Source organism: Vigna umbellata, chromosome 4 (genome assembly GCF_029865625.1).
Source record: "Vigna umbellata cultivar VRB3 chromosome 4, Vumbellata_1.0, whole genome shotgun sequence".
Classification (NCBI taxonomy): domain Eukaryota; kingdom Viridiplantae; phylum Streptophyta; class Magnoliopsida; order Fabales; family Fabaceae; genus Vigna; species Vigna umbellata.
In genome coordinates, this window is record NC_142168.1 from 20,069,021 (window position 1) to 20,141,109 (window position 72,089).

The window sequence follows — 72,089 nt, forward strand, 5'->3', positions numbered from 1 at the left end:
GGTTGAGCAGTATATGTTAGGTGTTCTCTTTGAAACTTTTTCCTAGGTTGAGAAGTAGATGCTAGGAGTTCTCTTTGAAACTTTTTCCTGTGCAAGATATTTTTACTCACAAAAATATACATTAAGTAAAATATTCAATATTTTATTTTTACAATGAGAAGCCTTTAGAACCTGATAAGGTCGAATGTTGGTGGTCCAATTGACCAAACGATAAGGGACTGAACCTTCCTTTGTAGGATATTTTTACTCACAAAAATATGTGATAAATAAAATTTTCAATATTTTATTTTTATAATGAGAAACCATTAGAACTTGACAAGGTTGAACATTGGTGGTCCAACTGACCAAGCGGTAAGGGATTGAACCTTCCTGTGCAAGATATTTTTACTCACAAAAATATGCGTTAAATAAAATATTCAATATTTTATTTTTATAATGAGAAGCCATTAGAACCTAATAAGGTTGAACGTTGGTGGTCCCACTGACCAAGCGATAAGGGACTGAATCTTCCCGTGCAAGATATTTTTACTCACAAAAATATGCGTGAAATAAAATATTCAATATTTTATTTTTATAATGAGAAGCCATTATAATCTGATAAGGTTGAACGTTGGTGGTCCAATAACCAAGCCAAGGGACTAAACCCTCTTGTGCAGGATATTTTTACTCACAAAAATATGCGTGAAATAAAATATTCAATATTTTATTTTTATAATGAGAAGCCATTAGAATCTGATAAGGTTGAACGTTGATGGTCCAATAACCAAGCCAAGGGATGAACCCTCTTGTGCAGGATATTTTTACTCACAAAAATATGATAAAATATGCAATATTTTATTTTTATAATGAGAAGCCATTAGAACCTAACAAGGTTGATTGTAGGTGGTCCAACTAACCGAACGGGAAGTGACTGAACCTTCCTGGTATTGATCTGAAGTAGTGATGTTGAGATCGAGCGCACGTTTGGTTCCTTGTGGTTTCATGGGGATGTCGCTCGGCTCCACGGTGTGTGCCAAATGTTTCAATTGAATTGGTTCGAGGGTCTGTCGTCCTTTCTTACTCTACTCTCTTTCAATCGTGTAATCATTTCCTAGAATGCAATCCACTCCGATGGGTTATTGTCCTGTAGAAGACACTCAAGTTAGATATGTTTCATAAAGAGGTCTCTATTTTATTAGGATAGATCAATGTTATTTTACCTCAATATCAATAGTATATTTATCGGGCGTTATGGTAGCCAATCACATTGATTAACCATTAATCCAATATATTTTAAACAATCAAACCCAATAATTAATTATTAATATCGTATATTAGCGTAAAGCAATCTGACCCATTAATACTTGATAATATATCTGCTAATTGTTAATAAATAATCGTTATCTTCTATCGGTATATTGGTATTATTAGTGGAAAATTTTGGATTTGTCCTTGCCATAGAGGTTTTTCCTTTTAAAGTAATAGTGTCGAGTAGTTTTTATTCTTTTCTGTGTAGTACATCATATTGTTTTACCTATTATTTGATATTTTTTTCACTTATTATTTCTGTTACCTTTCCATCACTAACAACAAGAAAGATGGTAAAATTATTAGAGATTAAAAAAGAAAGGATTTGGTAAGAATGATAGACAAAAATTAACACAATAGTAGGCTATCTTTTGTTAAAATAAAAACGCAATAGTAGGTTTTGTTATTATAATAAAAGGCAACGCGTCCTTAAAAAACCACGAGTCACACATTATTATTATTATATTATTTTCTAGAATAAGACTCAACTGAAGGTTTTATAATGGCAGATATAGTTTTGTTTATTAATTAATTAAAGTCTACTTTAAGTATATATATACCAAATCTTACGATTATGTTCATAAACACTTCGATGCGAAAACTCAGCTTAAGGAGATTCACAACGCAAAAGCTTCTTCGCTAACCAACTCCTAAATGCTAACACTGTTCACGTTTATCATTGTGTTTTGTTGTTATTTATCATCTTTCAATCACACTCTTGCTTTTATGTCTCTCTTTATCTCCTTCATTAGATTCGCTGTTTTACATAAACCCTTGAGTGAACTTTAATATAAAAGAATAAATAATTTTATTTAGTTTTTTTTTTTTACAATAAGAAGATTCTAATTTAAATAAATACCAATATTAAAAATAAACAAAATTAATGTTTTTTAAATAGACGCTAATTTTTTATATTTTTAATATTTATTTTTATTTAATATTTAATAAAACAACATTAATATTAATATTTATTTATTTAATAAAAATATTTTTTGTGTTTTTTCAACTTTTTTTTTAAAAAATTTTGCTTAGCATTGGTTAAGCTAAGTAACAGCACTACCTTAAAGGTGAGCATATAACTTGTCAAGGACCTTTTATGATCAAGATCACCAACATAACGTGAATCACAAAATTCACTAACATATCTACAATTTGTTCCTCTTTCATACTCTAAATCTATGTTTGTTGAACCTTTTGGTTAGTCCTATAATGACTCACAATACTCACTTCATGTGTAACATTATTGCATTAGTGTAAGGCATTTTGAAACATGGATTTCTCTTCTTTTGTTTGTGTAGATAACTTAAAATGTGAAACAAAAGGTGTACTAGCTATTTTTCATTTATCATTCTAAATGTCTCTAAAACATTCTCAATTTATTTATTTTTAAGATAAATATAATCTTACAAATTCTTAATCTCATTATCTTCATCAGAATGATCCTTGTCGGACCATATTTTTCATCTCAAATTCACCACTAATTATATCTTCACCTTGATCATCTCAATTGGATACTTACATGCAATTAGTACAAAATTAAGAAATATTTTTGTCACAATATATGTTAGCCAAAAAGTTGACAAAAAAATGTGCATGGACAAATACATAAATATGTGCAAACTGATTTGTAATGTAAAAAATGTCATTTGACAATATGTATTTTTTAATTTTAAAATATTTACACATTAATTTAGTGTGTTAAGTTAAAAGAAAAGAAAAGAAAAATAAGAAACTATACAACTATTTTTATTGAAATGGAGATAAATTATTATATCTTGTTATTTCTTCATAATAACATCAAAAGACAAATAAATAGCAACAAAAGTAGTTTATTTAAACGACAATTATTTGCAAGTGTATTATAATATTCACACATACTACACATTACACTACACTACCCAATACTCTTCTTTCTTCTAGTACAATTTTACATTATAAATTAATGTGGGACAACGTTATAAATAACTCTTCGTTTTCTACTCATCCAATAATGTTGTTTTCCATGGACAACAATATATAAGTTAATTGATAGCCATGTTGATTTGTTTTCAGCAAAACAACCAACTAACCTTGTATTATTGTTACTGTAAGGGATAACTGTGTCTTAGGTAGACACAAAAAAACTAGTGAGTCAGCACTCCATTATTCCTACTCATTCATTTACGTCTCTTGTTATTTATCATTTTTCATGTTTGTTTTTGGAATTAAAGATGGTTTTGGAAGTCAAGGTTATTTTAAAATAGATACAAATTTTATTTTACGTGTTAATTTTTTAAAGTTAATTAAATTTAAAATTTACATATTAACATTATATAAAAATTAAAATCATGAATTACAATATGTCATAACTAAATTGTTATTGTTTAACTTATTATGCCACTCATTTTCAAAAGACTTGTTATTTGTTAACGGAAAATATATTAACCAAATTTATATAATTATAATATTTCTCGGTGTTATTAGAAAAAAATATATATTCTTTTATGTTTTTTAAAAAAATAATTTAAAAAATATTTGAAGAGTAGAAATATACTGTTAGTTGACGAGAATGATTTAAAGTCTGGACGATTTGTCTTTCTTTTATCTGCCGTGACAAGTACAGTGTCATTTTAGCTGCCATTCAAACTTAGCTGCTGCTTCTCGCTTGCTGCTTCTCGTTTTGGCGGGTGCATATGCAACTTGGTTTTCAAAAACTAACTGCTATGTAAGGTTAGAATTAGCTACTTGGTTCGGCTTATATTTTTTAAGATTTTTCATTTCAGATGTAGAGGTGAACATAAAAAAAGTAAATTAATTATTCAACATTTTGGAGTTGGTTTCATGTTAACCAAGTTTGGCCAATTCCTGTTATCCATGTAGCTGAACTTACCTAAAAGGCTATGGCTTTGTCTGTTCATTTCTATTATTGAGAACCCTCTTTCTGGATTCAATTTTTCTATTTCATTTTTTGGACAATGCTTTCTTAATTAAGCACATATTTTATTCCTTCACGACAGAGTTTGAGCAGCAAAGAGAACAAACAATGATGAAGGAATTTTGGAGCATGTTTTGTGCAGAAGCAGATTGTCCTGGGACTGGAGGAAAACAACCCTTTTGCTTCCATTTGAAGATTTTGAAAGATCCTTCTTCATGCTTCAACCAGTTCTTGATCTTTCTCCTTGACGTGTCAATGCTGGTCATGCTGGCATTCATTCTGATCCGGAAGAATTTGTTCGGACCATTTCACGGTATGTTGCAGGTGGAAAGATATTCAAACTTGCAGCTAATTTCTTCCATAACCAATGCATCTCTGGGGTTGGTGTATTTGTGCTTAGGCATTTGGGTTTTAGAGGAAAACTTAAGGAAGAGTCACACTCTTCTTCCACTTAATGGGTGGTTGCTAGAACTCTTTGAAGGATTCAGATGGTTGTTAGTAGGATTAAGTGTAAGTCTTAAGCTGAAACAACTTCCAAGATCATGGTTGTGGTTGTTTTCACTTATTACACTATTTCTTTCGAGTATTTTCTGTGTTTTGTCCGTGTCTTATGCAATTTGTAACAGAGAACTGACCTTCAAGGAAGCTTTAGATGTTCTATCTTTTCCAGGAGCAGTTTTACTACTCTTGTGCACTTACAAAGCATCAAAATGTGAAGACACTGCTACTAGTATTGATGAAGACTTTTATGACTCTTTAAACAGCCACTTTGATGGAGTTGATCCTTATAACTACGTAACCCCATATGCTAAAGCTGGATTCCTTAGTAGGATGTCGTTTTGGTGGTTGAATCCATTAATGAAAATTGGTCAAGAGAAAACACTTCAGGATGAGGATATCCCAAAGTTGCCAGAATCGGATCGAGCAGAATTTTGTTATTTATCTTTTATAGAACAATTGAACAGGCAAAAGGGAAAAGAATCATTGCCACAATCATCAATTTTGTGGGCAATAGTTTTTTGCCACTGGAAAGATATTTTGATGTCAGGATTGTTTGCATTGCTCAAGGTACTCAGTGTATGTACCGGTCCTGTACTTTTGAATGCTTTTATATCGATTGCTGAGGGTAATGGCAGTTTCAAATATGAGGGTTATGTATTGGTCATGTCACTTTTCATTACAAAAATCGCAGAGTCCCTATCACAAAGGCAATGGTATTTTCGCACTAGGCTTGTTGGGATGAAAATGAGATCACTACTTACAGCTTCCATTTATAGAAAAATATTGAGGTTGTCTAGTGCAGCTAGATTGACACACTCTAATGGTGAGATAATGAATTATGTGACTGTGGATACGTACAGAATTGGAGAATTCCCATTTTGGTTTCACCAGACATGGACAACAAGCCTCCAACTATGTATTGCACTTGTAATACTTTTTCGTGCTATTGGCCTAGCAACAATTGCCTCATTGGTGGTGATAGTTCTCACTGTGCTCTGTAATACTCCACTGGCAAAGATGCAGCATAAGTTTCAGAGTAAACTCGTGGTGGCACAAGATGAGAGATTGAAGGTCAGTTCTGAGGCTCTTGTGAATATGAAAGTGCTGAAGCTATATGCCTGGGAAACCCATTTTAAAAATGCTATTGAAATATTAAGAAACGTTGAACTGAAATTTTTAAGTGCTGTACAGCTGAGAAAGGCATACAACATAATTTTATTTTGGATCGCACCTGTTTTGGTGTCTGCTGTTTCTTTTGGGGCATGTTACTTTTTGAACGTTCCTTTAGATGCTAACAATGTTTTCACTTTTGTGGCAACTTTACGCCTAGTGCAAGAACCAATTACTGCCATCCCAGATGTTGTTGGGGTGGTCATTCAAGCAAAAGTTGCATTTTCCAGGATTGTTAATTTCCTTGAAGCACCTGAATTACAGAGTGTAAAATTCAGGAATAGGTGTTTTGATGATTGTAACAAAGGCCGAATTTCAATCAAATCTGCTGACTTTTCATGGGAAGGTAATGTATCAAAGTCAACACTGAGGAACATAAACTTGGAGATTAGACATGGGCAGAAGTTGGCAATTTGTGGAGAAGTTGGCTCAGGAAAATCAACCCTCTTAACAACAATTCTCGGTGAAGTTCCTGTGACAAAGGGAACTGTAAGCTTTTCTTCCATTTATGCTCATAGATTACAATACTAATTATTGGGGTAACCTAATTGGTTATAACACTTTCTTGGCATTTCAACTTTATAGTGAAATGTTTAGCACATGAATTCCACTTCTTGCAGTGAACTTTTACTGTCCTCCATTGTCGCTGTGTTGCTAAGAGGAGTTTTAATCTCTCATTTTGACTTACAGATAGAAGTTTATGGAAAGTTTGCATATGTTTCTCAAACAGCATGGATACAAACAGGAACAGTACGGGAAAATATTTTGTTTGGATCTGATTTGGATGCTCATAGATATCAAGAAACACTTCATAGATCATCACTACTAAAGGATTTGGAGCTGTTTCCCCACGGAGACCTCACACAAATAGGTGAGAGAGGAGTTAACTTGAGTGGAGGTCAGAAGCAGCGAATTCAACTTGCACGTGCTCTTTATCAGAATGCTGATGTATATCTTTTGGATGATCCATTCAGTGCTGTTGATGCACATACTGCCACAAATTTGTTTAATGTAATGTCATCTTCCTTACTTCAGATTGTACATTTATGTGGTATGAGTCATTCCTTACTTCAAAAATGGCTTTGAAATTTGGCAGGAATACATCATGGATGGTCTTAAAGAGAAAACTGTTTTACTCGTAACTCATCAAGTTGACTTTCTACCAGCGTTTGATTCTGTTATGGTAATTCGTTAACCTTAAGACATTCTTCATCTTTCTTCAGTATGTTTCCTGCATATAACTAGTGATTGTAAATTAATAATGAATTTGAAGTTAGTTTTTCTCTTGCTTCCACTTTTAGACTGAATTTTCTTCTTTCCTATCACAGTTGATGTCAAATGGGAAAATCCTAGAAGTTGCTCCTTATCATCATTTATTGACTTCAAGCCGAGAATTCCAAAATCTTGTTAATGCTCACAATGAAACTGCAGGTTCTGAGAACCCTTTGGATGTTTCATCTGCCCAGAGAGATTCAACTTCTGCCAGAGAGATTACACAAGCTTTCATGGAGAAGCAGTTAAAAGCAACAAATGAAAATCAGTTGATAAAGGAAGAAGAGAGAGAGATAGGAAATACAGGCTTGAAACCGTACTTGCAATATTTGAATCAGAAGAAAGGTTATGCATACTTCTTTCTGGCTTCTTTTTGTCACCTCATGTTTATGATTTTCCAGATACTACAAAACTCATGGATGGCTGCAAATGTTGACAATTCCCAAGTCAGCACACTGCAGTTGATTGTAGTATACTTCTTGATTGGGGTTGCTTCTATAATTTTCTTGTTGATCAGAACTCTGCTTGTTGTTGCCTTTGGTATTCAATCATCAACATATTTATTTGTACAGTTAATAAACTCCCTTTTTCGTGCACCAATGTCCTTTTATGATTGCACACCATTGGGAAGGATACTCAGCAGGGTAAGGATTATACAATTTCTGTTCTCGCATGATTTTAATGTTAGTAATAACATAATAGTATTTTGATTATCGTTTCCTTGTCTAGGTCTCATCAGATCTGAGCATTATGGATCTTGATATACCTTTTATCCTAAGTTTCACTATGGTAGGTGTTATATACTTATGTTCTAATCTCACAGTTCTAGCAATTGCCTCTTGGCAAGTCTTGGTTGTCTCCTTACCGATGGTTTATGCTGCAATTCGCTTGCAGGTAATGAACAAATTCATCTTTGAAAATATTGTCATACTGAAATTGTGTCTTTTATTTTGATTTGAAAAATTTAACTAAATAATGCTCATTATCCAAAGTATCTAAGGTATTTCTTTACAAAACCAGAAATATTATTTTTCCACTGCAAAAGAATTGATGCGCGTGAATGGCACAACAAAATCATTTGTAGCTAATCATATAGCTGAAACAACTGCTGGAGCTGTGACAATAAGAGCTTTTGAGGAAGAAGATCGATTTTTCAAGAAGAATCTTGATCTAATTGATATCAATGCCAGTCCCTTGTTTCATAGTTTTGCCTCAAATGAGTGGCTGATCCAAAGATTAGAAGTAATCAGTGCATTACTTCTTACCACTACAGCACTATGCATGGTTCTGCTTCCACCAGGAACATTCAGCTCTGGTGAGCTTTCATTCATAGTTACATGTCAAATGGGATGGCTTTGGCTTTGAGAATTACAATCATCCACATATTATTTGCCTTTATCTTAAACCGTAACTTCATTTCAATATTATTTTTCCAGGATTGGTTGGCATGGTTCTCTCTTATGGCCTTACCTTAAACGCTTCCTTTGTATTTTTAATTCAAAATCAATGCAGTCTAGAAAATTACATAGTATCCGTAGAGAGGCTAAATCAATATATGCATATTCCAAGTGAGGCCCCAGAAGTAATAGCAGGAAAACGTCCTCCTTCAAATTGGCCAGTTGCTGGTAATGTAGAACTAAATGACTTGCAGGTAATTGGTACTTACTTAAATGTGAATCATAATGTTCAGGAAAATGGTAATTGAAACGAACAACATATATAATTTTCTTGTTTATACAAAGACAGATACGATACAGGCCATATGGACCACTTATACTTCATGGAATCACATGCACATTCAAAGCAGGACACAAGATTGGAATAGTTGGAAGAACAGGCAGTGGAAAGTCCACTCTCATCAGTGCATTATTTCGTCTGGTGGAGCCAGCAGGTGGAAAAATTGTTGTGGATGGCATAGACATATCTTCAATTGGCCTTCATGATTTAAGGTCACGTTTTGGAGTTATACCTCAGGATCCTACCCTTTTTAATGGAACTGTTAGATATAATTTGGACCCTTTATCTCAATACTCTGATAAAGAAATATGGGAGGTAAAACCAACTACATTATATTTATCTTTGCTTTGCATTGCAAGTGTATCATATTTGTTGCTCCATATGAAGGTTCTTGGGAAGTGTCAGCTGGGAGAAGTTTTACAAGAGAAAGAAGAGGGACTAAACTCCTCAGGTACACTTTCTATGTCACAGGTTATGTTGTCCTAGTTAATGAATAACTTGTAAGACTTTGTAACACAGTTGTGGAAGATGGATCAAACTGGAGCATGGGACAAAGACAATTATTTTGTCTGGGGCGTGCGTTGTTAAGGAGAAGTAGGATATTGGTGTTGGATGAAGCTACTGCATCAATTGACAATGCAACTGATTTGGTTCTGCAGAAAACCATTAGGACTGAGTTTGCAGATTGTACAGTGATCACAGTAGCACACAGAATACCAACCGTGATGGATTGCAGTATGGTTCTTTCAATTAGTGATGGTAAATTTCATGTTCAAAACCTCTTTATTTCCTCTTACAAACCTTTTACAGACCAACTCATAGCTCTGTTCATATTCTTAGGTTGAAATCAGAGTGGAAATAGAAGAGTTCATATGTTCCTAACTAAAACTTTTACTTGTTTTCTTCAATGAATGGGATACTTGTATTATTGACAGGAAAATTGGTGGAGTATGATGAACCAATGAACTTGATGAACAAAGAAGGATCGCTATTCAAGCAGCTTGTTAAGGAGTATTGGTCTCATTTTCATTCAGCAGAATCATATTGACACTGCAAAATCTATTTTCTTTTGTCAACATTGTTATCGATTTTCCTTTGATGTTAGCAGTGAGTCGATAAAGTGTGATAAGATGCTACATGTGTTTGTAAATTTGCTATGATTGAGATGTTGGTAAGGACTTGTAGGAATGAAAAGAAACAGTGCAAAAGTATTTGAATGTTAGATTAGAGTTGTCTATGAGCTAACATTGAAAGAAAACCATACAAAGTTGTTGAATAAGAAAACCACTAAGGAAAGAAAAAGAAAAAATAACACCACAAACTTGCAAAACAATACAAAGTTAAATATACTTTTTTTTCTAAATTAAAATGAATATTTAAATAGTTTATTTCTGATTCATCTTCATAAAAAATGCTTTCAACTTATATATAAAACTAATTTTAACTAATTTAGAAAAAAAATGATATTTAAGTTTTAAATATCTCATAAATTGCTTCATCCACAATATAATTAAGTTTTAGATCTCTCATCAGCTTCATAATTTTGAATTGAGTTCATATTAATTTCTTTTTTATATTCAAAATTTTTATATTTTTAACTGAATTTTTGTCATTTAATATTTTTTACTAATTAAGTGACATTACATTATCATGTCTCGTTATTAAGGAGCATGACAATATCCAACACATTGTCATTTATTCTTTTATTTTGATCATAATATTATTTTATATTAATTTTTAACCTTACTTTTTTAACAAAAATTAAATAAAGTATAAGTCAAAAGTATAAGTATAAAAATTAAGCCGTGAAGACTTGATTAAAAAAATATAAAAATTTAACTATCAAAAAAACTGAATGCCTTTTAATAAGTAATATTTAAAAGACGTAAATTTAAAATATCCAAAAAACTTTAGATTTTTTGTTATTATAATATTGTATACATTTTTATTCTAAGGATTTAAAAATTATCCCCAAACTGTAGTGTTGTCACGAAAAATGAAACGTTTATAGTTAATGAATGAAGTGAAGGAATAGTACAAAGTTTTGTCTAAACTTTTACAATGCAGTACACTGTAGGCAGTTTGCCGACCCGTAGTACAAACTGAATTGAATGGCATTTATTGGAAGTATAAACAAGTAACTAATACAGGTGTCCACGCGTCTATCATCATTAATATAGGTAGTTGGCAAAAATACATAAAGATCAAATTCTGTTCACTGATAAATACTTGACAAAAAAAGACTAAAAAAATAATGAAAAAAAGAATTAACTAAAAAGACATTTGTTTAGTATCAATAATGTGCCAATTTTATAGTGAAAATATTCTTTAACATTAAAAATAACCATTTAATAATATTATGTAGAATAAAATGATTATAAAAAATAATTTTTTTTTAATTTATAAAAAAGAGAGAATAAAAGATAGTGAAGTAAGTTCAGATTCTTTTTGGTATTATTCTTACTGAGTAGTAGATATACACTAATATTGATATATTATACAAAAATTTAATAAAAGATTCCAAATTCGTAGAAAATAATATTAAATTTTTTGAATGTCTAAATAATATTGTATATACTTCGTTTCTACCAGTTTAGAAAAACTGTTAAGAGGAATGGTTTATTCCCGATATTATGAAATATTCTATAATTTTTATTATCAGATTCCAAAATAAAATTATATATCTTAATATGAAATAGATATTAAATAATACTAGAAGATTATTTATTTAACACTTACCTAAGATAATATTAAAATAATATTATTTTACACTTATATTACAATATAAGTAATTTAAAATTAAGAAATAATTATTTAACATAAAATAAAATATCTTTATTCACCAATGTAAATATATATATATATATAATATATATATATATATATATATATATATATATTTCATTGTTAAATTAATAATGAAAAACAAATTTATTTTTTTTAAAAAAAGACTAAAGACAACTGCTTCAATAATTAGTTCCATAACACGCATTTCTATTTCTATTGTGCATCTTTCTTAGCACGTATTGTAAAAATACATTATGCCAAGTGAAAACTATACAATTATAAAAATATAAGGTTTTTCCTTTACAATGATATAATATAGGAGTGATTATAATATATTCGAATTAATCTTAATTATTATATTTTCGTTAAAAGTTTTAGTTAATCAATTTTATAAAAATGGCATATTTATTTAATATATTATGTAATACTAATAGAGTTTCATTTAAATACACTAATAAAATAATTATGGATGTTTATTATTCAATCGTATCGTACAATTTACAATAATTAAAGATCTTATAGTGGCCACAAAATAAACCATTTTAATAAACTGTAAATTGATATTCTTATTCTTATCCATGTTATCGGGAGTCGTCAGGGGTTGCAACATAGTGATGATATTCCACTAACAAAAGACAAATAGTTTAAAAGAGAAACTTAATTTGTCATGGCAGTTTTGGCCAAGGTATCTTCTAGTCTTATAGAATCTAAATTTATCACGCCTTTTTTTATTTGTAACTTTGTGGTTCTGTTTATTAAAGTGCCATTCAAAACGTAGAAGGTGCATTTTGATAAAAATTTCTTAAAAGTTTAAAAGAGAAAAATAGAGATAAAAAATATAGTAAATTCTAAATTAAAACTAAAAGCTTAGAAACGTTTTATTTTTTATGAATTAATTTTAACTTTTTAAATGTTTGTTTCATTTTCTTTCTTTCATTTATTTTAAATTTTGTTTAAAAATCCATATGAAGGAAGCTTGTATAAACATTCAATTTTTCTTACTTGACTCAATCATATCACTAACTTGGGTAGATTCACTAGTAAAAAAAAGTTTTTTAACGCGTTATATATGCCTCAATTTTACTAAAACCGAAGCGTATAAAAGCGCGGTGCATTTTCGTAGTTATAGCGAAACTATATGTCTCGGTTGTCCAGGAACTGATGTCGAAAGGGGATACTGCCTCGGTTATTTTAAGAACCGAGGCAGAAAACTCTGCTGCCAAACTGTAAAGAGCACTTTTCACTTGTCAGACTTTATGAAATAGGGCTACTACCTCGGTTCTGAGAACAACTGAGAGAGAAAACCCTGCTTCCCATCTCCAAAGAGGGTGTTTCACGTGGCAGCTTGTCTGATACAGGGATGCTGCCTCGGTTCTCTTACCAACCGAGGTAGTAGAGGTTGACAAATGGTATTTGAACGTCGTTCTATGCACTTTTTTGCGCAGGCCATAAGACATCGGTTGTCCTCTAACCAATGAAATATGGTGTTTAGGCATCGGTTTTAAAGCTAACTAAGGCATATGGGGATTAACAATTTTTTTTTAAATTGTCTGGAGGGTGTACGCCTCGGTTAAGTAGAGAAACGAGGCAATAGGCTGTTTAAATTTCTGAAAACGCGAAACCGAACACTCTTTCCCTGTTCATCTTTTTCCGTTGCGAACGAACCCTTCTCCTTTGCTTCCAGCGACACTCTTTCTCCTTTGCTTCCATCGCCAGTGATTGTCGTTTACCGCCGTCGTCTTGTCCGCTCGGCGTTGTCACCACCGTTGCCTTCAACCACTGTTCGTTGTCGTATTGGTTCGTTGCCTTCAACCACTGTTGCCTCTTCTACTATTGCCACCGTCGCCGTGAGACCATTGCCCAAACAGAGTGCGTCCGCAGTCGCCATCTGTTGCCCCCAAGCGTCGTTTGTCCCCAACCGGAGTGCATTTGACGCCATTGCCACCACTGACCGTGCCGCCACGCTCCCAGGTTCGTTACTCTTTCCTTTTTTTCATTTTATTAATGCAAAGTGATGAGGTTTTAATATTTGAATATTATGTGGAATTATCATTCATAATGGTCTTCAAAGTTCTGTGATTGTTATGCCTGTGTTGTCATTCACAATTGTGTTTTCTTATTTTAATTGATGGCATAATGTGTTTGTATAGAAGGAAATGTGTGTGACTGAATGTTGGCATAATGTCATAACATCACCTGATAGTAATTCTAAGTGCTGAGAAAATAAAAGGGAGTTAAACACAAGCACCAAAATTCTTAATCTGATGTGCAATAATCTGTCAGATTATACACGAGCATGGTGCAACAAAAAATTATTTTTCCCTGGGTTTTTGTTTTGCTTTGTTAGTCGTTATAATGACATGTGGGATTGCAATTCACTCTTCTAATTGTCATTGGACTTGTATCTAATCATTTTTTATCATAATTGTTTTTGGCAATAATTTCCTACTAAAATTTATTAGCATGGATCTTAAAAGAAAGACATTGTAAAGATTAAATCAAGCATCAACATTTGAAAATTTAAGGTTAGGAATCATGAGACTAATTAATGTGTTGTTTTGTTTCTGTCCAGATATTGTACCTTCTAATAGGCGAACATTTTCCATCGTTGACCGGTTTCACGCTTCCAGGTTCCTATTCTTAAAAATTTTCTTTTAATATGAACGTATAATTATTTGTTTGCTTGAATATATTGTAGGTTGCATATATAATTATTTGTTTGCTTGAATATATATTGTTGTTGTGAATTAGCCTTAGTTTCCCATTTGAGATTCAATTCAAAAATTATTTACTATCTCCAGATTTTTTTGAAGAAATGTACCTTTTAAAAATGAACAGAGAGGAGATGGTAATATATATTTACAAGTATTGAATCTTGAATTGTCCGGTTGGACAGTTTAAGAAGAGTAATAACTTTTTCATAGTTTATTATTATTATAAATTTTAATATACACGTCTTAAATTTCATGAAAATTTGTAATTGTGTTATGTATTGATCTTTGAGTGCATATTCGATTGTGATTTATGATCACTTTCATTTCATGTAACCTGAAGACCAATGCGAAATATTGGCAAAATTTCGTTAAATTTTAGATATGTTGTTTAAAATTTATATGTTTAATAAACTAAAAAAAGTGAATCTTCTTGAATGGGATATGGTCACACCTTGAATACAAATAATGATCAAAGTGATCATTCTTGATTATTGAAATTGTGTAAACAATTTCAGTAAATATGTGTATGGATCGAGGATGGATTAATCTACCATGCATCAGCACTGAGTACGATAGAGGGGTAGAAGAATTTATACAGTTTACGCAACGTAAAGCAAGTACAAGTGGTGATGATGAAGTCAAGTTTAGATGTCCCTGTGTCAACTATTTGAATGGGAGGAAGTTGAACGCAACCGATATTAGGGAACATCTTATCAGTGATGGTTTCATACAAAGTTATACAACATGGATATGGCATGGCGAGACAACAAACTTTCCAACTTTCCCTGTAACTGAAAATGTATATGATTCCACCATGGATATGTAAGATCGATTGGACGAAGAAAACTTAGAGGACATGATCTGCGATATTGGCGTAGATGCTTTTGCCTAAGCGCATGTGTATAAAACGATGTCCACTGATGCGGAGATTACTTTGTATGTCGGTTCAACTAAGTTCACACGGTTGTCAATGGTGTTAAGGCTCATGAATTTAAAGGCGTGCAATGGATGAACTGATAAGAGTTTCACAGAATTGTTGTCGTTGTTGAATGAAATGCTGTCAGATGGAAATACATTACCCAATCGTAATTATGTTGCAAAAAAAATTCTTTGTCCGATGGGTATGAAGTATAAACGGATACATGCATGTCTGAATGATTGCATATTGTATAGGAATGAGTATGATGTTTTGACAAAGTGTCCAAAATGTGGGTTATCACGATACAAGGCAAAAAACAACGGTGAAGATAGTGGTCACACAGAAAAGAATGGTTTTGCTTTGAAAGTAGTTTGGTACCTTCCACTCGTGGCCAAACTTAAGCATTTGTTCACGAATCCGAAAGACGCTAAAAACCTAAGATGGCATGCAGATGAGAGAACAACTGATGGGCTGCTTCGTCATCCAGTTGATTCAAAGCAGTGGAAAAATATTGGTCAAGAATTCCCCCAATTTGGTCAAGATTGTAGAAATCTTAGGTTTGGCTTAGCTATTGATGGAATGAACCCATTTTGTAATTTAAGTACCAATAACAGTTGTTGGCCCATTATACTGATAATTTACAACTTATCTCCTGGATGGTGCATGAAAAGAAAGTACATGATGTTGCCAATGTTGATATCTGGTCCAAAGCAGCTTGGAAATGACATAGATGTTTATCTTAGGCCACTAGTTGAAGACTTGAAGTTGTTGTGGGTTGATGGGGTTTAAATATTTGATGCCTTTACTTCAGAAACTTTTGTGATGCATGCCATGTTATTTTGTACCATTAATGACTTCCCAGCTTACGGTAATTTGTCGGGGTACTGTGTGAATGGTCATAAAGCATGTCTTATATGTGAAGAAAACACTGCAGCTCATCAATTAAAACACGAAAGGAAGACAATGTATATGTGTCATCGGCGATTTTTACAATCTAATCATTCATATCGAAGGATAAAGAAAGCATTCAATGGACAACAACAAAAAGACGATACACTCATTCCACTTACTCGACTTGGAGTTCTTGAAAAAGTTAATAGAGTACATCATGTATTTAGGAAAACGTCCAAGAAGTCTTCTGTAACGACCCCTTGGAAGAAGAAATCAATATTCTTTTATCTTCCATATTGGTCAAAGTTAGATGTTAGACATTGCATAGATGTCATGCATGTAACGAAGAATGTTTGTGATAGCTTGATTGGTACACTACTCAACATCCAGGGAAAAACAAAAGATGGAGTGAATGCTCATTTGGATTTGGTTGACATGAAGATCTGAGAAGATTTGGCACCAAGAGAGATTGGTAAACGTAGTTATTTGCCCCCTGCATGTTACACAATGCCCAAACAAGAGAAGATAAGTTTTTGTCTTTGTTTACAGAGTATCAAGGTACCACAAGGATACTTTTCAAATATCAAGAGCTTAGTGTCAATGCAGAACTTAAAGCTTGTTGGACTCAAGTCTCACGATTGCCACATCTTAATGCAACAATTGTTACCGGTGTCAATTCATGGAATTTTTCCCAAAAATGTTAGGTAGACCATAACTAGATTGTGCTCATTTTTCTCGTCAATTTGTAGTAAAGTCATCGATCCTACACAGTTAGATGAACTTCAAAGCGACATTATTATCATATTGTGTCAACTAGAAATGTTTTTCCCTCCATCCTTTTTTGACATCATGGTGCACTTGTTAATTTGGTCAGAGAAATCAAGTTGTGTGGACCAATATACTTAAGATGGATGTATCCTATTAAGCGTTATATGAATATTTTGAAAGGATACGTCAAAAATCAATATCGTCCAGAAGGTTCAATGATTGAAAGATATATTGGTGAAGAAAGTATCGAGTTTTGCTCTGATTATATGACTAAAGCAAATCCAATAGGAGTCCCTTGGACATCATGGTTGAATAGATGTTCTACAAGTAAAAACATATGAGGTGTGAATGTGGTCACGAAAAGTCGTGAAGAATTGATGCAAGCACATATGTACGTATTAAGCAACACAGATGAGGTGATCCCATTTTTGGAAGTACACAAAGCTGTTGTGAAGGACAAGTATTCAAGACAATTAATGAAATGGCAGTTGATGGAGCATAACAGAACATTCTTGTCCTCATTCAAATCTGAAGTTTTGAAAGAATCACGTCTTCTGAGACTTTATTCTTGCTAGAAAATGGTTTGAAGTTTGATGTTGTATGTTGTACATGCTACAAAATTAATAATTCCACATTCTATGCAAAGACTTTGGATGATAAAAGCACAGTACAAAATAGTGGCGTTTGTCTAGAAGCTGAGTCGCTACAATTTTCCACATCCAAAGATCAAAATCCTGTAATTGGATCAATGAGATATTATGGTAGAATAGAAGAGATATGGGAGGTTGATTACACTAAGTTTTTTTTTGCACTCTTCAAATGTAAGTGGGTTGACAATAAGAGTGGTGTCAAAATAGATGAATCTGGTATGACACTAGTTGATTTTTGAAACGTTGGGGGTATGTAGACGAACCGTTTATCATGGCATATCAAGCAAGTCAGGTTTTTTATATAAAAGATCCTGCGTTTGACCATTGATATGTCGTTCTTCAAGGAAAAAGACAAATTGAAGATAAAGAAAAGAATATAAGTAATTTTCATATTGTTGTGCGCCGATGATTGTACCATGGGATTCTACTACATTTGGAAGAGATGCTGAGATCCCATTGTACTTGCATGCCCAAGATGTTAGGGAGCATGCATTGGGGAGAGAAGAAATTAATATTACACTCATTCAGCTGTGGACGATGTAAGTTTATGAGAACTTTTTTATATAAGTTTTTTTATCAAGTTACTTATATCAGATCATTTCTTCATTTTAGGTATATGTTTGGTGTCAGTAACAAGAGGGGGGTTCAATGATGTATATGGGTTCATTGACCCCTATATGACTCATAAAAGAAATAAATTTGATGAAATCCAACCATACATGACCACCTGCTTTGGAATGGGGAAGCACATATATTTTCTCCCTTATATGCTTGGGTAAGTGAAGTTTGTTAACTTTAAAGTTTCATTTATGAATTTAGGTATATGACAATTAAGTTATTACCAATTTCAGGCGTCATTGGCAGCTACCTGTGATCTTCATACCGGAGAACACTGTTGTCTGGTTTTGTTCATTGTACAAATCTCCTCCCAGCCCTCTTAGACATGTAGTAGATTGCTAAGAACCTCAATGTTTCAAATTTCTTTGTTATATAAATGTATGCTAAAGCCATTTTCTAATAGTTCCCTTACAACACATATGATGTTGTCTGGGAGATCTACTTCTACAACTAAAAAACTTGCATGGGTTCCCCTTAAGGTTTGGTATTTTACCATACTTTGTTACATTTTGTACCTTTCCAATGATGTTACTTAACATTTTATAATTATGATGATATATTGTAGTGTAATAGACAAAAGGGGTCATATGAGTGTGGTTACTACGTCATGTATTGGATGATGACCACTATTAGTGCAAGTTACACCAGTGGATGGGAAATAATAATATTTAGGTTTGAATTTTATTTTCTCTATAATTTAGATTTCATATACACTAATTGAAATCATTGTATTTTATATAGAGATTTAATATAACTCCAATTCCAGAGAAGTCACTTAAACTCGTGAGGAAAACACTGGCTAAATATGTAATTCAACTATATAATAATATGTAGTAGATATTAGGATATAGTAAGTTATAAGTTTAAGTTGTTTTATGCTTTTTGTACATTATTATTAGTTTAACTTTGTACATTGGATTGATTTATGCTTCAAAGTTGATTTATGATTACATTGAATTGATTTATGCTTCAAAGAAGTTGATTTATGATTACATTGAATGCATTTATGTTTTAATATAATTTTTATTAAAAACATATACTTCTGGATTATTCTGGATTGTTCTGGATATAAAATTATATGCAGGTCTGTTTGTGCAGTTAGGAATGTTGTAGAAACAAATGTGTTCTTAAAAAAAGTAGGGAAATACACCTTGGTTGTGACCATAACCGAGGCAAAAAGCCCTCTACGGCATCGGTTTAGGTCACAACCGAGACATAAAGTATGGCGAAAAAAGCAAAAGAAAAAGTAAAAACCACTCTACTGCCTCGGTTCTGGTTCCAACCCAGGCAGTAGAGGACGACATAATGCCTTGATTCAAAAGGAACTGAGGCATAAAGTCCTTCGAAAAAAAAACAAAATAAACAAAAGTCCTACTACTTCGGTTACCTTTGAACCGAGGCAAAATGTTACCCCTTTTTGCCTCGATTCACAATCGAGACAAAAAGGGGTAGACTTTTTTGCCTTGCCTGTATATGTTTCGGTTCAGGAACCGCTGTCTATGGATAAAAATAATCGCTGTCGTTTTCCCTGACTGTACTTGTGATTACTTTACTTCTCAATTGATCTATATAATATAATGCATAAATTCTTTTCAACCAAATATTTGTTTATCATGGGTGAATGTCATTAGTAAGATATAATGAAACTTAAGTTTTGATAATTGCTTAAAATTATTTAGCTTTTAAAGTAAATAATATAAATAAATTTTAATTTCTATTTAAGTGAAAAAAGGAAATTTTTATGTTAATAGTTTTATCATTAAAGTTTTAGGAATAGTTCATCTGAATGCGTATTTCTCCGTTGAGCAACTTATGAAATGATAATTTTAATAATTACTTAAGTTTAGACAATTTTCAGCTTTTTAATATTACTTACTTTGTCAATTACTATGAATCAATTATTTAAATATACTTATGAATGAATAAAAGTATCTCTATATTAAGTTATTCCATACTATTTCAATTTAATTTAATTTTGGCTGGTTTCAATGTCTTAATATCACTTTTAAGACTTTTTTTATGAGACTACAGTCTCATTAATATTTTATCTAGTTGTTGGTAAGAATACATATTATCAAGATAAAAAAAATACGTTTTTATTCTTATGACCTACGGTCTTATTTAAGATTTTCAGTCTTATTTTTATGTGATATATCAGCAATTGTAATGGTTATGTCTTATTATGAAGGTCTCTAATAATGATATTCGACAAATATTTAACTTAGGATTAAATCTTAGACATTATTTGCAAAGGGAAGAGTTCCATTCTTGAACCATTCCTTTTCATTCCCCACTTTCTTTCCAGCTACTAACATTTTGGTAAAGAGGGCTCCATCTCCTATAACTTGAGTTATCAGATTTTCAATATGATTCTTAATGTACCAACTTGACTTCTGCATCTTTTATAAAAATAGTCGTTTTAAGTTAAAAAATACCTGTAAGAGAATATTTGGTAAAAGTAGAAGTAACTAATGGAAATAACATTTAAACCTGGTCAATTAAGAATGGTTGGAAGCTGGAAGCATATTTAAGTTGACTTAGGAGTGATTTGTTAAAAGAATAATATATTGAAAAAGTAATGATTATTCATAAGTAACTACATATTGAAACAATATTACGCAAAAAATATTCATTATATTAAAACACAAACACCAAGGAAATACGAGTCCAACCATATTAAGGATTGACACCACTTTTTAACCAAAACTTTAATACAATTGGTTAATGGGGTTTTTATCTTTATATAGTGCTTTCTCATTTTTATTGAATGTGGGACTTAGACTCACACTTGAATTTCCAATAAATTGAGAGCATTTGCTGACCACGAGCTAACATAAAAGATACTATATATATATATATATATATATATATATATATATATATATATATATATATATATATATATATATATATACTCTCTTTGTCTCTGTCTAACCCAAGAAAAGTTATTGTTTGAACACGTAAAACTGAAATTTTTTAATGAATATCTGAGTTAAGAGTTAAAGGTTACATGTTTTAAAGATGAAATTACTTTCAATTGATTACTTAATATATAAAGTCACCTATTGAGCTTTATGAATGAAACAATATTTGTGAAAAATGTTAAGGTTTTAAAAACTGTTGGTGTTTATAAGAAAGCAAAGTTTCTTTAACAGAGAACAAAAAAGAACAAAAAAGAACAGGAAAATATATTGAAGGAGAATATATGGAAGGAGAACAATAAAAACTTATTTTATTGAATTGTTACAATTTATAAAATTTAAAAATAACTACCCACTAATAATGTGTTCCTAGAATTAAGCCATTAAATAAAATGCATGAATCAAAATAACAAACCTAAACTGATTCCATAAAACTAGGGAAATAATAAAAAATAAAACAGAAGTAAAAGGTGTAGTCCTTAAGCAATTTTCTAACCCTCCTCCTTGCTTTAGGAACTGCAAACACCAATTTTTTCCTTAAAAGTTCGAACCTACTACCTGAAAGTGGTTTTGTAAATAAATCTACAAGTTGATTTTCAGACTTGCAATAAAGCAAAGTCACAAATTCATTTTTCTGCACTTCTCTTAAAAAAAATAATTTAATGTTGAAATGCTTAGTTTTCTCATGAAATACAGGATTATGGGAAATAGCGATAGCAGCTTGGTTGGCAACGAAGATCTTGGTACTTTCTTTTTGCTCCATACTTAAATCCATTAAAATCTTTCTTAACCATAAAGCTTGATCGGCTGCAACTGTTGTTGCAATAAACTCAACTTCTGTAGTGGATTGAGCCACAATTTCTTGCTTCTTTGAGCTCCAAGAGAAAACACTTGATCCAAGAGTAAAACAATAGCCTGAAGTACTTTTCATATCATCCATAGAACCTCCCCAGTCACTATAAGAGAAACCTGTCAGCTTAAATTATTTGCTCCATGTGAACTTAACACCAAAATCATTTGTACCCTTCACATACCGAATCACTCTTTTGGCAGCCTTGAAATATCAGGCCTTGTTGCCGTGAGGTACAACAAGCAACCAATCAAGCTTCTGAAATATCCTTCATCAACTTTATTAGCACCATCTTCTTTGTGCAGCTTTTCCTTTTGATTCATTGGAGTGCTTATTGGCTTGCATTCTTCCATTTGAAATTTCTTTAGTATTTCCTTTGCATACTTTTTCTGACATATGAAAATTTCACCTTGCCCTTGCTTGATCTCCATGCCAAGGAAGTAGGACATAACTACAAGATCTGTCATTTCAAACACCATCATCTCCTGTTTGAAGTTTGAATATGCTCTGTATTGTTTCTTGTAACTAGTAGGTCATCAACATACAATGAAACAATAAGAATATCAGTGTCATTGTGCTTGACATACAAGGTTGTTTCTGATAGACTTTTCTCAAATCCAAAATTCAGCAAATATTCATCAATTTTGCTATACCATAAAGAGCTTTCTTGAGAAGATAGACTTTATCTCCCTCACTTTCCTTCACAAATCCTTGGGGCTGCTCAACATAAATTTCTTCCTGTAAGATACCATTTAGGAAGGCTGATTTTACATCCAAGTGGAACACTTTCCAACTCTTTGGTGCAGTTATTGCAAGGAGTAACCTGATTGTGTCCAATCTAGCAGCAGGAGCAAAAGTGTCAGAATAATCAACACCAAATATTTAGGCATACCCTTTAACCACCAGCCTAGCTTTGTGTTTGTTGATTGAGCCATCAGCATTAAGTTTGGTTTTAAACACCCACTTGACTCCAATTACCTTCCTGTCTTGAGGCCTATCCACTAGGATCCAAGTTTTGTTTTTCTCTATCATTGACAACTCCTCCTCCATTGCATTTATCCACCTTTGATCATTTTTTGCTTCTGCATAGTCAGTAGGTTCACATAAGGCAATATTGCACCTTTCATAAACATCTGAGAGCAACCTTGTTCCTCTCACAGGAGCATCATCCACTGTTTGATTCTGCCAGTCATAATCTTCTTCTTCAGTGGTTGAACTGGAAAACTTGAGTTTTAGTTCTGCCATGTTTTGACCCTTCTTTTCTGCATCATCCAGGTTCAACTCTTCATCCTCCATGAAGTGAACATCCCTGCTGACAATAATATTTCCAGTTTGTGGCTGGAAAATTTTATAAGCTTTATTGAATGAACTGTAGCCTATAAAAATGCCTGGTGAAGCTCTCCTATCAAGCTTGTCACGCTTAATCTGTGGAACGTGAGTGAAACACAAACAACCAAATACTAATTTTAGAGATGGTTTATAACCATACCATGCCTCAAATGGTGTCATTTCTCTCTCTGCCTTTGTTGGAAGCCTATTTCAAAGAAACATAGCTGTATTTGTTGCCTCTGCCCAAAACTTGTTTAGCAAATTCTTCTCATGCAACATGCATCTTGACATCTCCATGATGTATCTATTTCTCCGTTCACTAACTCCATTTTGTTGAGGTGTGTAAGGAGATGTAAGCTGATGCTCTATGCCTGAATCTTCACAAAACCTGTCAAATTCTGCTGAAGTATACTCCTTCCCATTATCAGATCTTATAATCTGAATTTTGCAGCTGCTTTCATTCTCAACTCTTGTCTTAAACTTCCAAAAAACTTGAGCTACTTCTGATTTAAACTTTAAGAAAAAAATCCAGCACATTCTAGTGAAGTCATCAATAAAGGTAATAAAATAAAGACTACCTTTTAAGGAAGGTGTTCTATGAGGGCTTGAAACATCCGTGTGGATGAGTTGCAATTTGGGAGTGGCTCTCCATGTTGACTTTAGGAATGAATTTCGTTTTTGCTTTCCAAATTGACATGTCTTGCATGTTGGTATTTGATCATCAAGTTCTGGAAAATCAGCTACCATTTTCTTATACTGCATTTTTAGCAACCCTTGGTGATGATAATGCCCAAGCCTCTTGTGCCAAACTTCTGTTATGTTCTCCTTGACAGGAAAGGCAACTTGCTCTTCCTCCAATGGATTTAGAGCAAAACTTTTTCCTTTCATTTTGATTTTGAAAATTTCTTGACTAGCTAGATCTCTAATCAAACAAAAATTGTCTTCAAAAGAGACTTTGAAGCCTCTTTCAATCAATTGGCCAACACTCAACAAGTTCTATTGAATTTCTGGTACAAAAAGGACATCAGAAATTAACTTTGTACTTGAGCAACTTGTTATTGCAATAATTCCCTTTCCTTTGACTGAAATATAATCACCATTGCCTATTTTGACTTTGGTGATGTTGGTTGGCTTTAAATCTTTGAAAAGCTCCTTGTCATAGGTCATATGGTTTGTGCAACCACTGTCAATTAGCCAACTTTCATTTTCTTCACTGCTTGCAAAACATGTGGCCACAAATAATTGATCTTCCTCCTCTTCCTGTTCAACAACTTTAGCTTCTTCCTCTTGTGATTGATTTTTGCTCATGCATGACTGCTTCATGTCCCATTTGATTGCACTTTATGCATTTGGCATCTGGTCTCCTCCAACATCTGAATGAAGGGTGACCCATTTTGCCACAATGTTGACAAGGAGGGTAATTTTTCTTTTCAACCTTTCCTTTGTTGTAATTATTTGCATTGCTTTGACGGCTGGCTGGATGATTCTTCTTGTAATTTTTTGCTTAGTTGGCTTTTGGCTAGAAGAGCACCTTCAGTAGCATAATCTTCCCTCATCAATCTTCGTTGCTCTTGGGCCTGGAAGGCATGTATCACTTCAACAAGAGTGATTTTAGAAATATCCTTTGTATTTTTCAAAGAAGCAATAGATGCTTCATACCTTTCTGGTACGGTCACCAAAATTTTCTCAACAATTCTGGAATCTGTAAAATTACTTCCCAATAATTTTATCTTGTTAGCAATACCCAACAATTTGTCTGAATACTCCTTGATTGTGTCAGACTCTTTCATCCTTTGAAGTTCAAATTCTCTCATCAAGTTAAGCACTTGCATGCTTTGAATTTTTTCATCTCCAGTATATTCTCTCTTCAGATAATCCCAAATTTCAGATAATCCCAAATTGCTTTTGCTGATTTAAGAGTCATGATCCTAGTAAAAGTTGGTTGCAAAAATGCCAGCATAAAGACATGACTTTGCTTTTGCTTTTCGGGTTTTCTTCTCCTTATGATTTTTGATCTGGACCATAGTGGGATTGTCAGGTAGCGGAAGGATTTCATAATCTTCTTCTATGGCTTCCCAAAGATCTAAAGCTTCTAGGTAAGCCTCCATTTTAACAGCCCAAAGATCATAGTTTTCCCATTGAAAATTGGAAGAGTTGCTTGGGAAAAGCTTGTTTCAGAATCCATTCTAAGGTCCCGTAAGAAAAAAAGCTCTGATAGCAATTGTTAGTGTTTATAAGAAAGCAAAGTTTCTTTTAACAGAGAACAAAAATGAAAAAAAAGGAACGAGAAAATATATTGAACGAGAATATATGGAAGGAGAACAATAAAAACTTATTTTATTGAATCGTTACAATTTATAAAATTTAAAAATAACTATCCACTAACAATGTGTTCCTAGAATTGAATTAATTCATTAAATAAAATGCATGAATCAAAATAACAAATGATTCCTTAAAACTAGGGAAATAAAAAATAAAACAGAATTAAAAGGTGCAGTCCCGAAGCAATTTTCTAACAAAAACAAAATTCAACTCTCCTTCTTTCTTGTGTTTTTCCTTTACATTTGTTTTGGTGTTATTCAATTGTTGCATCATTGCACTAGTCAAAACAACCCTTTCACCAAGCTCTTCAAAACTAGTTTCAATCAAGCTCCATAAATCCTTGGCGCATAGAAAAACTTTTCCTCGACTCACTCCAATTATGATAATGCAGACCATCAAAGTGGAGAATTTTATCTTAAATCTTTGTGTTGTATTCTCTTCTCTCTTAGCTAAATTGCAGCTTAGTTATATACATCAGGTCTGGTTAAAACTCTGATATCAGCTTGTAAGGAATAATAAAAATATATAAAACTTCTAAATTGATTGATATAAGGTTGTTACATAACCTTTATAGAACATATATATAACAACAAATACCTCTTCGTCTCGTAGTTTATTTATATCAATACTAACACGTTATCATTTACTTTATAGCCTCAAAACTTCTTCAAAGCAAACGATAGACACAACAATATTGACATAAATCAAACATTTTTGCATGATCAATGTGATTCTGCGGATTGGAAATGAGACCAGTACTCCTTCACAAGTTGCTTGAACAGCGATCCTTCTTTCGCCATCAACTTCGTTGGTTCATCATACTCCACCAACCTTCCTGTAAAAAGCAAGTAAATGATAAAAAAAAAATCATCACATTTATTTTAATAAAAAAATTCAAGTGTGTAAAACAAGTTCTCCATATTCTACAAGGTGTCCAAATCAACTAACCCATTGTTTATCACATTGCCCTTTAACTAGTGAATGCAAGCAAACCTATGCTAAACAGCATGCCTATGCAATCCGTGGTGAGTGCCAAGCCAAGTGTTACAGGTAGAATTCTAGTTAGGAAGGTATAAACTCAACTATTTGCATTCTTTATTAGTTTGATATTAGCATAAGAAAATGAGAATGGAGTTATGGATAGTTTGATAAAGGTTTTGGTTTTCTATATCCAAATTACCATCACTGAGTGAAAGAACCATAGTGCAATCCATCACAGTTGGTATCCTGTGTGCTACTGTAATCACTGTGCAATCTGCAAACTCAGTCCTGATTGTTTTCTGTAGAATTAAATCAGTTGCATTGTCAATTGATGCAGTAGCTTCATCCAACACCAATATCCTACTTCTCCTTAAAAGTGCACGCCCCAAACAAAATAATTGCCTCTGTCCCATGCTCCAGTTTGATCCATCTTCAACAACTGTATAACAACATTTTTCTAGCTGTTATTACCCAGGAAAGTACTAGTGACATAATGACCACCAATGTTTGAAAAAAACAACAGTTTACAACCACAACTGTGGCTGCATGAACCTCATTTCTGCATTTTCCAACAATATTATGTATTGTCACAAAACCCAACTGAGATTTCAAACCTTGATTACCATAAAATTGCCAATGTACCTGGGGAGTTTAGACCCTCAAATTTCTCTTGGACAACTTCTCGTAACTGACATTTCCCAAGAACCTTCATGTTGACCAAAAATTAAGCTTCATTTGAAAAGTTAAGCACAAAAATAAACAGAATGTGGTTGGTTTTACCTCCCATATCTCCTGATCAGAGTATTGAGATAAAGGGTCTAAATTATATCTAACAGTTCCATTAAAAAGGGTAGGATCCTGAGGTATAACTCCAAAACGTGACCTCAAATCATGAAGGCCAATTGAAGATATGTCTATGCCATCAACTACAATTTTTCCACCTGCTGGCTCCACCAGACGGAATAATGCACTGATAAGAGTGGACTTTCCACTGCCTGTCCTTCCAACGATTCCAATCTTGTGTCCTGCTTTGAATGTGCATGTGATTCCATGAAGTATAAGTGGTCCATCAGGCCTGTATCGTACCTGTCTTGGTACAAACAAGCAAATTATATATGCATATCATTTCATGTTTGAACATTATGATTCACATTTGAAGTATCAATTACCTGCAAGTATTTTAGCTCTACTTTACCAGCAACTGGCCAATTTGAAGGAGGACGATTTCCTTCTATTACTTCTGGGGCCTCACTTGGTATATGCATATACTGATTTAGCCTCTCCACAGAAATTATGTAATTTGCTAGATTGCATTGACTCTGAATTGAAAATACTAGTTGAGCATTTAGTGTAAGGCCATAAGATAGAGCCATGCCAATGAATCCTAGAACAAAGGATATTTGAAATTAATAAACTTGCATATAGGGAGATACTGATACTGTTTGATGATAAAAGTAAAACACTGTGAAGATAGTTGTAGTGCTAAAATCCATTATATTTCACATGTAACATGACAGAAGTCTCACCAGAGCTGAAAGTCCCTGGTGGAAGTGTAACCATGCATAGTGCTGTGGAGGAAAGAAGCACTGCACTAACTATTTCCAATCTCTGAATCAGCCACTCATTTGAGGCAAAACTATGGAAGAAGGGACTAGCATTGATGTCAATTAGATCAAGACTCTTCTCAAAGAAACGATCGTCTTCTTCAAAGGCTCTTATTGTCACAACTCCAGCATTAGTTTCTGCTACATGATTAGCTACAAAGGACTTTGTTGTGCCATTCATCCGCATCACTTCTTTTGCGGTGGAAAAATAGTATTTCTAGTTTTAAAATGGAAATACTTTGTTCAGTTTCCAAACATGAATATCAATATTGTATATACTAAAAGATCAAGAAAAAGTTACCAAAAGATAGCTGCTAAAAGCTAAAGAACAATGAGCATTATATAGTCAAATTGATAGTGCCAGTCAAAATAGAAGACACCATTTTAGTATCACAGTAATTTTAAAAGAAGAATTTGCCATTACCTGCAAGCGTATTGCAATGTAAACCATCGGTACAGCGATAAACAAGATTTGCCAAGTGATAATTGCTAAAACTATGAGGTTGGTATAGAAGTTTGTAGTACCTCCCACAGTATAAGCAATAATAAAAGGGATATCAATATCCATAATGCTTAGATCTGATGAGACCTACATAGAAAATGACTATCAAAATACTATTATAATTCATAGCATCGAAAGAAATTATTCAACATACATACCCTACTAAGTATTCTTCCCAATGGTGTAGAATCATAAAAGGACATTGGTGCACGGAAAAGGGAGTTCATTAACTGTAAAAATATATATTTTGATGATTGAATGCCCAAGGAAACTAGAAGTACAGTTCTGATCAGAAGAAAAACAGTAGAAAAAGCCCCAATCACGAAGTAAACAACAATCAGCCGCAATGTGCTAACTTTGTTATTGTCAACATTAGCAGCCATCCATGAGTTTTGCAATATCTGGCAAATGACAAACAAGAGGTGACAAAGAGAAGTCACAAAGAAGTATACATAGCCTTTCGCCTGATTCAAATACTGCAAGTAAGGCTTCAACCCCGTGTCTCCTATCTCTCTCTCTTCTTCCTTTATTAGCTGATTTCCATATGTGTCTTTTGATTGGTTCTCCTTGAAAGCTTGTGTAATCTCTTTAGCAGATATTGAAGGCCTCTTGGAAGAAGACACATTCATAGGATTGTTAGAACCAGCAGTTTTTTTGTGAGCATTAACAAGATCTTGGAATTCTTGGCTTGTGGACAACAAATGATGGTAAGGAGCAGATTCTAGGATTTCCCCATTTGACATCAACTGGGGAAAAGATAAAAAAAAAGGAACGTCAGTAACTTCCAATTCATTTCTAATTTACTATCACTAGTAATGTGCAGGAAACAGAGAAAAGAAGACATTCAGCATAATCATGTTCTGGTTTTATTGAATTACCAAAACAGAATCAAACGCTGGTAGAAAGTCAACTTGATGAGTAACGAGTAAAACAGTTTTCTCTTTCAGACCATCCATGATGTATTCCTGCAAAATTTAAAAACCTTATTTGAATAAAGACTGTCACATAAAACATGATGGTAGAGTGTGAAGTAAGGAAGATGACATTACATTAAACAAATTTGTGGCAGTATGTGCATCAACAGCACTGAATGGATCATCCAAGAGATATACATCAGCATTCTGATAAAGAGCACGCGCAAGTTGAATTCGCTGCTTCTGGCCTCCACTCAAGTTAACTCCTCTCTCACCTATTTGAGTGAGATCTCCGTGGGGAAACAGCTCCAAATCCTTTAGTAGTGATGATCTACGAAGTGTTTCTTGATATCTATGAGCATCCAAATCTGATCCAAACAAAATATTTTCCCGTATAGTACCAGTCTGTATCCATGCTGTTTGAGAAACATATGCAAACTTTCCATAAACTCCAATCTGAAATTCAATAGAGAGAATTAAACACCTATTGATATTACATCTGAAAAGAAGGATAAGAAAAAATAGTACTCAGTATAGTGAGTTGAATGCATATGCTAAAAATAACTACTGATTATGAAGTAGAAATGTCATGAACATTATATATAGCCAATAACAGTACCCAAAGATTCAATAGTGTATTCTATAATATAGAAGCATAAAAGGAATCAAATCTTACAGTTCCTTTTATCCTTGGAACCTCTCCGAGAATTGTAGCCAAGAGGGTTGATTTGCCTGAGCCAACTTCTCCACAAATAGCAAACTTTTGTCCTTGTCTGATCTCCAAGTTTATGTTCCTCAGTGTTGACTTTGATTCATTACCTTCCCATGAAAAGTCAGCAGATTTGATTGTAATTGACCCTTTACTGCCATCAAAACTTTTATTCCTGAAATTTACACTTTGCAATTCAGGTGCATTAAGGAACTGAATAATCCGGTAAAATGCCACTTTTGCTTGAATGACCACCCCAATAACATCTGGGATGGCTGTAATTGGCTCCTGCACAAGGCGTATGGTGGCCACAAATGTGAAAAGATTATTTGCATGCAGAGGAATATTCAAGAAGTAACATGTCCCAAAAGAAGCAGCAGAGACCAAAATCGGTGAGGACCAGAAAAGAAAGATGTTGTACGCCTTTTTCAGTTGCACTGAACGTAAAAGTTTCAGTTCCAAATTCCTAAGTCTTTCTATAGCCTTTCTGAAATGAGTTTCCCATGCATACAGCTTCAGCACTTTCATATTTGTAAGAGCCTCAGAACTCGCCTTCAATCGCTCATCTTGTGCCACCATGAGTTGGCTCTGAAGCTTATGCTGCAACTTTGCTAGTGGAGCGTTGCAAAGCACAGTGAGGACTATCACCACCAATGAGGATATTGTTGCTATTCCAATAGCATGAAAAAGTATAACTATAGCAATACATATTTGGAGGCTTGTTGTCCATGACTGGTGAAACCAATATGGAAATTCTCCAATTCTGTAAGCATCCACAGTCACATAATTCATTATCTCACCACCAGAGTGTGTCAATCTAGCCGCACTAGATAACCTCAATAATTTTTTATAAATGGCTGCAGTAAGCAGTGATCTAACTTTCATTCCAACAAGCCTACTGCGGAAATACCACTGTCTTTGAGACAGGGACTCGATGATCTTTATGATGAAAAGTAATATGACCAATACATAACCCTCATATTTGAAACTTCCATTACCCTCAGAAACTAATATAAAAGCATTCAGAAGTACAGGACCAGTGGACAAGGTGAGTACCTTTAGCAGAGCAAAAAATCCAGTCATCAAAATCTCTCTCCTGTGGCACCAAACTATGGTCCACAACACTGATGATTGTGATAATGGTTCTTTTCCTTTTTCTCTGTTCAAACGTTCTAAAAAGGACAAGTAGCAACTTTCTGTTCGATCTGATTCTCGCAACGTGGGTATATCCTCATCCTGAAGTGTTTTCTCTTGACCCCTTTTCATCAATGGATTCAACCACCAAAATGACATCTTACTAAGGAATCCAGCTTTGGCAAATGGAGTCACATAATTATCTGGATCAACCTCACTACAGTGATCATTCAAAGGGTCGTAAAGGCCTTCATCAATTTCTCCGTCACGTTTATGTACTTTATAAGTACACAAGAGAAGCAAAACTGATCCTGGAAAAGACAGAAAATCGAAAGCTTCCTTGAAGGTCAATTTTCTGCTACTAATTGCGTAAGACATGGATAGAACACAGAAGATAAATGAAACAAAAAACGTAACAAGAGAAAACAACCACAACCATGCTCTTCGAAGTTGTTTCAACTGAAGACTTACACTTAGGCCTACAAAAAGCCATCTGAATCCTTGAAAAAGCTCTGCCAACCACAACTTAAGAGGGAAGAGAGTGTGTCTCTTTCTTAATTCCTCCTCTAAAATCCAAATGCCTAAGCACACATACAACAGCCCTAGAAAACAATTGGAAATGGCTGAAACTAGCTGCAAGTTTGAATATATTTCCACCTGAAACTGACCACGAAGTGGTTTGAACAAAGACTTCTGTATCAAAATGAATGCTAGCATGATCAGTAGCAAAACATCAAAGCAGATGATCAAGAATTGAATGGTGCACGTAGAAGGATCTTTCAAAAACTTGAAATCGTAACAGAAGGGTGGTTTTCCTCCATTCCCAAGACAATCAGTTTCTCCACAAGCCATGCTCCAAAAATCCTCCATCACTGTAAGTTTTCTTTGCCGCTCAAACTCTGATATGAAGGACATGAAAGTTACATCTTTATAAACAAAACATTGTCGTAATGTTTTTTCCTTTAAAAAGTGAACCAAAAAATGGTCACAATATTATGAAGGTACTAAAATTCCACTTATCATTTTTAAAAACATTACTTTCATCTAACTTATACATCTTATTTTTACATATATTTATATTAAAATCTAAAATTTTTGGTAGATTTGCAGATCAAACCTATTTAGTTATCCAAGGACTAAATGCATCAGACTTAAATATCTGTAATTCAGGTGAACTCAAAATTTGAAAACTCCTCTACCATGCTGTTGCAGGTTTTAGGGTGGTTTAAATCAAAATACTCAGCCCTGTTGGATTTGAAAACATGAAACATGTGTAAAAGTCAACACTCAAAAGAATGGAAATTTTGAATTCTTCTAAATGTTTAAGTTGTTATAGTGAGTGACCACATACTTAACAGCAGCAGTTATCGAAAATCACGAAGCTGAATTAAAAAATGAAAGATGAACCATTTAAGTAACTCTGAAAAGGAAAATCTGATGGATATATAGTGTAGCACAGAAAGATATATAATAATTCTGAAGAACCTTTGTACGGAACAAGATCTGTTTGTAGTTTTATCACTCCAAAGTAGTTCATATATACATGTACTAAAAAACCATTTTGTCAACTTAAAGAAGAGAGAGACAACGATTAGAAAACAAACATGTAAATAATTGTGCAGTGAATTTTTCTAGTGACGTGATTGCATGACTTTGGGTGTAGAAGTAAAACAAATCATTCACACCATCTAACTGAGTGTATAATAATCATATAATAAGACACATTGAAACAAGGAGAAGGAACCAATAATATGTAACTAGTTTATTAAATAAAGAAAAACTACATGATCGATGGTGGAAAAAGTAAAATGCCAGCCTTTTCTACTGTGCTTATTTTATTGTATGTATAATATAATGGTGAGAGTGAATTAAAAAATTTATATGATGAGCACTGGAATAGAATATCATTGGAAAAATAGCTTCTTAAGAATGTGGTCTTCTCTTAACGTAAAAACGAAAGATTGTTTGTCCGTGTTATTGAAAAATCAAAGTTGGGGTCAAATATTCTCTTATTTTTCCATTTTGTGGAAGATAACGTTGTCTGAAAGGAAAACCAGAGGTTGTACACCGGAAGAGTGAAGAGACAAAATCGATGGAAACCCTAGTACCATGTCTTCATTGATGTATTTTTAAATCTAATATAAGCTTAAAACAAACTAAGTTTGATATAATTTTTACAAGAGCGCTTGGAAAATAAAATTTACATGTACTTAAATAATATAATTTGATCTTACTAGTTGTTAGACAGCAGTATTTTTTATTTTTTTTCTTAATTTTTTTTAAATAAAAGATAGATTTTAAACCCATCTTAAAAAATCAGTTTTTAAAATGAATTTGCATTTACAATATAATATATAATGTAAATTGATTATATTTTTAGACAATATAAATTTTTTTAACACATCTCATTGTGAACAAACATATGAATTTCAACAAATAGCAAATTTAGTTAGAAAAAATCAAATACATGACAAGGTAGGATAGTGATCCAATCAAGGAATAAAATAATAGATTTTGCATAAATAAATTCTCACTTAACTAAGAAAATTTTAAATTTAATTCAATCTTATAAACTGGTTTGTTAGATTAAGTTGAAATTAAAATTTAATTTTTCATCATTTTTAATATATCACGTTAAAAAAAATAAAGATTATTATAAACTCAAATTGTATTAAGAAAAACTCTAAAATTAAGTTAGACTTAAATTTAACTTTTACAAAATTGACTAATTATAAGATAAAGATTCAATTATTACATACTCTAATTTAATCTTTTATCTCTAGTAAATATATGAATTTAATTTTAATTCGTGGAATTTCTAACACGATGTGACTTTTCTTTTCACCTATTCTTCTAACACTCCTTATAAAAAATGTAGACTGATAGGTGAAAAAAATAAAAATACTTAAATATTTCTGTTTCACTTTTACTATTGGAATAATATAAAATTATTGTTTAGAACTTTAAAAAATTAACATAAATATTTAAAATGTATAGTATAGGCTTACGCGGATGTAGTATCTATTTCTTATGCATGAAAGTGAGGAGATCGCGACGGGTTAAAGGTACATGGACAAATGAAATTTGTAAGTATATATGGAATTATAATATAAAATTTCATATGATTCGGTATTGACATTAATATAATCTAAAGTTGTCTTGGTTTTGGCCAAAGTAGTTTTGACATATGAGTTTTTATTTAAATTATAATGGAAACCACGAGGTTATTAGAAAAATACATATGAGCTTTTATTATTGTTTTTATGCTGAGCAGCTTGTCTTTTTCATTTGTTTCTTCTCTCGTCAATTTTGTTTTCATCTTTTCACCTCGAATTATTATATTATTTATATTAGGTTACGTTTTAGCTTTTTATACAGTTTAAACTAAAAAAGATTTTCATTAAAAATTGAAAACAACCAATATTTCATTTATATGATACTATATGAAAATTACACAATAAATGTTATAAAAATAAATAAATTCAATGCAATTAATATTAATTTAGATAAATAAAAACTTAAAGTTTTGAAAATAACAATATATAAATTTAATTAATGCTAAAACTTATTATATATATATATATATATATATATATATATATCTTATTTTAAATTTACAAATTAATTTATTAATTAGTTTACCAAACCTTTCGAATTCAATAAGTTAGTTTTTATAAATTAAAAACTTTCAACTAAGAGTTAGCATATTGAATGGTAGCTGATTATTTAATTTTTTTCAAAAAAAATCATAATCACCTATCGAATATAAAAGCGTCATTCACAATAAAACTTTCATTGAGTTTTAGAAAAGGTATTTGATTTTTTACTTTACCTTTTACAAAAAGTTAATGATTAAAAAATATATAAAAAAAATCGTTGCATAAGGCTAAGGAAAAAAATAAATTATTAAATCAAAATATTAAGAGAGGAGGAGTGATGAGAAAACAGAGAAGGGTAAGCGATAGGAATTGGAAAATGTAATGTGAAATGTGAAGTACTGGAGAAATAGTGCATTGAATAGTGTTTTAATTTTTTTTTTCAAATAAATACTTAATAAACATTGCAAGGTCAGACAATATGCAATCGTTGTTAGATATGCGCATTTATAATAAAATGTTTAGAAAAACATTTTAAACAAAATAAACAAAATAAACAATAACACATTATTTTTATATCCTAAATTACATTTAAATATCTCTTAAGAACTTTTACATGTTATGCTAATTTTGTATAAGATTACAAATAAGTATAAATTATTCTTGATAATATATATTAAGTATTCTCAATCATTTTTAATTTCCGAGTATTCTAAATCATTTCTAATTTTTCTAGTTAATTTTGACTATTCAAGTTTAAGCATTTATGATATCCAAGTATTATCACCACTTTTGGTTTACAAGTATTATTATTATTCTTGGTTTACAAGTATTATTATTATTCTTGGTTTACAAGTATTATTACTACTCTTGGTTTACAAGTATTATCACTATTCCTAGTTTTACTATTATCACCTCTTAGGGTGTGTTTGTTTGGAGAGATTTGGGGGAGATGATTTGGGGGAGATGATTTGAATGAATTTGTGTGGATTTAAGGGTAATTTTTGAGTTGTTTTTTTGAGTGGATTTGTGGGTAATTAAGAGTGAATTTGGAAGTAAAGTTTATGAGAATTAGTGTAGGATTTGATTGATGTGACAGATAAACAAATTTTGTTTAATTGATAGAAATTGAAGATTACCATAATGCCCTTAGTTATTAATGTAATATAAAATGATAATTGTTAATGTTATATTTAATTGTAAAAGAGTTTATAAATAGTAAAAAATTAAAATTAATTATTAAAATTAATTTTAATATTGTAAAAAATTAAAATTAATTATTAAAATTAATTTTAATATTGTAAAAAAAAAGAAAAAGAAAAATTAATTTTTTAGATGAAAATAAATTGTATTATTATTATTATTATTTTATTATTATTATTATTAGTTGTATATAATAATAATATATAATAATAATATATAAGGAGCGAGTCTCAGTTTCTTACATCTCATCATTATTTTGAGCAATCATGGAAGTTATCTTATAAATGAATAGTTTTATATGCAAAGCCACGAGAAAGGATAATATTGTAAAACTTCATTCTTTACCTGCAAATCTCCTCTTCTCTGCGAAGATAGAATCTCTCTTCAATCCCGCAAATCTTCGCTCGTAATTACTCTCAAATCGTTGCAAACGAACAACATGTCACTCGCATATCCGTCTTTCTTAACAGTAAATCCATCTATACGAACACAACCTTAGTTTATAAGTATTTTCACTAGTAAAAAAACTGTTTTTTAACTCATGTTATAGGTTTCGGTTTAGGTGAAACCGAAGCCTATCAAAACACGGTGATATTTTTGTAATTTAAGAAAACTTATATGCCTCGGTTCAAGGGGAACCGAAGCATATAAGGCATATTACCTCGGTTGATACTACAATTGATGCCTAAAAGCTCACTTGCTCCCTAACAGGTCTCTGAAATTTGAAGTCTGCGCAGAGCCTATGGCTTCGATTCATTCAGAACCGGTGTGAAACCATGTTTATGCATCGGTTTAAGCGGGAACCAGGCGTATAACAATTTCATATTTTTTTTTCTAAGGACTATATGCCTCGTTGGAGAGTACAACCGAGGCATATATGTTTGTATTGCTTACCTCTTAACCCCGCTGCCTCAAAAAAACTTAACCTACAATAGTGTTTCATTTCCTTCTTCCTTGAGAAACAAATGTTCTTCCTTTCTCGTGCAGAAGACTTTTTCACCATTGTTCTCGCTCTCGCCCCCTGGCTGCACCGCCCTTGCTGCTCCGCCTCCGTTGCACAGCGCCCCTCCGAACTGCCCCGCTGCTCCGCCCCCTTCCCCTTTTCCTCTTCTTTCTCGTGAGCAACCAAATCTACGAGGCGGCTCCAAAATCTCCCCCTCCACGCAGAGACTAAAGGTGACCAAACTCGAAACCGAAAACGAGATCCCTTCGTCTTCCTCTTTGTTCGCCAAAACCTTACCGCCGGGAGCCACCACCACCTCGTCATGTGTGACGGCTACGAGCACAGCTTCCACCTCGCCTACGAGTGCGTTGCCTCTGGAGGGAAGAGCAAGCGGTGGTCGTTAGGAGTGAAGTGAGGTTGCTGATGAGTGATGACAAATTTATGAACACCGAAAAACGGCGCCACAAACTTGTTGAACAATCGGCAAGTGTGACCGAATCGTATCAAGTAATAAACTCGGTAAGACCAAGTATCGTTCTCCCAAAGGACTCACGGCCTAGTTTAGTTATGTGATTTGTTGATTATTTAAGACTTAAGAACGAAATAAGTGAAGTTTAATATGCAAAACAGAAAATAAACATGTATGCATGAATGTGATCAATGGCTAAAACAAAATACAAACACTTCAATGGAATATATGGATGAGTATGTTGTTGGGGTTATCAATTTCATCTTATCCACTCTCATATACTTTAGGAATTCAACATTCTTTTCATCATTGTTAATGCCACTCTCTAAATTACCTTGCAAGAAGGCCTATCCCTAATTACGAGTTCATACAATTCCTAGCATTCCTAATAATTAGTTCTTTTAGTGCAGGAGCTTAACGGCAACCAATATACTATTGGGAGAAATTCCCCGGATCTAGACTTCCCCGTACGTTTCCGTATCGACAAAATCAATAATCATGCATTGAATGAGTTAAACAAAGCAAGCATTGAGCAAAGAGGAAAAACCCTAACTAATGATGAAAGAAAGCATAGGTCTTAAATATAAGATGTAAAAACAAATTCCATATATGAGAGTTTCACAAGACTACATTGATTCCCCAACAACAATACAAGGTTTAGTTCACCATATTCATGGTGAAACTAGATGAATAATAATGAAAGAATGAAAGATAAAACCCTAGAAAGGTGAAGAGGTAGCCTGAGCATCCAAGATCCTCCTTCAAAGGGGGTGGAAGAGAGAGTGTTTGCTTCGTTTCTGCCAAAGATACAAACCCTAGGACATCCTAAGTGTTAAAGGTTGCTTTTAGTATCAATTTCAAGCATGAAAATAACAACCCCAAACTTAGAACTTTGCTTATCCTCAAGCAAACAAGATGTAACTCAATCTTCTACCAATTCATATGATGGTTCATTCATTCAAAAATTTCTTTTCAAGATAAGCAAAGACTTCAATCAAACTTTTGACCAAGATTTCAATCAAGATGTGCACATGCTTTAGTGTTCACAAAGTCAGTTAATATCAAACAAATGCTATTTTTCATGAATGATCAATCAATTAAGCATGGATGTTCATGTGCTCATGGAATACTTCCTCACCAGGTAAAGTGTTTCACTCACACACAAGTGTATAAGAGGTAATCACTCATTCACTCCACTACCACAATGTCACATGAATCAACTTTGCCTTTCATTTAACCACAATCAAAACATTTACAAGCATGCATCATCACAAGGACTTTTCAATGGCTTATAACGTGGCTGGGCTAATCAAGAAAATTGGTTTTTCTGGATCACAAAATCCTTGAGTTAAGAGAATCATAACAACACAATTATTCTTATTTTTCCCAACTTGTCTTTACATTGAGCTTTGCTTTTTCTTTTCTTTTCTTTCTCTTTTTCTTTTCTTTTCACATTCTTATTCTTAACTTTTAGCTCAATGCTTTTCCTTTTTCTTTTTCATGCTTTCCCAACAACCCCAAACTTGAACATTTAACAATACCACAAAAGATTTTCTACTTAACTCAAGGTAAAGCTTTTCAACAAGGGTTTTCAATTTATGTTCAAGGCTAAGGGTTCAAAGGATAGAACACAAAGTGTTTTCTTTTAGTGGGCTAACTTCATGAATTTGGCCAATAAAAAGGGTTCCAACAAACGGCCTTGATCATATGATGCAAAACAAGCAATTGATTCAATCATAGAAAACCTGGGCAAAATCATTCATGCTTTCAAAGTAATAGCATTCAATCAATAAAAACTTTGGAGCTCAAAACCTCACAAATAGGCTCATTCACATTTGACATATACATCCTGCTTAATCTCACAATCACAATCATAATATCCTGCACTTGTTCACAAAGCTTGTGAATCACCTGTATAAGCATTTAATGTGCACATCTATCTCAACATCAATCAATCAATAATCATCATCAAGCATTACTTATCACACAATCACAGTCAATAGCAAACCATCATAACAAACCAGGTTTCCAATAGAGTACATCAACCTTAATCTAAAACAAAAGTAAATAAGTTCAGAACACTTAAACCAACAAAAGCATAAGTTCATGATAGCATTCATCAGTAAATGCTATCTCAGCTCCTCATCAATCTGAGCTGTCCTCTGTATCTTCCTCTTCTTCTTCATCTTCATCATCTTCATCATCTTCAAATGCATCATCATCATCAGCTTCACCTTCTTCCATCTCCCTATCTGAAGCTTCAGCTGCTTCAGATCCTCCTCCTTGCACCGGCTCCTCTAGCCAAGCTACCACATTATGGAATTCCTCCATGTCCACCTTTGAGCTGGAGGTGTATCATACATCCCACAATCATCTCAGCCGTAGCCACCTGCCCTCTATGAATGGATTGTAACTGAGCACCTATAAGAGACATGTACATGTCCCTCATCTGGAACGGTTCTGCTTCATGTGTCTCAGCAGATGTCTGGCTCTGTGCTTGCCCTCTCTCTCTGCGAGCATGGCGTGGTGGAACTGGCTGAGCTGCCTCCTCACCTCCACAGTACTGTCTGTAATAGGCCTCATCAATGGCTTTTCTTGGCCTTTCAAATGGTGGAGCAGAAGTGTCCACCCCAGCTATCTTGCAAAGGTGAGTGATTAAGGAGGGATGTCCTAGGGGTGCTTTGTTATTTGAGGTATTGGCACACGCACTAATCTCATCAGCTATCACCTGCCCAATATTAACATTTAAGTTCCTGATAGCACAGTAGATGAAGAGTGCCCTGTTGAGAGTAATATCTGGCACATGTGAACATGGCTGAATGTTGGCATGAGAAAATGTCATCCAATACTTTGCAAGAGGAGTCAGATCAGTCCTCCTAATGTTTACCACTGAACCAGATCTATTCCTTTGGAAGTGTCCTCCAGGTATACATAGTACTCTCTCTACATCCTCAAAATCAGCCCCTTCCTCCATGCAAAGAGCAAACTGGCATTGCTCACCAGCCCACACAGTATCCAGGAAGTTATTAATAGAATCAGGATCATACCTGATAGCATGGCCTCTGACATAGCCCAGATAATTTTCAGCTGGATAATCACCAATCTTCTTTGCATTGGTGTAGAATTCTTTTACCACAGCTATGTTGGCAGGTGCAGGATATGTGGCTAGCTTTCCCAGTCATTCCCTAACAATTGCTCTCCAAATTGAGGAGCAAAATTAGGTGTCATTCCAACTTTTCTCTCCATAAAGAGTCTCCTGTCTTGTACCACCTTGAAGTGCTTCTCATGTTTCCGAGAGAAGAACCTACTAGAATGGGGCTGTTCTGGTTCCTTTTCCTTTCTCTTGGTTGCCATGGTTTTCACTCTTTTTCCTAAAGAGGATGTCATTCCTGCAATCAAACAAAGATACAAAATCACAGAATATGATGTTAATCATTAGTAAAATATAGAATACAACTCCTTTCGAAGCTAAACCACCGCTAAGGGTCAGAATTACCCCTCAACGCCACCAATGCCACATTCCAGAACACAAATTTTCAAAAATTTCAGGTCTGGCAGAGTGCCGCTCAGCGGCAATTTAACCCTGAGCGGTAACTCTGCAGAGTTTTGAAAAACCTCTTTTTAAGCTGTCCTAACTCCACCCAAATGCAATTTTCAGTTTTCCAGATCAAAATCATGCAGTTTAATCGGTTCAAACATCAATTATATCATCAAATCATGCATATAAATCAAAACCCCTAAATATTCATGCTTTGACAATCACATTCAAAATCAAGAACCCTAGAATGAACAAAAATGCTTTTACTTACTTGGGTGGAGATACTAGATGCAATGAGAATGCTTCCAAGCTTAGATGCTCTCTTCCAACCCCAAACTTAGATGAAACACTAGTGAGAAAGTGAGTGGAACAGAAATTTTTCAAAAGAGAAGAGGTAAAAGATGTGGAGAACCTTGGAAAAGGTATGTGGGAGTGTTTGTGCAGAGAAGAGCCTGAAAGTGAGAGCATTTGCGCAGCTTAGGGTATAAAAATACCCTAATGGGCTCGGGTCCCGCTAAGGGGAAACTAAAGCCCACTTTGCGATAGTACCGCTCAACGGTACTGATGGAAGCTTATCCATGCTTGAATGACCTGGCCTTGTAGACAAAACGGATGCAGCGGATGAAAAACAGTATTGATGCAGTGGATAAAAAACAGCAGAGTGGATGCAGTGGCAACTGAGTGAGATTGATTGATGGTTGGTGTATTTGAGTGGAATAAGTATGTGTGGGAACCTCACAGCTCAGAAGGCCTTCCTACAATGGAAGGAAGCTAGAGGAAAGGGAAGAGGAAGTAGAGAGAATTAGTGACTCAAGAGCAATAGGGCTGGTAGTGAATTTCAGCAGCAATTTACTAAGCTCAAAAGTAACCCAATACAAAGAAAAGGCCCTCTTATTTATAGGTGAAGAGGAGCCTAAATTCTGTTTGTAATTCCCTCCTAAAATTCAAATTATTCAGATTTTGATCAAGCAAAATCCATGCCTCATTCCAGCTCATCCAGCAAGGTGTGTGCTTCCTTCCAAATCAGCCAACATTCACGTGGAAAATGCTGGTGCATGCCGTAAGCACCTCCTTTGCTTTTTGGCTCCTTTGCTTGGTTCTTTCTTGGATGGCTCAATCATATTCTCCAAGATTTATTAATTCCTACAAAACAAAATATAAGTGCTTTAGTTAAGAGAAGAAGGATTTTTATAAGTAACCTTCCATAGAAGTAAAATGTTAGATGATCCTTCTTCTTCTTGAATCTTCCTAGCCATTGCTCTAGTAAGAGGTCCAATGTGATTTCTTGATGGTTTTCCATCAGACCCTCCCTCTTGAAAAAGATCTGTCCTCAGATCTGCTTCATCATGTTGATCATCTCCTGTGAAAGGAATTAAATCGCAGATGTTAAAAGTAGGACTGACACCATAACTTTCAGGAAGGTCTAATATGTATGCATTATCATTTATCTTTTTGACCACCTTGAATGGACCATCTCCTCTTGGACTAAGTTTGGATTTCCTTTGAGAGGGAAATCTTTCCTTTCTCAAATGAAGCCAAACTAGGTCTCCTTTTTCAAAAACTATTTTCTTTCTCCCTTTGTTGTTCTGCATATTTTTGAGTTTGTTTTTCAATTTGGATTTTAACTTTCTCATGTAACTTCTTGATAAACTCCGCTTTAGAAGCACCTTCTTTATGAAGAAAAGAAGATGATTCTGGAAGAGGTAGTAAATCAAGAGGTGTGATAGGGTTAAAACCATAAACAACCTCAAAAGGAGAAAGATTAGTAGTCTTGTGGACTACTCTATTATAAGCAAATTCAATATGAGGTAGATGTTCATCCCAAGATTTGTTATTTCCTCTTAATATTACCCTTAATAATGTAGATAAAGATCTATTTACTACTTCAGTTTGCCCATCAGTTTGTGGGTGACATGTAGTAGAAAATAGAAGTTTAGTTCCAAGCTTTTCCCATAAAGTTTTCCAAAAATGGCTTAGAAACTTCACATCTCTATCAGACGCTATAGTTTTGGGTAAGCCATTTTACTAAAACGATCTACTACCACAAATATAGAATCATACCCCCTTTGAGTTCTTGGCAATCCTAAGACAAAGTCCATGCTTATGTCCTCCCAAGGGGTATTAGCTATAGGAAGAGGTGTATAGAGTCCATGAGGCATAATTTTGGACTTAGCTTGTAAACAAGCTATACATTTAGAACAATGCCTTTGAACATCTATTCTCATGTGTGGCCAATAAAATTTACTTTTCAAAATGTTTAGAGTTTTATCAACTCCATGATGGCCCATGAGTCCTCCTCCATGACTCTCTTTGATAAGAAGTTTTCTAATGGATCCTTGGGGTATACAAAGTTTTCCTTTATTAAAAAGATACCCCTCAGAAAGATAGAATCCATCAAAAGGCTTCTTAAGACATGATGAATAAGTGGATGCAAATGTTTCATCATTTTCATATAACTCTTTTATGTCATCAAATCCTAATATTTGAGATCCTAGGGTTACTAATAATGCATGTCTTCTAGATAAAGCATCCGCAACAACATTAGTACTCCCCTTTTTGTGTTTGATGACATAGGGAAATTGCTCAAGATATTCCACCCACTTTGCATGTCTTTTGTTTAGCTTTGCTTGCCCTTTAATGTACTTGAGAGATTCATGGTCAGTGTGTATGATGAATTCTCTAGTTACCAAGTAATGCTCCCAAGTTTTCAAAGCTCTAATGAGGGCATACAACTCTTTGTCATAGGTAGGATAGTTTAAGGTAGGCCCCCTAAGTTTTTCACTAAAGTAAGCTACGGGATGTCCTCCTTGTATTAAAACAGCTCCTATTCCTACTCCAGATGCATCACATTCTAGTTCAAAGGCTTTGGAAAAATCAGGCAAAACTAGAATAGGTGCATGTGTTAGCTTGTGTTTCAAAGTCTCAAAAGACAACTCTTGCTTATCACCCCAAATAAAAGGCATATCTTTCTTGACTAGCTCATTTAAAGGAGCAGCTATGGTGGAGAAATCTTTCACAAATCTCCTATAAAAACTTGCTAACCCATGAAAACTTCTCACCTCTCCTACATTTTTAGGGATTGGCCATTCTTGTATAGCCTTGATCTTCTCTGGATCAACATGTACACCTTCTTTTCCCACTTTGAATCCAAGGAAAATCACACTTTCTTGACAAAAAATACATTTGTCAAAGTTGGCAAAGAGATGATGTTCTCTAAGAAGAAGCAAGACTTTTCTGACATGGTTAAGGTGTTCTTGAAGGCCTTGACTATAGATTAAGATATCATCAAAGTAGACCACTACAAATCTGCCTATGCATTCCCTAAGCACATGATTCATTAATCTCATGAATGTACTTGGAGCATTGGTTAAACCAAAGGGCATGACTAACCATTCATACAAACCAAACTTGGTCTTGAAAGCAGTTTTCCATTCATCTCCTTCATGAATTCTTATTTGATGGTATCCACTTTTAAGATCAATTTTGGTGAAGAGATTTGCTCCATGTAATTCATCCAACATGTCATCTAGCCTAGGAATGGGATGCCTATACTTGACAGTTATGTTGTTGATGGCCCTACAATCTGTACACATTCTCCAAGACCCATCCTTTTTAGGGACCAACAACACAGGCACAGCACAGGGACTTAAACTCTTTTGGATCCACCCTTTGCTCAACAAGTCATTAACTTGTTTCTCTATTTCTTTTGTTTCCATAGGGTTGGTTCTATAGGCTGGCCTATTGGGTAGGCTTGCCCCAGGCACCAAATCTATTTGATGTTCTATTCCCCTCAAAGGTGGTAATCCACTTGGTACCTCTTTGGGAAATATATCATCAAATTCCTTTAAAAGTTTTTGCAACCCCTTTGGTAGAGAACCAAGTTCATGAGTGATTGAAACAAATGCCTCTTTGCAATAAAGAAGGAAATGAGGTTGTCCAAGAAAAAGATTTTTGGAAATATTCAAGGTTTGAGGTTGGACAACTTCATGGGCTGAGGCATGGGTTACCAAATTCTTTTTTTCTTTCTTATTTTCTTTTTTCTTTTCTCCATCCAACTTCTTTTTAAGAATTATTTGGTCCTCTCTTACTTGTGAAGGTGTAAGAGGACACAAAATAATTTTCTTTCCCTTGTGTTGAATGGTGATTTTGTTGGTGACTCCATCATGTAAGGCTTGTTTATCATATTGCCAAGGTCTTCCAAGTAATATGTGCCCAGCTTCCATTGGTACTATATCACAAACAATTTGATCTTCATATTTGCCAATGGAAATAGGTACACTTACTTGTTCTTTAACTACTATTCCATCATCCTCTTTGATCCATTGAAGTTTGTAAGGTTTAGGATGAGGAGTAGTGGTTAAACCAAGCTTCTCTACCATTCTAGAACTACAACAGTTGCAACAAGAGCCACTATCCACTATCATTGAACATGTCTTTTCTAAAACTTTGCATCTTGTGTGGAATAGGTTCTCTCTTTGTGACTGTTCTAATTCTACATGTTTACTTTCTAGGAGTCTCCTTACCATAAGTAAGTCACCATCACAAGGTAAAGCTTCTTCTTCTTCAGAAGTGGATGTTTCAGACTCACTATATGAAGAACCCTCACTTTCACTCTCATGTTCAAGGACGTAAGTTGACCTTCTATTGCGGCACTCAGATGCATAGTGCCCTTTTTCCCCACATCTAAAGCACTTAGTCTCCTTACTCTTATGATCTTTTGAAGGTTCTTTGACTTTTTCTTTTCCTCTCTCTCTCTCTGTCTTCATATCTTGGCTTGGTTTGACTACCCTCCCTCTTATACTCTTTCTTATGGTAAGAACTATGAGGGTAATCTTTCTTGGTGGAGCTTTTCCTCTTTAGTTGTTGCTCAACCCTCACACAAAGTTGGACTAACTCATTGAGATCATTGTAGGGTATAAGTTCAACCCTATCTCTTATGTCATAGTTGAGTCCACTTTGAAACCTAGCAATTGTTATCCTAGGTTCTTCTCTTATCCCAGCTCTCAACATGAGTAACTCCATTTTTTGTCTATATTCCTCAACACTCATGTTCCTTTGTTGGAGTTTATGGAGTTTATCCATTATCTCTCTATCATAGTAGGCTGGTACATGCCTCCTCCTCAAGGCAGCTCTCATTTCATTCCAATACCTAATGGGAGGTAAGTGTCTTAGCCTATGGTCCTTGACTAAGGCTGTCCACCAAATTAAGGCATAACCTTGAAAGCTTAGAGAAGCCATGGTGACTCTCCTTTCATCATCTATTTGGTGGCACTCAAACAATTGTTCAACTTTCATTTCCCACTCTAGGTATTCTTCTACATCATCTTTTCCATGGAAGGAAGGAAGATCAATCTTAGGCTCTCTTGGGCAATGCTCTCTAACTCTATGTTGTCTTCTAGGAGGCATTTGGTAGTGGTCATCATTGTGATGACTACTATTTTGTTCAAATGCACTTGGAGAAGATGATGATTCTTCTCTTCTCCTATGGGAAGACCTCTCTTTCTTTTTATCTTGATTAATCAAAAGTTGACTAATCATATCTTTGAGCTCAATAATCTCTTTATCCCTTTGTTCAAATCTTTGCTCAAATTCTTCCCTTAAAGACATTTCACTATTGGGTTTCAAACTTCCTTGCACACTTGATTGACTCATTCTTGTCAAAGGAAAAGGTTTTCACAAAGTTTTCAAAATATTTGACAAGTAATGAGTGAAAAGATTTTCACAAGCTTTCTTTGTTTTTGGTGAAAAATTTCTAAAGAGATTCTAGAGACAAAAGATGTTTCTAAGTAGCTCCCAGGAAGAAGAGGTGAGTCACAAATGGACAAGCTTAGAAACCAAGTTCTTCCTTAGCCAGAGTTTCCTTAGAGTTATCTTTTTCCTTAGTTTCTAAGTAGAAATTCTTCAAATTCTTTTCAAATGTTATGAAATGAACCTAAAACCAAAGAAAGGTTTACTATATGCTATGCTGTCCTAAATACCACGGAGACCTAAAAACAAAAGGATTACTCAAGACATTTAATGAAAGCAATAAAGATGCAAGAATGTAAATGCTAGACGGCCCTAAGTGAAAGTGCAAGTGACACTTGGAGCCCCTTGACACACTTCCACACTAAGAAAACGAAATTGGACTATTACAATGTTCAATTGTGAACTTGGAATTGCTTCAAGAGCATTTTTCCAAGTCACTTGGCTCAAAAACAGCAAAGAAAAAAAATACAAATTCAAACAGCAAATTCCGTGATATTTGGTGTAAATAAACTTGAAATAAGGCCTAGAAGTAATGTGAGCTTTGTCTTCTTGCTGCTGCAGAAAGCTACTCAAAATGAAGGTGTGAGTTGCTCTTTTTCCAGGGTTGAAATGCTGCTGTAACAGAGTTTTTCAGCTGCTGGACAGTGGTGTTTGGGCTGCTGTTGAGTCTTCCTTCTTGCTCCACTTTCAATGCTCAAACCACTTCCTAGGAGGCTACCAAAGTAGGAGAAGGATTCTGGTGCTGGATGCCCCAAACAACTTGCACATACACTCCAAAACTCAACAAAATCACACCAAACAGATTAAAAATCTACACCAAATTTCTGCACACTGCACTAGTATAGGCTGCTGTATTGAACACTTTAGATGCCAAAAAAATAGACACAAACAATTGGACAACACACAAATGAAAGTAGGTACACAAAATGAACTTATCAAAGGCACTAGAATGGATGAAGAAAGCAAGAAAAACACAAGCACAGCTCAGAAATTATTCCAAATGCAAACTGTTTGATAAATTTCAGAAGTGTTTGATAAAATGCCCCAATGAATTTCAGATTTTGTTTTTGATTTTTTTTCAGGGCCTGTAATCTGGATTGGTTGGTTCTAACAGCTTTTTAACACTTGATACTTCTTCTTTTGATCATGTATTTTCATTTTTAAACATTGAACCAGCTTTTTCACAATCCAACAATGAATTTTACACTAAAATTACCAAACAGTGGCTGGAAAACAGAAACTGCACTAGAAAAATGAACTAAAATGGTGGTTTTGGAACCCAAAATGAGTAGCAGTGTTTCAGCAGCTTGGATGAATGTTCAAACAACTTTTATTCATGATATTAAACATGTTTAAACTCTTAAACAGCTGAATTAATGCTTACTACTCAAATTCACTGGTCCACTTCCAATTTTAACTCAAAATTGATGGTTTAAGTATCCAATCTGCATATAACTTCAATTTTGACCAAATGAACAGTATTAGCAACTTTTAATCATCCATTTAGACTTGTTCAAACTGTCCAAACACACAGAAATAGCAGGATTCGAAAATCACCCTTGCTATGGCCAAATTATGCAGCAAAAACCATCAATGAACCAACCAAATTTAGCTTTTCATGGAATCAAAAACTGGACAGCAAAGGCAATGACTCTAAGAAGTGTATAAACACAGATCTAAGCTAGATTTAATATGCTTAGCATGACCAAACTCAGATTAGACCAAATCAAGTATATTAGCACGGTGAAAAGCTAGAAGTTCAAGCTGAAATGGTGAATGGCTAAGGATTTTGAGCAACCACACTATGCATATTGCATTTTAGTGCTTGTTTTGGTTTGCTATACCTTAAGACACATTCAACAACATTACACAATGTTGTACCAAGCTCCAGAATCAAAAGAAAACCACTGAAACAGTTTTAGAATTTTAGCACCAGATTTAAATTCTGTATCAGAATTCACAATGGAAAACAAAACAGAATTGCATTTTGATGCTTCAGCTTGTATAACCCAGGCTAGATCAAGTCCTCATTGCCTTATTTGGTATATATACAGCTTGTTTAGCACTTGCAAATCAATTAAAACGAAATAATTCAGCAGAAAAGAAATCTGAACAGAGACAAAAAAATACTGCAACAATAAATTGCACAAGACTTAAAACAATACAGAATTGAAATGTAAAGCTGGAAATGACCCAAACAAGAAGGTTTCACCGATTAAAATGAAAGGACAATATAAGCACACAAAGGAAACTAAAATTGAATGACTGGAAAAGCAATACAGAATTGAAAACAACAGCAAAACAGAAACAGAAACAGCACAAACTGGACTGAAAACAGAAACAGAAATAGCACAAACTGGACTGAAATTAAACAGCAGAATGGAAAGGCACTTAGCTATGGTTTGCGTGGACAACCAGAGCTCTAGATACCACTTGATGGAAGCTTATCCATGCTTGAATGACCTGGCCTTGCAGACAAAACGGATGCAGCGGATGAAAAACAATATTGATGCAGTGGATAAAAAACAGCAGAGTGGATGCAGTGGCAACTGAGTGAGATTGATTGATGGTTGGTGTATTTTAGTGGAATAAGTATGTGTGGGAACCTCACAGCTCAGAAGGCCTTCCTACAATGGAAGGAAGCTAGAGGAAAGGGAAGAGGAAGTAGAGAGAATTAGTGACTCAAGAGCAATAGGGCTGGTAGTGAATTTCAGCAGCAATTTACTAAGCTCAAAAGTAACCCAATACAAAGAAAAGGCCCTCTTATTTATAGGTGAAGAGGAGCCTAAATTCTGTTTGTAATTCCCTCCTAAAATTCAAATTATTCAGATTTTGATCAAGCAAAATCCATGCCTCATTCCAGCTCATCCAGCAAGGTGTGTGCTTCCTTCCAAATCAGCCAACATTCACGTGGAAAATGCTGGTGCATGCCGTAAGCACCTCCTTTACTTTTTGGCTCCTTTGCTTGGTTCTTTCTTGGATGGCTCAATCATATTCTCCAAGATTTATTAATTCCTACAAAACAAAATATAAGTGCTTTAGTTAAGAGAAGAAGGATTTTTATAAGTAACCTTCCATAGAAGTAAAATGTTAGATGATCCTTCTTCTTCTTGAATCTTCCTAGCCATTGCTCTAGTAAGAGGTCCAATGTGATTTCTTGATGGTTTTCCATCAGGTACTTTGCCGCTCAACGGCACTTTCGTGAAGTGCTCTTCTCCTTCTTTTCTTAACCTACGTGCCTCCTAAACATGCCCTTCACTGGTTCCCTGCAATTCAATTCTCAGGTTACTTATGCACAACCCTATTATACTACTACAATGAAACAAACAAAACCAATCAATCAACTGGGTTGCCTTCCAGGTAGTGCTTGTTTAACGTCACGAGCCTGACCCAAAATCCACCAACACCCATCAGTAGGTGTTACAATCTTACCAACACCCATTAGTAGGTGCAGAATTTTCTTACCAACACCCATCAGTAGGTGTTACAGACTTACCAACACCCATCAGCAGGTGTTACAAACTTAGTATCCTTCAGTAGATACTTAACCACCTAGCATCCTTCAGTAGATGCTATATCCAATAAAGTATTTACAAAAATAATGTCCACAAATTAAAAGTTACAAAACAAAATCAAAAGTTTTTAAATCACTAGGTTGCCTCCCAGGTAGCGCTTGTTTAACGTCATTAGCTTGACCCAGTAAAGTTCAAATTCCTTCTTCATAGTTGATGTTCTTGTCCCACCAACTCATCAGTTGTTTCCTATGTACTGCTTTGATTTTTCTAGAATGTGGAGACTCTATCTCTATCATCTCCTTCTCTTTATAGCCTTTCACAACCCACAACTTGTTTTTGATTCTCACAAGTGTACCAAGTTGGGGTCTTCCTTTATTCCAATCATCAGGAACTTTTTCTCCTCTTCCAATCTGTTCTCCTTTATGCACCTGAAACAACAAACACTGGTTACCTGTAACCTTGGGCTTTTCTTCTTTATGGCTAGTCATGTGTGCATCTTGAAATGCAGCTGTATAACTAGCTTCTTCCTCCTGTGTTTGCGTCTCATCTTTAAAGACATCTACAACAACTCTCTCCTCTTGGTCCTGGAGCACCACTATACCTTCGTTTACATCAATGATAGCTTTGGCCGTTTTCATAAACGGTCTTCCAAGAATGATAGGTATCTTTTCTGTCTCCATCTTCATCACCACAAAGTCTGCCAAGAACTAGAGTTTTCCAACAAAAACTATGATGTCCTCTACAATCCCACATGGTTCCTTTGAAGATCCATCGGCCATTACTAAATTAACCTTTACAGGTTTCATATTAACATCGCCGATTTGCTCTAGTAAAGAGTAAGGTATCAAGTTAACACTTGAACCTAAATCAAGAAGAGCTTTTTTAATCCTTTTATTCCCTATGGTACAAGGGATAGAAAAGCCTCCTGGATCTGTTGCTTTTGGAGGGAATGGCTCCTTTTTAACAGTTTTACACTTCTTTGCCTCATCATCTCTACATTTAGTGTAAACCATTGTTGTAGAGTCTGCTTCCAAGGTGCATCATTATCCACCATCTTGAATAATTCTGTGAAATCCAATTGTTTCCCTTGATGTATTGGAAAAGGAGAAGTATTTTTGCTCTCTATTTCTCTTTTCTCTTTTGTTTCTCCTTTGTCTAACTCAACTATCTCATTTTTAGCACTCTCTACCACCTTGCATTCTTCTCTGGGGTTAACCTCAGTATTAGCCCCAAAATTTCTATTTGCCCTTTCTTCCACCTACTTGGTGATCTGCCCCATCTGAATCTCCAAATTCTTGATAGCAGCTTCAGTGCTCTTTTGGGTAGAGTGTCTTCCATATTCATGGACCTTTCATTAAGCATAGAAATCTGCTGCCATAAGGTGGGTTGCTGCTGCTGCTTATTAAATTGACCAGCTTGCCCAGTTTGCCCTTGACCAATGCTTGGGTGTGGTTTCCACCCTTGATTGTAGTTCCCTTGACGGTATTGATTGGTCATTTAATTCACATCCTCCACGGCTTCTGCTGGAAAGGCACATTGACCATTGATATGGTCGCCTCCACATAATTCACACAACTGAGATTGTACCTGTGCAGTAGTTTTCAACTCCTTAGGCAATTTCGCAAGTGTTTTAGTAAGAGTCTCCAGCTGTTGAGTTAGAATTTTATTTTGTGCTAGCAAGGCATCATGTGTCTGTAATTGTAGGACTCCTTTCTGTTGCATAGGAGCTCCTCTTTCACTGTTGAGCTCATTATCACTAGTAGCCATATTTTCAATAATTTATGTTGCTTCCTCTGGAGTTTTCCATTTAATGTTTCCTCCTGCTGAGGCATCAAGCATCATCTTGGTTTGTGAACCAAGACCTCCAAGGAAGGTAAGGACTACTTCCACTTCATCGAATCCATGCGTGGGTGTTTTTCGTAGCAAGCTTTTGTATCTATCCCATGCATGGCCCAATGATTCTTCCATGCCCTACCTGAATGAAGAAATCTCTTGCTTGCCTTTGTTCACCTTTGATTGTGGGAAGTATTTATTTAGAAACTTGGTTACCACTGCTTCCCACTCTATGAAACTTCCCTCTGGAAAAGAATTTAACCAAAGCTTAGCATTGCCTCCTAATGAGAAAGGAAACAAGCTAAGTTTGATCGCTTCATCTGGCACCCCATGATTTTCACTGTGTTGCAGATCTCATTAAATGTAGTGAGGTGCTCATATGGGCTTTCATGAGATAACCCATTGAATTGATTGCTCTTCACCAGTTGGATCAATGCTGGTTTGACCTCCATGTTAGCTGCATTGACTCTAGGTCTAGCTATACTGTTAAAGTGTTGAGGTCCAACTGTATTGGTGTAATCAGCAAGAGTTCTTCTGATATTATTGTTCTCCATATTTTCTGTGCTATGGTCAGAACCTTGTGGTGATGGTTGCAACAGAGTTTTTGGAGGAGGGAAAAGTTCTCTAGATGTTCGGATTCTTCTCCTCCGTCTACTCTCGTCTAAACCTTCAAGAAGAGGTTCTGCAGTTATCTTGCTTCTAGTTCGAATTGCCTCCTGCATACACAAGAACACAAAACCCTAGAATATTTGGTTAGCACAAAAAGAAATAGGAGAAGATATAAGATTCAGAGAATAAAATAAAATAAAACAAAAACAGAAAAAATAAAAATAAAAAAATAAAAAACAGTAATTCAAAATTAAAGTCAAAGATAATCAATAATCACACAAATTAACCAGTTAAACCACGAGTCCCCGGCAACGGCGCCAAAAACTTAATGACAAACTTATGAACACCGAAAAACGGCGCCACAAACTTGTTGAACAATCGGCAAGTGTGACCGAATCGTATCAAGTAATAAACTCGGTAAGACCAAGTATCGTTCTCCCAAAGGACTCACGGCCTAGTTTAGTTATGTGATTTGTTGATTATTTAAGACTTAAGAACGAAATAAGTGAAGTTTAATATGCAAAACAGAAAATAAACATGTATGCATGAATGTGATCAATGACTAAAACAAAATACAAACACTTCAATGGAATATATGGATGAGTATGTTGTTGGGGTTATCAATTTCATCTTATCCACTCTCATATACTTTAGGAATTCAACATTTTTTTCATCATTGTTAATGTCACTCTCTAAATTACCTTGCAAGAAGGCCTATCCTTAATTACGAGTTCATACAATTCCTAGCATTCCTAATAATTAGTTCTTTTAGTGCAGGAGCTTAACGGCAACCAATATACTATTGGGAGAAATTCCCCGGATCTAGACTTCCCCGTACGTTCCCGTATCGACAAAATCAATAATCATGCATTGAATGAGTTAAACAAAGCAAGCATTGAGCAAAGAGGAAAAACCCTAACTAATGATGAAAGAAAGCATAGGTCTTAAATATAAGATGTAAAAACAAATTCCATATATGAGAGTTTCACAAGACTACATTGATTCCCCAACAACAATACAAGGTTTAGTTCACCATATTCATGGTGAAACTAGATGAATAATAATGAAAGAATGAAAGATAAAACCCTAGAAAGGTGAAGAGGTAGCTTGAGCATCCAAGATCCTTCTTCAAAGGGGGTGGAAGAGAGAGTGTTTGCTTCGTTTCTGCCAAAGATACAAACCCTAGGACGTCCTAAAGCTTATATACTATTCTAAAATTACAGAAAATTTAGGCCCAAGCCCATAAGTGTACCGCTCAGCGGTAAGTGCGTGAGTTGGTTTCTTCCCCTCAGCGGCCATTTTGCCCCTCAACGGATCCCCCGTGAGCTTCTGAGTGCCGCTCAGCGGTAAACTGCCGCTCAGCGGAAGTTGCGGCTTCTCCTTTTGCACTTTTTGATGTCTTTTCTGATTTCATCTCTCTCCTTCTTCACTTCTTTCACCAAATTCACCTTAAAACCTGCACAAAAACACTGAAATCAAGCATAAACCTGTCCAGCTCTCTTATTTCTGAAAATATGAATAAAAGCATGATTTCAAGCTAGTTTCTAAGTGTTAAAGGTTGCTTTTAGTATCAATTTCAAGCATGAAAATAACAGTTTTTCAACTGTTAGCAATGAGCGGCGACCATGGAGGTTGAAAAGGGTTGCGCCATGGAGACGAACATGGAGGTTGGAGGCGGCGCTAGGTGGTGATGAACGGAGCTTCGTGATGGTGCATTAATGGAGGTTTCTGGTGAAGAATGTGAGTGTGGCGACTTGCGATTGGGGTTTTTCTGATGTTGATGATGGTGGTGCGAATTAGGGTTTGATGATGGAAGGGTGAAGATTGGGGGAAATTGTTATGCTTTGCCGCGAGTTCTCTGCACACGATAAAAGGAGGCTGTCACAATTTGCGTGGACGCTGGTGGTGGCTACTTCGAAGGCGGTGGTGGCACGATCTGTTGGTTGCCTTTTTTATTGCAGGTTATGCGAAGGAGAGAGAGCTCTCACGGTGGTCATGGCGGCGGCCTCATGGAGCTCGTGAGGTGTTGTGGCACGATTGCTGATGGCGACGGCAAGGCGCGACATAATGTGGTGTCTGATGGTGCGCGAAAAGCGTGGTTATGGGTGGCGATAGTCACGACAGCGTCCTGGTTCTCTGGCTTGGTCTCTATTTCCTACAGGTTGCCATGGATAACGACGTGATTCTGGAGAATGTCATGGTGGTTGTGACGCGTTAGAGAAGACTTCGCGTGGTGGCCTGTGGTGGTCCGATAAAGTTAGCACGGTTGTTGGGTGGTGATCCGATGTGAGAATGGAGGCTGAAACGTTAAGAAGGAACTGTAGAGGCAATCATACCTTTGTATTCTCTCTGTTTACTTATATTGTTGAATCATAGAAAGCTCTAGGCTAGGGATTATTGATACTTTCTGGATGAATGTTTTCTTAATTTATTCATTAGATATATACAACAAAACTGTAGCTTGTAATATTTCTTCTACATTGCCTTGAAACAGTTTCTTGATTCAAAGTTATTTTATTTTATGAACTGCGTTCTATGATCTTATATGCTAGGAGACTACCGGTATAGTAATGGATGTGGCAAGCATAACCTGAGGGAGATGACACGAAAATAGGCAGAGAAAGAAATAAGGAATCTTATGAGGTTCACATTTGTTCTTCTTTCTCTTATTCTAAAATTCTTGTAAAAATCAAAGTACTTCCTCTAGCCTCTGAGTATACGCAAATCTCGACTAATTTTACTTTATTTAACAAAACTATCTCTAAAAGGCTTTTAACGTTTCATCCCATTTCTTCTACTACCTCGGTTCAACTCCAAACCAAGGCATAAGACCCCTCTACTGCCTCGGTTCACTAGCAATCGAGGCAAAAGCATACATCTTTTTGCCTCGGTCCAGAACCGAGGCAAAAAGTGGTAGACTTTTTGCCTCGCTTGTATATACCTCGGTTGAGAACCGGTGCGGATAAGCGAAAATAACCGTTGTCGTTTCCCTTTACTGTACTAGTGTTTCTTACAAGACAGAAATAACTTTAGAGAGGATATATAAATAATACAAAGTATTTTTAAATTCTTGTAAAGACTCTCTCTTTTTGAATGAAAGCTTTAGATAATGTAAGCTTGGAGTAGAGTACGTGTTCAATGATAGCTCTCTTGCTTTCTCTCTTCTTTCTTTTTGAGTGAAAGCACTAGGCGCTACAAGCTCGGAGATAAACCATTAGAGTAGATATTAAAAGATAACTTTCTTATTCTTTTCTCTCTTTTCTCTCTTTTCTCTCTTTTCTTTTCTCTTTTCTACTTTTCTCTTCTCTTTCTTTTTGAATGAAAGCTTTTAGATGCTATGATCTTAGAGATAAAGCAATAGAGTAAGTATGCAATGATAATTCTCTTCTATTCTTTTCTCATCTCTTTTTGTTCCCCTTTATTCTTTTCACGTGTCTTCTCTCCTCTTCTCTTTCTTCCTTTCCCATCTTCCATTATTCTCTTCTTCGAGTCTTCTTTATATAGGCTTCCTTGACAGGTGACCATTAGACACAGACTTGACTTCTAGATAGACTTTATAGCCTTTTTAGGTCGCTTGGTCAAACTCATATCTACATTGCAGAATGCTTTATCAACACTTTTTCTCAAAAATAGCTTGTAGGGTCTTTTTGAGATATAAGCTTTGAGAAAACATTCACGAATGTCTTCTTATCTCTCAACACTTTTCACGTATTTCACGAATGCACACACAAAGAGAGCAAAGCATGTAAGCACAAAAGCACTTTATTGTACAACATTAAATGTTTTATGCGTTGATGATCATAAAGTACATTATATGTTCAAAGCACACTTGCACATGTTAACATCATTTAATTAAAGTATCATTTAATAGCAAGACATTTGAGATATGATACAAATGATATAATCTCGAAACTCTTACTTCATAAAGTTGTCTACGCAATATCACATAGTTTATGTTTTAGCAAGATCTAACGTTTAGACGTTTTATCATTTGGTCAGACACATGTCTCTCTATTCAGATAATGTTTAGACACTCTGTTAGTAGTTCTATAGTGTTTAGTGCTAGTTTGAGTAGTATTTCATTTGATGAGATATCCATCGTTTATTTTTGCTTTTTTAAGACACATTTTTTATGACAATGTGATAAACGCATTTGTGATGCGAGATATATTTTCTGATAAAGTTTAGTGTGTCTCATTGTTATAAAAAATGATTTATTTTGTCATATACTTAGTGGCTTTACTCTTAAGCATTTATCGTTTAGCTTAACATTCACTTGGATGTCTCTATTACGTCAGACGCTACTTGTTTGACAAAATTACTTCAATTACTATATTCATTATAAATGTTTTACCTTTTTAATATTCCAAATAAACAATCATATTGACAAGCATTCACTTCATTCAATATTATCTTTTAGCTTATTCAATCGTTAGATGCTACTTTTTATAAGCAATCTTTCATTAAGTATAGTTTGATAAACTTCAAAACACGGATTACTATATAGTCTAGTTTCTCTAGACGCTCTTATCTTAATAAAATGGGTTATTAATGGAAAAATTCGCTACAAAGAATATTAAGTCTTTACCTCCTGGAATTATCCTTTTAATAGAAAAATAAGATAAAAACAATAAACACACCAATATAATATGAAAACTTCAAAATATGAGAAAAGCCACGACCGTTGTTTGATGACAACTAGAAAGTATATATGAAAATTCATACAGCACAAAGACAAATCTCGTATACTCTTAGACCCAATTACACCTACTCTTTCCAAAACAAGAATTTAACCCAAGCTTCACAACACTCTACTACAAGAATATAAGAAAAGTCAAATACAAGGTTAAGGTGTCTTTGACTTAGGACAAACTAAAACCATGAACCAATTAGAATCCATTATAGAATCATATAGCTTATTCTAGGCAATGTTTTTCCAAGATGTATTATTTTCATCAACTCAACAGTCTCCACCATGATTAAAATAAATACAACTTCCTTTTTATCTTCATTGCCTACATCTTGTTATAATATCCTACCCTTCCATCATCTACTAAATTTCTCTATGACAACACTTGCAAATAACATTGCAACTTGAACAACCAAATATGATTCTCTAACAATAAAGAATTTATCTCTTTTTATGTTATAGATCAGACTAAGCTACAACCATAAAGCATATTAAAAATATCCTATCGAATCATATCAGCTCTTGATATAATTTTGATGAAAAAAAACACATTATGAACATTTTTACCCTTGAGAACTATCCTACTAAAAGCAAAATAAGATAAGAAAAAGAGAATCAACATCAGAAATATGATGTGGAAACACCCCAATCAAAGAAAAAACTATAAGGATTGTCTAATGATAAAATTCGTACAAAACATAGACAACTCTTTTAGACCCTTTAACCTCAAGTACTCACACTCTCTAAGACAATAATTTAACCCAACCGTCTACAACAAGACACTAGTACAAAAATAGCCTTTTAAGTCTCTCAATTTAAGTCTGTTTTCAAAATAATAGACTTAATAAATGTGTTAATCTTATAACAAACTTAAATTTTTATTTTAAATCTGTTAAAATACAAACAGACTTAATTTTTGTATCTGTTAAGTTTTTTACGAGACTTAAACTAACTTTTTAAATTTTTTCAAATAAAATAAGACTTTAATTTTATATGAGTTAAATTTCGAACAGACTTAAATCCATCTTTAACCTACTTTTTTTCTTTATATCTATCTTTAACCTAATTTTTCTTCACAAAAATATCACACTTCTTTCTCCACCTTCTCCCGTTGCCGCTGGTGCCGCTCCCGTTTTAGATTTTAATTTGTGTTATAGTGACTTTTAGGGTTAAGAATTTTCAGGGTTTCTTGGGAGTGATTACTAATTACTCCAATTTCTCTTCCTCTGTTTGTAGTTTGTATTACAGTATGTAAAGAATATGATTGGATTTATGGGTTCTTAGTGTATTTTTTTTTATTGTTAAGATGAATTGAATTGAGAGAATGATTACTTGTATTATATTCCAATTTTATCTTTATTATGTTTGGAAATTTATATAAGAAAGATGAATTTTCTGGTGGTTGATTGAGGTGGTAATGGAATATATATAGGATTTGCAATTTTTGATGAAAAATTTAAGTCTGTTGATTCAGTTAAAATTTAAGTTTGTTGCTTAATAGCAGATTTAAAATTTAAGTCTGCCGAATCTAAGTCTCTTCTAAAACAGATTTAAAAAGCTCAAAATAACTTAAAAAGCCTATTTTGTAGTAGTGAAAGTATAAGAAAAGTCAAATACAAGCTTAAAATCTTTACTTAGATAATTAAAACCATAAATTTATAATCATAGAGCTACTAACATTCGGTTTATAACTTATCATAGTGTGAGACTTTTTAAGATATATTATTTATTCTATCTTTTACTAATGTTAAGGAAAAATATAAAAAAATTATTACGTAGGGCTAAAGAAAAGAAATTAAAATATTAATTCAAAATATTGATAGAGAAGTAGTGATGAAAAAATAGAAAAGGGTATGGGATAGGAATTGGAAAATGTAGAGTGAAATGAGCTATTGAGGTATGAATAAATCATTGTAAGGATTGACTTTTCTTTACTGAAAGAAAATTTAGGCAATTAACAATCGAATTCCAATGTTAAAATCGTTTGATTTTATAATAGCTAATTTTAAAGCTATGCTAATATTAATTTGTAATTAAATTGCCATAATTTTACGTGAAAATAAATATTTAAATTTATTAAAATATAAAAGTGTTCTAGAAAAAAATTCTTAAAATACTTAAAGCTAAAGCATTTTCTTATCTTTGATGGATGACGTAGGGTCCATTTGTAGATGCATAAATTGTCAAGGAAAATGATTCATATGTACCTTGATTTTCTCTACATCTATTACAAATTTATTTTTTTCTTTCCATCTTTCTCTTTTTATCGCATCACATAATCTATAAACCTATTATTTCCATTCTCTCTCTAGGTGTATATACGTTTTGATGTCCATGAATTATTACTCAAATGTTGAATACCCACCCTCTCTTTAGGAATAGTGGGTCTTGTGACCCAAGTTTTACTTTTCTGTGATAAGTCCATTAAAATAGATATGTTTTCCAAGTTAATTAGTTCGTATTTCCATGAATATCAAACATAATGAAGGATTTATTTGAGACTTAAATTTAGCTTCATCATATTTCTACCATTTTATCACATTGTAAATCATTGGTAACTAAATTGAGTTTAATCATTTTATCATAATTTACTATTGATAAATTCATGTTTTTTAATCTTTCTAGTAAATTCATCTCCCAGATCATTAATGGAGAGATATGCATGAATTTATGCTTAAAGTATGTCACTCAAAGTTTTTTCTATTCAAAATTATAATTTTTCAAAAGGTTTTCTTTTTCATTTTTAAGTGCTTCCAATCAAACAAATATTTAAGACTTTTATTTTTACTTAAAGTCTCAACTTAGAATGACAACATATTTCGAATGCAAAAATATTAACAATTAGTTTTACATCATAGGTAGACTAATTTATCTAATGTACTTTTTTCAGACTAATATATAATATAATATAATATAATATAATATAATATGCAACTAAAAGTGATATCAAATATGTTAGTAGAAAGAAAAAGTTTTCTAATTATTTTTCAAATCAAAATTTCTCGTATTAGAAATGTTAAGATTAAAAATTATAGAGAGAACAAGTAAATAAAAATAAACAAATATTCTGATATTATATTTCACGAATTCAAATGTTTTTCTTGAGTGTAAATAGATGGAGTATACCTGAAGGGAAGATACATTATATAGATTATTTTTTATATTTCATGAAATTTTTCATGCAAATTTATCACGTAATTTTTTATAAACTTTTTTGCGAAAAATATTTTGTACAAATATTTTGCAAAAAAAGATTGATAGCAATTTCCTCCAAATTATTATTCATAACAAAATTTATAAGTATTTTGTACGAAAAAAATTTCAAAAGAAAAATTACAGTAAATTTATGGTTTTTAGTAGTGATAAATTTTGATGAGTATTTTTCAATAAATTATAAATATCAAATGATAATATTGCTGTTGGAAAAAACTTGAAAAATTTATCAGAAATTATAAAAATGAATGCCTTTATTAGTTTGAATAAGGAGTAAGAGAAGGAATCATATATACGTGAGACTCATCCTTTTCTATAAAGACATGTTATGATATCCTACACTTCCATCATCATCTACTAAAAACCTATTCTAGCCATTATTTATTACTTTTATTTTGATCACTATAAAAACATGTGTAAAACAAGAGCGATAATTGGACTGATATTAACGTGAAAGTGAAAGCAGAAAAAAGAAGAGCAGCCAACAGAGGAAGAAGAGTAAACAATAGATAAAGTGAATCATGCGTTTCAAAAAGCAAACTATGATCCCAATTATGTTTCTTCTTTTTTGTCGTGTCGTTGAAGATGGTGTGATTTTTGTGAAAGAGATTATCTAAAACTGTAGTTTGTAGAAGATTACAAATGGAGGGTTCTTGCATGCATATCATGATATTACTACCAATGTTACTAATGTTAAATATTGATGAGAGACGGTGAATTCGGCCAATTCCTCATGGCCATAATGTAGTGGATTTATGTTGTAATAATGTTAGATTATTGCAAAAGAAAACGCTGAATTTCAAGGCTCAAAACTTTAATTGTCAATAACATTTAAATTCATTTTATTAAGTGCTCCAACGGTAAAATATTTAATGACTTTTATTGTCTTTTATTAATTTTATTCTTTCCTACCTCTGTAAATAAACAGAGTTTTTCCCATTCTAAAAATACACTAAAAGCAGTCTTCTCTCTTTCTCCTTTCTTCTTGAGATCCTTGTTAGTTCTGAGATCCTCAGAGATATGCTGGGAAGTTCCTGTTGTATCGTGGGGGACTTGCGCAATACACCGCCGCGGATAAGTCGTTAAGGACAGTGACTCTACACGCCTTAGAAAATTTTGTTCGTGATTATGTCAGCATCTTTTACAACAGTTTATTGGTATTTCTAACCTGTTAGTTTAATATAGTCTCTTTACTTGGGGTCAAACAAGTTTATAATATTTTTTATATTATATTATTTAAATTTTATAAATATATAATAATGTTATGTTTTAAATTAGTGTACTTATAAATTAAATTTAAATAATAAAGTTAAACACCGTATTAAAAAAAACGTATTTTAAGATTTTGGATTAAAAAAAATTTTAATTCTTATGTTGGGTTCATGTTGAATGTATATAACATCTCTCTTAATAAATCCTTTTAAGAAAAATATACTCATGTATAAACTTGTTGACAAAAGTGATCCTCTAAACCTATTTTATGTTTGGATACTTTACTCCAAGTCTTTATGTTTTGAGTAACTTTACTACATAATTTTTTTGAAAATTTGCTTTGATGATGAACGTTCTTGACAGAACCTTAGATAATCTTGATGAGAAGGTGAGATATGTATTAGTTGAGAATTTGTGTGAATGCTTAAATTTGGATGTTATTAGGATTTGTTTGATGAATTTATGATATTTAGGAATTTAATGTGAGTGTAAAGAGACCAAGATGAATTTAAAATGAGTAACGAATAATGTTTGGTAAAATCATTGTTTGGATTGATCAATTGAAAAATGTGGAAGTTGTACTATTAAAATGTTATCAAAATTATCCTTAAAAATTGGTTAGATTTTACTATTAAAATTGATTTTTCTGATCTTTTGGCCAAGTAAAAATAAAACAAAGACTCAAACCTTATTTTTTGGCTTGTTTTAACACAAGTGAAATTTTTTTGGCTCGTACGAAAATAGAATTTTAAATTACCTTATTTTTTATCCTATTTTCGTCTAAGCGAATAAATTTCCACTCATAAAAAACAACACTGCAATTCAAGCCTAGTCTCCCCAAAATTCGCTCAAACGAAGAATTTTTCGCTTAAGCAAGAGTTTTTTCGCTCAAGCTAATTGTTTTTTCTTGTATCTTTAACTTATTGAATATGTATGCTTTTTATATCTAAGATGAATATTAACTTTTATATTTGATTGATTTGTGATTTTACTGAGTTATATTGTACTAAAATATTTATTGAGATTAATGGAATTTGTTTGAATTTGAAATCATAAATATGGAATGATGTGTGAACCACAGTTGTATTAAACATTGAAACCACTACTATAAAAAGGTTTCTTTACTTTACTAATGATTAAATTCATAAACTAAAATATCATATGGAGATAAGCATAGGGGAGAATTCTTGTATCAAATATTAGTCCTAATAGAACATAAATATCTCTAAAAGATGTCAGTAGATATTCCATTTGTTAGATATTTTTCATATATAGATTCATGTGTGGTTGAGTTTTTTTTTTCTTTTTGTTATTTGATTGAAATTGAATTATTTATGAAAATTGTTATAAAATTGTTTCTTTTATACACATGTATGTTTATATGATATTTTGAAATATTTTAGGTTATTTATAGGTCATTAGAATATGTTATAGGTTTTATGTTTTATTTTATATTATAGATTAATTAGATCTCAAAACTAAAACAAGTTAAACGTGATTCATTTTACGTGAAATTTGACATTAGCAACCGATAATTGAGTGAAAAAATAAGTTTAATAAATAAGTAACTTCGCTAAAATAAATTCTAACTTATAACTTTGATATCATTTTATAAAAATAATTTTATAATTTATTTTACGTTAGATTAGACATTAGAAACCTGATTACAAGTAAAATAAAACAATTTATTTTATTAAAATAAATTCTAATTTATATCTTTAATATCATATTTATAAAATAAATTTTAAACCTGAGTTAATTTTACAAAACCTCCCTACCTGTAAATTAAGGTTTTTATTTATTTATATATTATAAAATGACTTTATTTATAATAAATGTGAAACTTTCAACGGCTCATTCCTTCTCCTCTACCCATTGCCGTTCAAAAGGAATCTTATAATATTATAATACATTATATGGATAGAAAAAAAATGTAAGTTTAATAAAGAAGATCAAAGAGACGTGTTTCAGTAAAATCTGACGGTTTGATGAAAATGATATTATTGACGAAGTAATTATGCTATAAAAAATAATACTTTTTATTACTATTTTTTATGTGCAGGTGAATTTTGTTGTTTATCATAAAAATTAAGTTTGAGAACACTAAAATTATGTGTGAGTAATGATTTGTTTTATGAACTTATTAAAATGATTATAAGTTAAATTAAAATATTTGAAGTGGATAACTTTGTATATTTCAAGTTGATTTAAAAACTTTATTTGAAAAATAAAGTGTTTTTGAGGTATAAATGTGTAAGGACAAACTTTGTTGATGTAGTTTTATTTGAGCATAAAACATAAAGACATAGCACATACGACATGATTTTGTAAATAGTTCATTTAAATTTGGAAAAAATATGTTTACATTTTCATCCAGCCCTATCAACTAAGTCTTGGTCATTTTCACAAAATTTACCCAATAGGAAGTTGAACTTCTCAATATTTGACGTCTTATAACAAATTGACGTCGAATTACAATCCTAAATGATGTCTAATAATTGCATTTATTTATAAAAATGTCACCGATCATTTTTAGCATTGACTATTTAGTGATTAGACGTTGAACGCGTGGCGTTATACGCTGTTTTTGTATTAGTGATTTTTGTCGATATTTAATAATTACATCTTCTAAGATAACTTTTTTTCTTGTTTTTATGTAATTTATGTGTTGTTGAAGAAGAGAAATGGAGAAAGTGCACTGGACAAGCAATGGAAGAAAAAGGGTAACAGAGGAAGAAGATGGAATATGAGATGAAAGATTAATTTTAAATATTAGTAGAGTTAAATTCAAGTTGATACAGTAGAGCAATTATGAACACCCTTTTTTAAATATAAATGACTAATTTAATGTTTTTTGGCCAAGTACTTGAGGCCATGGTTGGCCGGGCAGTTGAGGCTGAATGGGTGAGGCCGAATGGGTGAGGCCGAATGGCTGATTTCGAATGGTTAAGGCGGAATTTGGTCAAGTACTTGTGAAGCCATGGTTGGCTGACTAGAGTTAAGGCTGAATGGTTGAGGTTGAATTTGGTCAAGTACCTGTGCGACCATGGTTGTTCGAGCAGTTGAGGCCGAATGGTTGAGGAAGAATGGCTGATGCAGAATGGTTGATGCCGAATGGATGATGCCGAATGGACGATGCCGAATGGATGATGTCGAGTGGTTGAGGCCAAATGGTTGATGCCGAATGGCTGAGGTCTAATGGCTGAATACGTGTCAGGCCATGGTTGTTCGAGCAATTGAGGCCGAATGGTTTTGAGACCGAATGGCTGAATACCTGTGAGGTCATGGTTGCCCGAGCAGTTGAGGCCGAATGGCTGAGGCCGAATTTGGCCAAGTACCTGCGAGACCATGGTTGGCCGAGCAATTGAGGTCGAATGATTGATCTCGAATGGCTGAGGCCGAATTTGGCCAAATACTTGTGACACCATGGTTCGTCGAACAATTGAGGTCGAATGGTTGTGGTCAAATGGTTGAGACCGAATGACTGAGGTCGAGCAATTGAGACTGAATGACTAAGGTCGAGTAGTTAACGTCCTTTAAAGCAGCACTCACTGGTTCCTTATGACTACAATTGAGGTCCCTTACTCAAAACATTGTTTGTCCTAACTTTTTTAGCTTTTAAGTTATATACATGAGACAAATTGATATTTGTTTTTGTATTTTTCTAATTTTATTTAATCTTGTTAAAATATTATTTAATTTTCTTTTTAAAAAATAAAATAGTATATCTTTTTACATTAAATACTTGATAATATAATATTTTCTTTATTATAATTTTACTTTTTATAAAAGAATTATTTAATCAATATGTAAAGTGCAAATACGGCATAAGAGTATAACCGTTTTCCTGTTTGCTGGAGGAACTGATGATGATATAAAAACGTCTTAGAAAAGGGATGAACGTTTATTTTTGGATGAACAAAATACATATACATTAATTTACATATGATTCATGTAAATCTGTCTATAGTTGTACAAAGTAAACATCAGGACAACTTTGTACTCATTCAAGCTCACATTGTATATATAATTAACATGATATGGTATAATACAACATTATAATACATGCTATAACATTATCGTTCAATACTTGTCATTTTGTTCACTGGTTGTTCTTTCATCGGTTTCCAACCATTTAAAATTATGGTGTTTGAACCCATCATAAATCTCTTTTTTTGATTTTTCCGGTACCACGTTCCTCTTTTCCTTTCCACCTCCAAACAAACTCTCCCATCAAATGAGCATCAATATTGGTCCATTATCTACATAATGCCAACCACATGGACCAAGTTTAATCACTCTTTTAGTAAAACAAGTCTCTTTCTTCTGTCACTGAAAATATTACACCACTAGAAAGGACTGCAACTACTTATCCTTATCTGCTTTTCTGGTTTAAATTCATAGTTGTATCTTAAATATTGCACCACTATTTAATTCAACCCTAATTTTTCATTATTAAATTCAAAACGTGATCAAACAAATGTATATGTACCCAAAATATGTATCTTATAGGCCAATGTCTCTTTAGATCAACCTATCTACATAACATAATTCCACTTATATTATAACCAGTGCATTAGCAAAGATAGTTCATACCTCTGGTTATTGAAACAGTTATCATTATCTTATTATAATGTTGTGAACAGCATAAAAAGTTACAATATATCTATATCTATATATATCTATATATATATATATATATATATATATATATATATATATATATATATATATATTAATATAGTCTAGGAGGGAAAAAAATTGTACAATAGTGACAAATGAAAGAAAAAGTATTCCATGATTGATGAATAATAGAGCGGGACACTAACAGTGTTTTGCTACTCACTACTTTAACCTAAGTTCATTTTCTCTCAAGGTATTACACCTATAGTGATAAACTCACAAACAAGTTGTAGCTGTCATGGTGGGTGTTGGAAAAAAAAAAAGGGAACTGGTCAATTTCCTTTCATTATCTTGTCGTGGAAAAGTGTGTTTGAGGCCGACGAGATTGAAAATTATAATTTGAGTAAGTGAAGAGACGTAGAACATCTGTAAAAAATAATTGGACCTTCAAGTAAAAGTTGTTCCACTTTATTATAACATTAAATAAAAAGTTAAGATCTTCTATTAAGTTTTTCAACAAGCAAAAAAGAAAATATTTGCAATAATTGTGTTCTTCAAAACTTTATATGGAAGATTTCATTAGGGAAGATCAAGAATAATAATGATAGCATGTATTAATGCTCCTATTTTCACGCTGCAAATATCAAGAAGCACGTATCACCTCACATATTTTATATTTACACCTTCAATGTAAGGTACTCTGGAATAATGGACCGGCCTCACGGTATCCCAACAATCATAGAAGATTGACAACATAGATTGAGATCATAGCATATAGTTCAACAAGCATTATAGGAGCTAATAAGGTTGTAGTATGCCAGCTCAACAACTCAACATATAAGCTCAATAGCAGTATAACCAATCGCATAGGACCTATACAATTCTACAATATGTATATATTTAAAAAACAAAATAGTTAAAGTTGGGTCTGGTCATGAACCCATGTGGTAATCTCTTAGAGTGATTGTCGTCTACGTGTCAAAACTCTAGGAAAAATTATTAACTAGTGTAGTCAGAGGCAATGGCACCGGTTACTTTTGCCTATAGGCACCGGTTATTGATCCGAGACATAAGAAGACGAGGTAAAAACCCTCCACTTTTATGCCTCTAATGTGAACCGAGTCAAAACAACGTGTATTTAACCTCTGTTTAAAAGGAACCGAGGTAGTATGGTCATGCCGCCGACCACCGCCGACCACCACCACCACAAGATCGCATATCTCAGCCATAGCAATCGTAGAAATGAGAATCACTGAATCGCAGAATCGAAAGCCATATATAGCCCCAAAAATTTAAGAACAACCCAATCCCTAAATCGTAGAAACCCAATCCCTAAATCGTAGAATCGCAGAATCAGCACCACAGTTCCGTTTTTGACGCTGCCTTCACCAGATAACTAGCCCTTCACCCTCGTTGTCGTCGCTGGAGGTCACTCGCACAACTCCCCTTTGCGCCGTGAAGCGGGAAGACCAACGTCCTCGCACAGTCACCGCGACCTCACCACACCATCGTTGCGCCTCCACGAGCCACTACGAGCATCGTTGCGGGCCACCACGAGCACCGTTGCGAGCCACCACGAATGCCACCTGTCACACCTTCTCTCACTGTGCGGCGAAGCAACAACGAAAAAGAGAAGGGGAGCCTCCCCTTTGCGTCGCGAATCAGGACAACCAACGTCCTCGCACAGTCACTGCGACCTCGCCGCACCAGATCGTCGCGCCTCCACGAGCCACCACGAGCACCGCTGCGAGCCACCACGAGCGCCGCTGCGAGCCACCACGAACGCCGCTGCGAGCCACCACGAAGGCCTCCTGTCGCCTTCTCTCACTGTCCGGCGAAGCAGAGGAAAGGAGAAATGGCCCTTTGCGGTGAAGAGAGATGGGGAAAGAGAAATGGGGCAGAAGCTGTGCGGGACGCAGAGAAAGAGGAAAGACAGAAGCTTTTTGAAGTATATGCCTCGGGTGCCCATTTAACCGAGGTCATATTGTGCACATGCCTCGGGTCCCACACTGAATTGAGACAGTATATCAGGGTTCAAAAAGTTGTCAGGCTCAAAAGTTAAATCTGCATAAATTTTGAGAGTATTAAGCACCGATTGGTACTTTAACCGATGTCATATGGTATATATGCCTCGGTTCTCATATAACCGAGGCATAAAAGTTCGATTAATCTACGAAAATGTCACCGCGTTCTAATAGGCTTCGGTTGCTCCTAAACCGAAACCTATTATACGAGTTTAAATCCTCTTTTTTTACTAGTGATTGTTTGTATTCATCAAGAATAGTAAACCCAATCTTGTTTCCCTCTTAGGATAGCAACCTTATGATATTTTAATCACATACATTAAAAGTAGCTTAGTTAGAAGTGGTTGTTGTTATTAAATTTTAGTTGGAAATGATTATTATCTAAACAATATTTGTTGTTTTATCTAGAAGTGATTAGATTGTAAATAATACTTAAGATTTTAATCAAGAGTTATTATTATTATTATTATTATTATTATTATTAGTATATTAGTATTATTATTATTATTATAAATAATCCAAGAGGAGAAAATCAATGCAAAAGAAGAAAATTGAAAATTGAGAAATTTTATCCTGTAAACTTCAAATTAAGGAACAAACCAAAGAATATAAAAAATGAAGATTGGACTCTTCTTTATAGGCAAACCCTCATAGTTATCTATTTAACGTTATAACCTTTCAACAATCCAAAAGAAATAACCATAATGAGTCTCGTATAAACTCTTTCCGTATGTTTGAAAAGCCCTCAAACATCAAATAAAGTTCACTTGATGATATGATTCTTTAGTTTCTGAACGAGAAAAGACATGTCGACAATACGACATTTAGTGTGTAAAAATTCCTAGCTATAGAACATTTAGCAGCATCTCTACTCTGTTGCTGAGCAGGTTTTAGATATCGTTAGGATCAAAAGTTAAACTTGCGTAGAAAAATGTTAGTAAATTTTCTTTAGCGTGTAAAACTAACAAATGCTCAATTTGTTATCTCTAATAAACATAATAGATCTTTTATACAGAGAACAAAAGCAAAAGGAATGGCTTTCTCCTTTTTAGCAAGTCGAGACAATCTAATTTAAATGAACTTAGTCCAGCATATATAATATTCTTCACATATAAAAAAACAACATTTTTTTCCAGCAAAAAGGATTTATAAATATAAGAGTATTTGTGGTATTCGAATAATATACATCCACAAAAATAGTTTAAAGAAATCGTAGATTACAAAAGATAAAGATAACACCTAAATTATCTCCAATTCTTTTGATGGTATTACATCCAAACTAACAAAAAGTAGTCTTCAAAAAGTCAATAGAGATATAAGGATACAGGCAGTGAAGCAATGCATATTACTATTTCTTAACAGTAGCTTTTATCTACTTCAGTCGAAACAAAACACTATATATACTTCTTTGGAATTGAGCAGAAACATCTTTGGGAACAAATATTAAAACGTATACTTAGTTCAATCACCTTTAAGTTCGTGAGATTGTATGTAGTATTTGTCTGCTTTATATTGATCCACCTTATCTTTTTATTATTAATATTTCTTTTTTATTGTTCAAATTCATAATATTTAGTAGTATAAATGCTTTTTTAATGTAATTAAGAGTAATTCAAATATCTTAACGTGAATATTATAATTATTTTATTCATTATTATTAGATTAACCTAATATTGATTAGGTAAAAGACCGATCGAACTAATCAGGTAAAAGACCGATCGAACTAATCATAATTAGGCATAATTCCTTTTGGTCTTAGCCGGTCAGACTATAAAACTAAATAAAAATGTTCTCATATAATAATCGAAAATAGGTCTAAACACCTAATTGAAATTAAGTATAATACCGCATAACCTTCTTAATCTTAGTTATAAGACTATAAATATTCTCTTATGAATAAAAAACAGATCTAAATATCTAATCGGAATTAAGTATATAACAATGTAATTGAGCTTTAAAATTTGAGAATAAAGATATGGACAAAGACATAATGATATATTCAAATTGTCATTGAAAAATAGATTAAAGGGTATACTACATTGCTTCTATGCATTAGCATTTGACATGCAAAATGTCAAACTAATCCATTTATTCAGATGAAAACTCCAATAATTGTACATCAGAACACTTCAAATTGAACTTCATCATGAGATAGCATAATTATAGGGTACCCATATCAAGAACATCACAATCCTCACACAGAAAAAAAGTATAATAAAATTGTTCAACTTTCCGATTAAGGAGAGAGCCAATCATTAATCAAATAGGCTATATAGCAAATTACTACGCATTGTGTGTTAGTTTCCAATTTAGAGAATAATCCCTAAACATTCGACATCAAAGTTGATCTAGTATAACTTTCCCTACGATGTATGTAACCTCTCTAATATAGTTTTAAATGAGAAGCGTACTTTCTTTTAACCTTTCTTTTAACATTATATGATTTTGTTTTCAAAGATCCTGAAGCAGCTATTACGGATGTAAAAATGAGTTTGATCCCAGGAATCATTATATAGTTTTCATCTCGTGAATTTGCCTTGGTTCATTCCTGCTTGTCTATCAAACTTTAAGAGACTCAACCTACTAACTTTTTTTTTTCAATAAAAAATAATTTAAAAGATTCTTTTTTTATATATTATATTACTTAAAAAATATAAATATATAATAATATTATAATTTAAATTATTAACATTTGTAAATTAAATTTTAATATTATTTATAATAAAATAATTTAACATGTAAATATAATAGCTATTTTAATTTATTTTATTAGAGATATTAATTAATCGATTATATTTAATAAATTATGGATATGAGTAAGTATACTTTTTAATATATATATATATATATATATATATATATATATATATATATATATATATATATATATATATATGGGGTTTGCTAACGCGCGTACGCCTGTTTTTCAGTTGGTACATTTTAGCAATGTGTACCGGGTTTTAGTAGACAAAAATATCCTTATATGCCATGGATTCTAAGTTCTAAGGTTAAGGGTATCTCAAAACTAAAAAAAAAAAAAAGAAACCCCCAAACCCTTACTCACCTCTCTCATTCCTGTCAACCCTTTCTCTTTCATCTTTCTCACTCCAATCTTTTCTCTGTCATCCCTACTGTAGCCCCAATTGAAAAAATCACAAACATCCTACTGTAGCCCAATCTTACAAAAAAAATGATTTTATAATGAGTTTTGATCTTATAATTTTTGTCTTATCTAATTTTCACAAGCATAATGACATCAAAGGAATTGGTAATTGGCTTGGGTCAGAAACACTCAGTTGTTAAACAATTTCTTACAAAAAATGACTTTATAATGAGTTTTCATTTTATAATTTTGTCGTATATAATTTTATCTAATTTT

At 33.5% G+C, this 72,089-nt stretch overlaps 2 protein-coding genes, 1 non-coding gene and 1 pseudogene across 3 annotated transcripts; 3 read left to right on the forward strand and 1 right to left on the reverse strand.

The window, feature by feature from the left end:
- The first annotated feature begins 3,856 nt into the window (after positions 1-3,856).
- LOC124839889 (ABC transporter C family member 10-like) lies at positions 3,857-10,103 on the forward strand. The gene is made up of 12 exons (XM_088113850.1): positions 3,857-3,996; positions 4,284-6,361; positions 6,563-6,883; positions 6,969-7,055; positions 7,201-7,788; positions 7,874-8,038; positions 8,165-8,459; positions 8,581-8,795; positions 8,891-9,196; positions 9,269-9,332; positions 9,401-9,640; positions 9,817-10,103. The coding sequence occupies exons 2-12, from the start codon at positions 4,310-4,312 to the stop codon at positions 9,927-9,929; spliced, it is 4,446 nt and encodes a 1,481-aa protein (XP_087969976.1). The 5' UTR covers positions 3,857-3,996; positions 4,284-4,309; the 3' UTR covers positions 9,930-10,103.
- Positions 10,104-13,673: 3,570 nt separating this feature from the next.
- LOC124843153 (small nucleolar RNA R160) lies at positions 13,674-13,752 on the forward strand. The gene has a single exon (XR_007029502.1). It is a non-coding gene; the product is annotated as a small nucleolar RNA R160 (small nucleolar RNA).
- Positions 13,753-14,908: 1,156 nt separating this feature from the next.
- LOC148199481 (uncharacterized) lies at positions 14,909-16,090 on the forward strand (annotated as a pseudogene).
- Positions 16,091-26,185: 10,095 nt separating this feature from the next.
- Positions 26,186-32,455, reverse strand: LOC148199482 (ABC transporter C family member 10-like). Its single transcript, XM_088114051.1, has 11 exons — positions 30,328-32,455; positions 29,787-30,107; positions 29,616-29,702; positions 28,896-29,483; positions 28,660-28,824; positions 28,158-28,452; positions 27,801-28,015; positions 27,412-27,717; positions 27,274-27,337; positions 26,831-27,070; positions 26,186-26,485 (listed from the first exon to the last, which is right to left on the reverse strand). Exons 1-11 carry the CDS (start codon positions 32,407-32,409, stop codon positions 26,373-26,375), a joined length of 4,476 nt encoding a protein of 1,491 aa, XP_087970177.1. The 5' UTR covers positions 32,410-32,455; the 3' UTR covers positions 26,186-26,372.
- Positions 32,456-72,089: the final 39,634 nt, after the last annotated feature.

Coding starts and splice junctions, on each gene's coding strand:
- LOC124839889 (XM_088113850.1), top strand. CDS start 4,310: ATGATGAAGGAATTTTGGAGCATGTTTTGTGCAGAAGCAGATTGTCCT. Junction 7,056..7,200: donor CAGCGTTTGATTCTGTTATG/GTAATTCGTTAA, acceptor TTCCTATCACAG/TTGATGTCAAATGGGAAAAT. Junction 9,197..9,268: donor CTGATAAAGAAATATGGGAG/GTAAAACCAACT, acceptor CTCCATATGAAG/GTTCTTGGGAAGTGTCAGCT.
- LOC148199482 (XM_088114051.1), bottom strand. CDS start 32,409: ATGTCCTTCATATCAGAGTTTGAGCGGCAAAGAAAACTTACAGTGATG. Junction 30,108..30,327: donor TTCCAAGGATAAAAGGAACT/GTAAGATTTGAT, acceptor ATTGAATTTCAG/ATTGGAGTTTATGGAAAGTT. Junction 27,338..27,411: donor CTGATCAGGAGATATGGGAG/GTAAAACCAACC, acceptor GTCAACATGAAG/GTTCTTGGGAAATGTCAGTT.